This window comes from Notolepis coatsorum (genome assembly GCF_963971535.1).
Source record: "Notolepis coatsorum genome assembly, chromosome: 8".
Lineage (NCBI taxonomy): Eukaryota > Metazoa > Chordata > Actinopteri > Aulopiformes > Paralepididae > Notolepis > Notolepis coatsorum.
The window spans coordinates 143,334,256-143,404,585 of NC_140172.1; the positions used below are offsets into that span (position 1 = coordinate 143,334,256).

The following is a 70,330-nucleotide window of genomic DNA, read 5'->3' on the forward strand; positions in this document are numbered from 1 at the left end:
CGGAGGTTAGGTCCATTGTGCTGAAGAAGGCATTGCCTCCGAGAGCTGCCAGACAGTCGGCTTGGTGAGGAAGCGGATGGGCATCCTTCAGAGTCCGAGCATTCAGCCATCTGAAATCTGTACAAATCCTCAGCCCACCATCCTTCTTCCAGACCATGACGAGGGGAGATGCATATTCGCTGATGGATTTGCGGATGATGTCCATCTCCTCCATCCCTGTGAGCACCTGCCGGAGATGTTCATAGTGGGCAGGGGGCACTCTCCTGTATGGCATGCGGAACGGCCGGTCATCTGTCAGGCGGATGCGATGCACAAACCCCTCTGCTTTGCCGCAGTCCAGTGAGTGCCTGGAGAATATATCCTGGTACTCTTCGACAAGCTCAACAAGCTCCTTCTTAGAATGGAAGCTGGCGTGGCACGAGTCGATGTCGAGGGCACTCAATCCGAGGGTGGAGAGCCTGTCCCTGAGGTCGGTATCTGTAGCAGCCGGCCTGATACCCTGTCCTGGCCTTCCTGCCTCCTTCGTGCAGGAGCCCTGCTGGATGTCTAGGTCTTCCACCGCAAGGCAAGGTGAGACATCTGCGACCTTGGAGTTGCGTTTCAGGGTGATTGGTCTGGGTGAGAGGTTGGTCATCTTCACAGGCACCCACCGATCTCCCCACATTGGCGTGATAACCCGCCCAACAAGCACGTCTCTCGGTCTGGCCTTAGAGGTGCAAGGCTCCACGATGACCGTGCTTCCTGGAGACACTGGCACATTGCTGGGCAGCCTGCCCCACACCAGGTATTCGCGTTGAGGAAGCAGCGTGATGGCATGGGGTAACTTCACAGTGCCGATCCTGTCGGGGGCCTCGTCTCCCCTCCATCTGGTGGTACATGACATCATATCCAAGAACTGCTCATGATCAGGCGGCGAATGCTTGCCTGCCGCAGATATGAGTTTCCAGTAGGTGTCACTACCTTTCATGACACTCATTAGGTGCTTGAGAACGTTTGATCCGATGATGAGGTCATCGCGCTGACCTGGGACCACTAGAACAGGGACGAAGCATTTCACTCCGTAGATGGTCAGTGTTAAGTCATATATGTATTTGGGGTGGGTCTGATTTCCTCCACAGCCAACCAGCATAATCCTTCCTGCTGACTGAGGTTCTCCCACTAGGGCCCCAGCTTCTCTGAGCTTACATTCTGCCTCCTCATTCAGGGTGCAAGCCATGGATCCTGAATCAATCATGCCCTTCAGTCCAACTCTGTCATTCACTGTGACCTGAGTGTAGAACAATTCACTGAAAGCTGGCACCTCTGCTGATCTTTGAACCACGACTTCGCATTCTGGCATGGCTGAACAGGTGTTAACATAGAGAAGCTCGAGACTTGACTCATCTTCACTGAGGGTCTGCTGTCCACCCCCCACACTGCCCCTCTCTGAGTGTGGGTGTTCTAGTTTCCCGAAGGCTGATCCCGACTGGGGTCGCCCTGACCTGACTGCCTCTGTCCACGCCCGTTGCAGTCTCTCTTCCAATGACCTGGAGTGAAGCATGAGAGGCACAGATTCTCTCTCCTGCAGTGCATGAGCGTGGAGTGGCCGGTATCACCGCAGACCCGGCAGTTCCTCGTCTGAAAAGGACCCGGAGCAAACTGTCTTGGCGGGGCCGGTGCCGGTGCATGGGCTGCCACCTGCACATTCTGCTGTGTCATCATGCGACCCAAGAGGCTGAATAGAGCACGCATGCCATCTACGTCGGCCTCTGCAGTGAGGCCCGGAGCCGGCTGGCGATGACCTGGCTCAAAAACAGGTTGAGCAGTGGCCACTGGTACCGGGTGAGGGGCGATTAGCACCTGGGGAAGTTGTGGAGTGAGAGCGGCTGTTGGAGCCGGAATGAACTGGGCTGCTGTGGGCGAAAGCTGTGGGGTTAGTGCTGAGACCGATGGCACATCGTATGCTGCCGCAGTTGAGACAGCTGAGAGATGTGAAGCTGTGCTGACATGCACTGGCGGTGGTCTCTCCATGTGCTGTGGTATGGCCGTCTGGGTGTGGCTCAGTACATGTATCTGCGGGGCTTGAGAACGGCCTTGCGATGACCTGAGCTCACGCTGGTGGCTGTCGATGCGCTCCTGAACCTCGCTGGTCGACCATTCTTCAGCCGCTCTGATGCTGAGCCTGTTAAAAAGGACCGGGTCTGGACAGTACTTGATGAACATCATCGACACTTCACGTCCTGGATCCTCCACACTACGCCCCTGCCTCTTTAGACACTCGTCTGCAATATCAATGGCATTGTTCAGTCTCACCCAGTACTCCATCACTCCCTCCCGCTGCAGTGGCTTGATATTATAAAAGTCAGCCATGGGCATGGATGAGTAGGATAGCTCACCGAAGTGCTGCTTCAGAATGTCAAAGATCAGGTCGGGAGTCTTAATGGGGTCGAGTGTGGGGTTGTGTCGTAGCGTAATTCTCACTACATCTTTCGCCCCCCCCATTAGCTTAGACAGTATCTCTTGTGACTGTTGGTGTTTCGGTGTGTTTTTCTTTATAAGATATACCCCCATTACTTCCACCCACTCACGAACGGAGTATTTATCACTGCCATCGCCCCTGAAAATTGGTGGCTCCTTAACATCGGACTGCATGACGAGCTTTACACCTGACAAATTCAACTCAGGGGCTCTCTGCCCCGATTTAGGGCTCTCTGCTGACATGGACCTATTAACACCCCTGTCACCCTGTAACTGGGTCGCAATCGACTGACCAATCTGACTGGCCAACTCTGAGATGAGAGCACTCAACTCTACGTGAGAAGCTGTTTGTGGGCTTGGTAATTCATACCGGGGGACCTGGCCACCAGTGGAACAAAACCGTGGGGTTTGCAACCCACCCGCCCTAGGCGTTTGGCCTTCATCTACATGAGAAGCTGTTTGTGGGCTTGGCAATTCATACCGGGGGACCTGGTCACCAGTGGAACAAAACCGTGGGGTTTGCAACCCACCCACCCTAGGCGTTTGGCCTTCTTCACCCAAAAACCAACCTCTCCCAAAGCCCACCCCAGATAAACTCTCTCCTTCAGAGACCCCAGCCCCTTCTGAGTTAGCTGCTGGTTCCATGCCAATTGAGAAATTCAAAGAACTATACAAAAATAAAAATCATGCGTACATAAGTACATATATATATAGTCACACAATATCCAATAATCCAATGTTCCTATTTGACACTTTAAAGTAATTATTCTCCTTTTTTTTCAGCCTTTTCTCCTTTTCTCCTTTTTTTTTTTTTTTTTTTTTTAAACCTTATTCAAAATGCCCCACACGGCCAAGAGTGACCAACTTGAGACGAAGGCGATCTTCAGCTTCCCTCGGCGATCGAGACGACATCGATGGCAGAGAATCCGAAGGTCGACGGCACCAATGTAACCCGATGGTTTAGCTTGCGTTGTGTTCTGGTGTACTGTCAAGAATCAGGCAGGACTGGATATCAGGTTGTTTATTCACCCTCTGTGAAAACCCAAATAACACAGGAATCAATGTCTGGTCTTATCCTTTTTGGCCACAAGATGGCGCCTTGGTTCTCTTAACAACCAGAGAGAAACTGGCGCGAGAGGGACGCACGCTCAGAAATGAGCGACGTGAGGGGAAATACGTCACTTCGGCAGGAAGTGACGATGTTTCAAAACAAAAGACTTTTGGTAATAAAATAATAATAATAAACAAAACAATGAAAAAAGGGTGTTTTGGCGAAATTCACAAGAGGGACATATTAACCGGTTACAGATAGAAACAGGGCGGTAGTTGCCTGGGTCTAATTTGCTGCCCTTTTTGTGCAGGGGTGTTACTCTCGCTATTTTGAAGTCCTTGGGGACGTGTCCCTGTTTTATGGAGAGGTTTATTATGTGTGTGATGACTGGGGTGATGGCGGCTGCTGAGTCTCTGAGGAATTTGGAGGGGATATTGTCATAGTGGCCTTGTTCGGTTGGAGGGCGCTCAGTTTATTGAGTACCTCATCTGTAGTTACCATTTCCAGTTTGAAATCGTCTTTGTGGACGCCTAGGTTCTTGTAGTATGCTACTATGTGTTCTACCCCATACTGCCCTGAGTGGGAGGGTAGTTTGTTTACCAGTGTTGTGGCTATGTTTGTGAAGAAAGTGTTTAAGTAATTGGCTACATCCAGTTTGTCTGTGATGAGCGTGTTGTCCGTCTTTATGTTTATGTTTGAGAACCTGGTTTTAAGTTTTTTACTGCAGCCTAGTTGATTATTGAGTAATTTCCAAAGTTCACATGGTTTATTTTTGTTTTCCTCAGTTTTGTCATTGATGAAATTTTTTTTGCAGTTTTTATCATGGAGTTTACGTCATTTCTTAGTCTGTTTCTTTCTAGTTTGAGTTCAGTCACGTGGGCTTGGAGTTCACTGCTCGTGCTTTTGGTAAGCTTTGACTGACTTTTACGAAACTCAGAGCTAGGTGTCCTAGGCTCCACCCACCCCTCTTGTTAATAAAGTTTTCAATCAATCAATCAATCAATCAATCAATCAATCAATCAATCAATCAAGTAGGGGGACCCTGATGTAAACAAGTCGAAAGTCTTTCTCTGGTCTGCATCCCCTTAACAATTGTATGTATTGAGCTGTACTGTACTGTACCCATTCTGCAATCTGTTAATAAACTTTTCAATCAATCAATCAATCAACCAATCAATCAATCAATCAGCATGCGCGGAACTATTATGTCTCATTCACCGTTTTCGTCGGGCTCATTTAAGCGACACACTCCCACACGCGCTCTCGTGATTGGCCAACGGTTCAACTGGGGAGGAGGCTTGTTTTGTTTATGTTACGTTTATGAATCTTCGCGTGTTTTTCAACTGGATGCCAGGTCGTGTCAAAACGTCACGGCTTTTTAGGAACAACCGCGCTCCCTTCCCCCCCCACGAGCTCCATGTAACGCGGAAGTACATTGGTCTAATGGAGAGCGTGATAAAACGTGTTGGTAACAAAAAGCTCTCGATCCAGCTAGCTAGCTAGCTAACGTTAGCTGCCACTGGTGGTCGTCTGTCTAACCTGCGTTAAAGCATTCCTAACTGTACGCAGCTTTTGACAACAAGGGGAGAGGTAACTACTGTATATTTGCATATCGTATATGTCACAAATGTAACAGTACTAAATACCTGTATGTCATGTATGTCCTTATGCCATACATGTCATGTATGTTGTGTATGTCATAAATGTCACTGAATTGAAAATGGGGGACCCTGATGTAAACAAGACAAACGTCTTTCTCTGGTCTGCATCCCCTTAACAATTGTGTGTATTGAGCCGTACTGTACTGTACCATTCTGCAATCTGTTAAATAAAGTTCTCATTCATTCATTCAGATGCCACCGACCAAGCGGAACGTCCCACTGGAGCTGGAGTGTGAGTGGGGCTCCTGCGAGGAGGCGTTCGGTCGCATGGAGGAGTTCTGCGAGCACGTCGAGGCGCACATGAGCGCACTGGACCTGTCGGAGGAAGAGGACGAGGGGGCGCCACTAGGTGACTCTCTCTTGGTAGTTTTCTTTTTGGAGTTGACGATGGGGTTCCCTTTGCCGTTAAAATATAACTTTTATATATTGGTAATTAATAACTTTAATGAAATGGGGGACCCTGATGTAAACAAGACGAAAGTCTTTCTCTGGTCTGCATCCCCTTAACAATTGTGTGTATTGAGCCGTACTGTATTGTATCCATTCTGCAATCTGTTAATAAAGTTTTCAATCAATCAAACCACAGTCCTACACACTGCTCCTGGCTGTCACCAGTCTGTCACTAACAGGTGGACCCCGTGTGACGTAGCCGTGTCAACAACAGGGACTGTTAATTGATTGATTGAATTGATTGAAAACTGTATTAACAGATTGCAGAATGGGTACAATACAGTACGGCTCAATACACACAATTGTTAAGGGGATGCAGACCAGAGAAAGACTTTCGTCTTGTTTACATCAGGGTCCCCCATTTTCAATTCATCATAACATGACATGACATACACAGGTAGACGGTACTGTTGCATCTAGACATTTATGACATACCAGATCTACAAATATACAGTACTGTTGTTTATGTGTACATATACAGAGTCGCAAAAAAACTGTAGCAACCTGTTGAGTGGAGGACACTTGATCTATTCCACTCGTCTTCCAAAACAAATAAAAAATCACCACGGACAGTCCCAAGCCTCCTTTTCCCAGAGGTTTTTAGTCCATATTTAACTGTTTATTCACCAGCTTGGCGTGTAGGGCATATGACAATAAATGCCTAACGGGTCGATTGTCTATCTCAACCACTGGAATTTACAATTTAAACGTGTACTATGTAGTTTTGTGAGATTAGGTTAGATTTCAAATGTATTGTCATTATACAGCACAAGTACAGTCAGAGTCAGGGAAGTGAATACTTTCTAAGGTATATTTTCAACAAACTGTCTTCAGAGGAAAATTGGATCCCTGTAAACAGTGTTTGAAGCTAGAAATCCTGAAAAGTTACTGTTTTCATTGCTGCCGTTTACAAAGGCAGGGCCCACAATTTTGTTCACAAACATATTCTAGGCTTACATTTGGTTCAGTGCCTACAAATGATTTAGATTTGGTTTACATTTGCACTCTGGTTGGAAGCCAAAATAGTTTTCATTGTACTGATTGTGCTGTAAAATGAACAACAGTGTTGAACTTGGGTGCTACAGTCTTGAGTGTATAGTAGTATAGAGGTATTGTATTAGCATAGTAGGTACTAGGGGTGTAACGGTACACAAAAACCACGGTACGGTACGTACCTCGGTTTTGAAGTCAAGGTTCGGTACAGGTTTTTGGTACAGTGGGGGAAAGTTTGCCTTTCCATGTTCCACTCAGGGGTGATGTAGTAGTGTGCAGTAACTAATTGTACTTGTTGTAGGGCTGTCGATGAATATTCTATATTGAAATGAATAATCGACTTGTTGTATTAATTCGGTACACTACACAGCCGTTCGGTACGGTACAGACTGAAACGGTTCGGTTACGGAATACGTGTACCTTTACACCCCTAGTAGGTACTAGGTAGTGATATAGGCAAATACGATTACTTGGTAGCAAAGTGCATGATAGTAAAAGATGGTACAAAGGTGTGTATATATAAAATAGAAGCCGGCTATTCTCTGTCCTTGCTCCCACCACAGTTAGGACAGCCCAAAACCCAACCAATTTGCTGACACACTTTTTCAATCAATATCTGAAATGAAGAAGACGAATAAATAAATAAACACTAACCATCGTACTGTCTTTTACTATTATCCACCTTGCCACTAAATAATCTTCCTTGCCCATATTACTACCAGTACCTACTATGCTAATATGTCTACTACTAGCGGCACGGTGGTGTAGTGGTTAACACTGTCGCCTCACAGTAAGAAGGTCCAGGGTTCGATTCCCGCTTGGGGACCAGGTTTCCATGATGCCAGTTACCCAGGTGGGGTATCTCCCAGGCCTTTCTGTGTGGAGTTTGCATGTTCTCCCCGTGCTCGCAAGGGTTTCCCCCCCGATAAGATAAACCCAATGGAAAAACATGCACAACAACAAGATCGCTAACGCTGTGGCGTCCTTGACGAAGACGGACAGGAGCACTTGGATTGGTCCCCTGGCGCGGCTCATGTTGACGCCTGTCTGCTCCCGGCTGCCCTTGGGGGGGAAGGACGACGGGATGGGTTAATCGCAGATACGAATTGCATGCATGCATCGCATGTGTGCCAATTGATGACCTCGGAGCAGGTCCTAAATTATTATTATTATTTTATTATTATTATTATAATTATTATTATTATTATGCACTCAACACTGTAGCACCCAAGTTTCAACACCGTTTGGTGAACATTGTTACTCAGCTGGCCAGCAGCGTAACTAGTAAGAGTAGGATATGTACTACAGATATAGATATAGTAAGGGACTGTGTGCAGGTAAGTACAGACGGGTGAGAATAAATATATAATAATGGTATATAGGGTTGGGCATCGTTTGGATTTGAACGATTCCGATTCCGATTCTCCATTTCGATTCCTGTTCTAAACGATTCTCGATTCCGATTCTTTGCGGTGCAGGTCAAAACAGGTCACAGCTTTTAATTTTTTTCATACTATTCACATTGTCAGTTGACTTGATACAGTTTTTAATTTGGTTGCTGTACTGTAACTAGGGTATTAATTAACAAACGTTTTATTTTTTTTTATTTTATTTTTTTTATTATCTTTCTTCCCCTCCTTTTTCCCGATTTTTCTCCCATCCCACCCTTCCTGGTTGTTGCGTACTTTCCCCTACTGTTGGTCCGGGAGACCGGAGACTGTCACATGCTTTCCTCCGACGCAGGCCAACCTGGCCGCGCAGGTTCTCACCGGGGAGAGTGTAGCGTGTGGGAGGCCACACTATCTCTCCTCAGATCCAACCCTCGCTGAGCAGGCGCCCCGACCGAACTGTAGGGGTCGCTGTCCACAACGCCCAGGACCCACCCTTCAGCTTCCCACCCCCTGATACAGCCAATTGTATCAGCGTGAGAGGACAGCCAAGCTGATAGCAACGCCGGGAGCTGGATTCGAACAGGCGAATCCTAGTGTCTCCCGGTGTTGGTGACGAACGTAATCTCCGTGCGCCACCTGCCCCCCCTTTTTTTTTTCTTTTTAAGAATCGAAATGCAAATATGTTACTTCCGGAAGTTAGGAACCGGTTCTCGGTGCCCAACCCTAATGGTATATACAGCATTACAGTACATGCTGGATATTGATTGAATGTAATGTGACTCGAATTAAGACAAACAGTTGATTGTAATGTCGCTTTCGATAAAAGCGTCGGCTAAATAGCTAAATGTAAAAGAAATTCAAATATATATATATATATAGAAAAATAATAATTTCAGATTATACATTGAAGATATTGACTGAATTGCTATTGACTGAATGTAATGTGACGCCCCCAGGGGAGCACAGCTGCCTGTGGAGGGACTGTGGCTTCTGCTCCGTGGAGGGTCCCGAGGAGCTGCGCCGCCACGTGTTCTTCCACTGCTACCACACCAAGCTGAAGCAGTGGGGCCAGCAGGCGCTGAGTGGCCAGCCCCGCGCAGCACACGCCTGCTCCATCGGCTTCCAGAACCGCAACATCGTCCCCGAGCTGCCCGACAACTTCACCTGCCTGTGGGACGCCTGCGAGGTAACGGTGAACGAACGTATAGTCCTGAGACGCACACGTCCGCATAAACCGGCACAAAGAGCGACAGTGGTCGGAAGGTTCCCGGTTTGATTCCCAGGCAGCGTGTCGAAGTGTCCTTGAGCAAGACACTTAACCCCTAACTGCTCCCGATGAGCAGGTTGGCAGTTGGCACCTTGCATGATCGCCTCCGCCGTCGGTGTGTGAATGTGTGAGTGAATGGGTAAAATGTGAGGAACAAAAAATTGCAAAGCGCTTTGGATAAAAGCTGTTTATATAAATGCACCATTTACAAACTGATGTGTCACACCTGCTTTTGGGGGAAATACAGACACTGTTCCTATACAGGTCATTGTATTTGGTCTATGTAAAAACTGTCTGCAGACCGCTTGCAGTGTTTGAAACGTTTGTTTTGTTAGTGCATCATGTTAAGTCAAACAGTTGAGTCGGGGCACTCCAGTAGCACTCCAGTAGCACACCACATAGCGCGCTGAGTCGCAAAGCGGTCTCCCCGGGTTCGATTCCCCGACCCGGTGGCCATATGCCGCATGTCTTCCCCTCTTCTCCTCCCGTTTCACCCTCTCTCCTCTGTCGGTCCTGCATGGCCAAAAGGTCCTGCGTTGACCAAAAAAGCTGAAAATGCTATAAATAAAATCTTAAAAAAGAAAAGTCTAACAGTTGAGTCAAACATATGGTAGAGTGTATCATACATATAAACTGAATGGCAGAGCATATAACGTACATATAAACGGAATGGCAGAGCGTATAACGTACGTATAAACTGAATGGCAGAGCGTATAACCTACATACATATAAAGTCAATGGCAGAGTGTATGACGTACATATAAATATAAACTGAAAAATGTTATCCCAAAGATTTTATTCCATTTTCTGCTCTGATGGACTGAGAAAGTTCCAAGTTCAGAGGTAAAAAAAGAAAACACCATAGATGCCGAATCTACAAGAAAACCATCCATACTGTAATTGAGTCTTTAAAATGAGGATGTTGCCTATAATAGTGTAACCTCTTTTTCCCCCCCCCAGCAATCCCCCTATGAGAACCCCGAGTGGTTCTATCGACATGTGGAGATGCACAGTCTTTGTATTGATCTGCCACCTGGTGACTCTGAATGTCTGATACACTGTAGCTGGAGAGGTAAGTCACCTTATTAACCCTTTCACTACCACACGACAAAGTGTTAACCCTTTCACAACCACACTACAGAAGGTTAACACTTTCACTGCGACAATACAGACGGTTTACCGTCTGTAGTGTGGTAGTGAAAGGTTAACCTTCTGTAGTGTGGTAGTGAAAGGGTTAAAGCAGTTCTAGTATAAGTAATCAATTGTTTATTATGGATGCAGAGAAATGTGTTGTAGGGATGGGCGTGAGTTACTAGAGAAACTCGCCGTTTCAACTGAACTCAAACTTTTTTATTTGATAAGATAAGATATTCCTTTATTGATCCCCTTGGGGAAATTCGGGCGTCATAGCAGCATGGGGGAGGGGGGAGGGTAGGTACAGCCGGGCAGGGTAATAGTAGAAGACATAAATATATAGTCAATACAATTGGATCTGAATATGAGAAAAAATTAAACGGTGTAAACAATATAATTGACTCTGAATATGAAAATATGAGAACTTAACAGTGTAAACAAAGGTATATGTTACCACCAAGTACGTCCACAAAAAGAGCTTGTTACATTTACATTTAGTCATTTAGCTGAATGCTTTTATCCAAAGCGACTTACAAGTTTTGTACGATAAGTCAGCAGGAAGGGTACAACTCTTATCAGCTGAGTAACAATGTTCATCAAAGTGTTCAAACTTGAGTGCTACAGTGTAGAGTGTATGTTATAGTATATTAGGAAGAGTGCATGACGGTAGAGGACAGTAAGATGGTTAGTATTTATTTATTGATTTTTATTAATTTCAAATATTGATTGAAGAAGTGTGTCTTTAGTCGACAGCAAAAGATTGGTCAGGTTTCAGCTGTCCTAACTGTGGTGGGAAGTTTGTTCCACCATTGTGGAGCGAGGACCGAGAATATGCGGCGTCTCCTTGATGACCCCCCGGAGCTCGGATAGGAGTGCATCTGAGGCGGCCAGAAGACATATGGGCTAGATCCACAAAGAATGGATTGCACGGAGCAAGTTGCACCCTTACTTACAATTCATTATGAATTGAAAATGGGGGACCCTGATGTAAACAAGACTAAAGTCTTTCTCTGGTCTGCATCCCCTTAACAATTGTGTGTATTGAGCCGTACTGTATTGTACCCAGGGTCCCCCATTTTCAATTCATAATGAATTGTAAGTAAGGGTGCAACTTGCTCCGTGCAATCCATTCTTTGTGGATCTAGTCGTATCAGAGTGGAGGGGTCTTGAGGGTGTGTAGTTAGAGACCATTGACCGTAGCCGTGCGATATGCACGATTGTTTTTGCCACTGAAACAGAATTCTCGCCCTAAAATAGGGCCCTATGGAATCTGCGATCGCGGAACCGCAGAGGATTTCACAGAATTTTGATATTAACAGGGAATTCTGAATTATCGAGGAACGGCTTGGAATTTGCTTAAATTATAATCAATCTTCACTACAATGAACAGTGAAGTATGAACAAGTATGTTTTGATTGTATATACAAGTATATAGTCCAGTAGGGGTGTGTTAATGTAACAGTGTGGGGGGGGGGGGTGTCTGTGGGGGTCCTGAGCCTCGTTGATGAGGCGTAGAAGAAGCTGTTATTGTGGCGTGAGGTTTTGGCCCAGACTTGTAACCCCGGTTCTCTGAATGAATGTGAACCAGACTGCGAGGCCACGGTGAAAGGACGTCCCAAGCTGCGGGAGCACCTGCGCAGCCACACGCAAGAGAAGTTGGTGGCGTGCCCGGGCTGCGGGGGCATGTACGCCAACAACACCAAGTTCTTCGACCACCTCAAGCGGCAGAGCGCCATGGAAGGTCAGACCGCATGAGCAAATGGAGGGTGTTGGAGCCAGATTCAGTACTTATTATTTATTTAGTTAAATATGAAGCAATATTGTTTGGAAAATGATTGGAAATTAACTTGATTGATAACATCTTTTATCTGGTATGATTTGGATGCGTGTTGCCTTGACAATGTGGAGGCGTGTCAGGTCCAGCCAATGTTGAACAGATGATTGCAGCACCTGAGCGGGTGAACACAAATTTAACCATGGGGCTGGTGTGCTAGTGAGACACGACACTGGTATGCAAGGCACGCAGCCTAGGCGGTTTTTGACCGCAGCAAGAGCTACAATAAAATAGGAAAATGGGAAACAAGAACACCACGTAACGTGAAAGAGCCAGCACACCTCCACGTCGTTGAGGTAAGAACACATCCACGCTAAAACAAGCTTCAAGTCGCAACGCAATAAATACCTCTTTTGATAATGTTGTGGCTGATGGTTGTTTAACACAGCAGGAGACGATAGTTCCAATTTTAACAAGTAGGTAATTTATTTAGGAAAAGAAGTTCTTAACAGCAAAAGCTATGGATCGAGCAGAGGATCACCACAGCTTGAACAAAAAACACTCTCCCCCTCAATCCCTCTGCTTGTCCCCTAAATCCCCTCTCAGTCCTGCCCCCCCATGACAGATATGATGACGTGTCCTATCATGTCAGATATGACATGACGTATGACACGTAGATTTAACATCGGAGAGAGAAAAACATTAAGAACATCGAAGAGAGATAAAGACTTTAAGAAGAACATAGATTTAGATAAAAACATTAAGAACATCGAAGAGAGATAAACAAGATATGATGTACACACACGATATGATGTAAAACATTAAGACCATCGAAGAGAGATAAAGATTTAGTGAGATGTGTGTGCGTGTGTGTGTGTTTGTGTGTGTGTGTGTGTGTATGTGTGTGTGTCTGTGTGTGTGTGCGTCTGTGTACAGACGTGTGTGTATTGTATGTGTGTATTGTGTGTGTGTGTCTGTGTGTGTGTGTGTGTGTCTGTGTGACTGTGTGTCTGTGTGTCTGTGTGTGTGTGCTGTGTCTGTGTGTGTGTGTGTGTCTGTGTGTCTGTGTGTGTGTGCTGTGTCTGTGTGTGTGTGCTGTGTATGTGTGTGTCTGTGTGTCTGTGTGTGTGTGCTGTGTATGTATGAAAGAGAGAAAAGACACAAGATTAGAGCACACGATATGATGTACTGAAATGTCCATCTGCCTATCTTGAGGCTGTTTTAAGAACATCAGCCAGACTGTCGCCCTAGTGTCTTTGAGCCCTGCTAGTTGACCTATATTAAACTAGTCAAGACTAACCCCTTTCCTACCTCCACCCCCGTATACACATTTTCCACAACATTCCCCCATTTGGGGCTATCCCTAGTCCCACCCAAATCATATAACCAAGAAAATGTGAACGTCTAACTAAACGAGAAACCACAATTATACAATAAAAGTTTAAATGCCTAATCTAAACCAAAACACAAAACCGTTCCAAACAAGAGTAATAATAAAACATCAACAAAATACCCCAATTTATAATCCTAACCTGACAGACAAATCCCCCCAACCTCCACCGCTTACCAAATGAGCCACAGTTCCGGCCGGAAACCGCGACTCTCATCAGGGAAAGGAGAAGTTGACCGTCAGAACTAAACATAGAACATCCCTCCCAAAAAAAAATGACATTGTCTCTTCCATAACATTGAGTCCCAGTGTCCATCGCTCAGCCCCCCTTCCATGCCCACGCCATAGTCTCCTCACCGTATTGCCAAAAGTCACATTTTGCCAATACAGCAACCACCACGCCACACCTCCAGTCCCCGTAGAAGCATGTCCCCATGCCTGGACGGGAGGCGCTGGTACCGACCTCACCACGTGTCCCCCCATCTTCGACGGGAGGTGCCCATCTTGCCCACTGCGTTAGCCCCCCCCTTTGTCCCTCCAGTCCCCAGAACCGATCCCCAGAACACTTCTTCTCAATGCTTCCTCAGGCTCAGAACCGACACTCTGCCGATGCCCCTTCCCATTCCGGTTTGACCAGGACCATGAGTAAAATAAACAAAAAATAATAAAAAAATAAAAAATAATGCAATGATTTTCAATGGTTGCAATCTCTATGCCGAAGGATCATTAGAAAATCAGACTAAAACTCCTAGTTAAAGGAATAAACCAACAAAACTGCACTCAGACCATCCCCCGTCACTCTTAAAGGAAAGAACCAACAAAAAGAAAATGTCCCTACCTCACCATACCCCTAATCCTCTATCCCCTCGTCTCCCTCTAAGGCAGCATAAAGCTGAGGACATGGCCCGATTTGTGGCTCAATCTCTTTCTGTCCCACCATCAGCATTTGGCTCGTTACGTGTGAAGTTACCAGCCTACCCAAGAGAGGCATACCACAACAGAAAAGGAGAACCAATATCAACCCTGCCACCCCAATGGATATCCCCGTCTGCATCACTATGCTTCCCCACTGTCCCAATCTTTCCAACACCCCACTCCCCCACCATTCTTCATTCCGGCCAGAATTCCCCCTCAACTCCTCCCTCAAATCCTTCAGCTTAGCCATGGCCTCGGAGAACTTTCCCCCTGGCCCCACATTCGTCGGAATGAATGTGCAGCAGTACTGTCCAAACATGGAACAGACTCCACCCTTCTCCGCCATTAACCAGTTCAGAGCCTGTCTATTCTGCCACGCCACCGTACTGGTCGCGTGCATCTGGTCCCCCATTGCATCCAACGCCTCCTCGGTGTAGTTGAGATACCGCTGCTGATTGTAAAACAAATAGTTGATCCACCCGGTGTTCTTATTGACCGATATCCATGGCAGAATAGACTCAAACCCTGCCGCAATCTCATTCTTAGCCATGAACTCGGCTGGAATGCCCCTTGGCTGTCCTATGCTGTCCAGATACACCCTTGGGTCTGCCTTGTAGCTACGCTTCGTTCGAGAGATAGGAGACTCAGAAGGTCCTTCCGTCACTGATAATGGTAGGACCACCATTGGCATGATCGCCTGAACCCGGGCACATCTACCTGACCAATCTAAAGGAAGTGTATTCCTCAACCTCCTACCGCCGCAGAGCCAGTATTGGTCCGCCAGTGCCATATCCTGGACATGAAAAGGGCAAGTTACAGGCCGTGGGTTGGTATCCACTCCCTTTAACACGACCCCGTGTCCACACTTTCCTTCTTTCGTGCAGTTAGTCGTGATGCTCCAAATAGTAGTGCACCGCCCCTCTGCCACCTCCCCTACGTCCCGGGTCCCCTCCTTTTGCAAGCACTCGAAATCCTTGGTCAGCCATAGTTTGACACCTCTGGGTATTGGCAACCCCGTCGCTACCCCCTGCGCACGTACATCCAATTTCCTACAACGTTCCCGCATAGTGACATCCTTGAAATCCGTGACGTTTCCTGCCGCCTTAAAACGACTAGAGCCGAGAAACCCCAAACACTCTGCCTCGCACCAAGGGCGACTATTATGGGGCCCCTCCCATGCCTCTGCGTCCCTGTCACACTGAGCCCAACTGAACTTCGTGCCCTTCACCAGCAGCCTATCCGGACGTGCCTTGGAGCAGACATAACAATCCTCTATCTGATTCTGCGCGCTCGTGTACTGGACCCACTTAAACCACTCATTCCCTAAAGCCGCCCTATACATCGGGTCAGCCTCCGGGTCTTCCTCGTCATAGTCATAGTCGCCCCCATCTTGTTCCCCGGAAGGAAGCAAACCCCTCAACCTGGCCCAGAGTGAGCCCACTGAGTCCCTCAACGTTCCGGCTGTCCTCTGGAACATATCCTGTCCCCCCACCTCTTCCGACTCAGTGTCCTTGACCTCCCTTTTTCCCCTCACCCCTGTCCCCTGTGATTGGTTCGGGACAGGCTCAACCCTCCTATCTACCCCCACAACCCGATCCTCGTTAGTATAATGGTAAGTATCCCCGCCTGTAACGGGGGAATGGTCAAAATCAAAAACATGCCCTTGCGGTCCTACGGGAAACACCCCTTTTGGTTGTAGTCTTATCTTCTCCCCCCCTTCCTCGATGGAGGGCAGAGGGGGCGCCTGATTCTGAGCCTGGTCATGAAAGCCTGCCGGTACTTGAGCCTGAGCGGGACCCCGTGGGACTCCTACCCACTCAAACCCGTCATCCTCAAGGACGGGTCGACCGTGACGGTTCTCAATGACGTCGTTGTGCCCGGCCGACCGTCCGCACACTGCTGCCAACATCTGCGGGAGCATCAGCAGGCACTGCACCTTCCAGTTGCCGTCTCGGACCCTCCATGTCGGGTTCTGCATAACTGCGATCGATTGTATCCCCCAAGAGATCGCCGCTGGCCTTTATGCAGTGATTGAAGTGGAACCAGGTCGCTGATCCTTTGACTTGGACTGCCGTTCCAGTCGATCGGATCACCTCGTACGGGCCCTCTCTCCGGGGTGATGACCACTTTCTCTTGTGGACCTTTACGAAGACCAGGTCCCCAGGGATCAGTCTCGGTTTGGTGGCTTCCTTCTCCGCCTCCTTCACCCCCTTTCTCTCCTTTCTCTGCCCCTGTCGAAACACAGCTTCATGTATTTTAGTCACTTGCTGAAGATATTTTTTCAGATCTTGCTAAAAAATATCTAATGCCGGGCCCCTAGCCAGGTGTCTAAATGGCGGTGCTGGCATGCTGCGGCCTGTAAGCATTTCATGCGGTGTTAGCTGTGTTTGGCGGTTTACGCTGCTTCTAATAGCCATCAGAGCAAGTGGCAAAGCATCAATCCAGTTAAGCTTAGTTTGCATACAGATTTTCAACAGTTTGTTTTTAATGACCAGATTGGCCCTTTCCACCTTTCCCTGCGACCCGGGACTATAGACACAGGAAAGGCGCTGTTTTATACTTAATTTCTGCATCAGCCCTTTAACCACCTTGTCGATGAACTCGCGGCCATTATCGCTTTGTAATATCGTGGGAAGACTAACCCCTTTCCTACCTCCACCCCCGTATACACATTTTCCACAACAATAACCCAAACAAACTCATCTCCGCTGTTTTCATACGGAAAATCGCATGCGCGCATCAACCGAGGCTGTACGGAATAAGGATCTCACAGAGGGGTAACCGGCGTGCGGGACATGAGTTTTGTTGAGTCGTTTTGGAACATGTTTGAAGCTCCCTCACGTTGTGTGTTTTTATGTCTTTAGGTCAAAGGTTTCAGTGCTCACACTGCTCCAAGCGCTTCGCTACAGAGAGACTACTGAGAGACCACATGAGGACCCATGGTCAGTCCCTTCATGTTAAATACTGTCTTTATACATGAGGACCCATGGTCAGTCCCTTCGTTAAATACTGTCTTTATACACATGAGGACAGACTGTCAGTCCCTTCATGTTAATACTGTCTTTATACACATGAGGACAGACTGTCAGTCCCTTCATGTTAAATACTGTCTTTATACACATGAGGACAGACTGTCAGTCCCTTCATGTTAAATACTGTCTTTATACACATGAGGACAGACTGTCAGTCCCTTCATGTTAAATACTGTCTTTATATACATGAGGACAGACTGTCAGTCCCTTCATGTTAAATACTGTCTTTATACACATGAGGACAGACTGTCAGTCCCTTCATGTTAAATACTGTCTTTATATACATGAGGACAGACTGTCAGTCCCTTCATGTTAAATACTGTCTTTATACACATGAGGACAGACTGTCAGTCCCTTCATGTTAAATACTGTCTTTATATACATGAGGACCCACAGCCAGTCCCTTAATGTTAAATACTGTCTTTATATACATGAGGACAGACTGTCAGTCCCTTCATGTTAAATACTGTCTTTATATACATGAGGACAGACTGTCAGTCCCTTCATGTTAAATACTGTCTTTATATACATGAGGACAGACTGTCAGTCCCTTAATGTTAAATACTGTCTTTATATACATGAGGACAGACTGTCAGTCTCTTAATGTTAAATACTGTCTTTATATACATGAGGACAGACTGTTAGTCCCTTCATGTTAAATACTGTCTTTATACACATGAGGACAGACTGTCAGTCCCTTCATGTTAAATACTGTCTTTATATACATGAGGACCCATGGTCAGTCCCTTCACCATGTTAAATGGTGATGAGCAGTATTTATTATTAATAATAATAATACTCTTTATTTGTATAGCACCTTTCATACAAGAATTGCAGCTCAAAGTGCTTCACAGCAGCAAAAAAAGACAGGCATAAAATGAGCAATGCATAAAGTGCAGACATAAAATAAGTATAAAACTTTTATTATTCTTTCTTTTTTTCTTTTTACTTTTCCTCATTCTCATTGGAAGTAAACCACTACAAGTGTCCGCTGTGTGACATGACCTGTCCGTCACCCTCCTCCCTGCGGAACCACATCAAGTTCCGCCACAGCAACGAGCGTCCGTACAGCTGTGAATACTGCGACTACAGGTGAGAGCGTCCGTACAGCTGTGAATACTGCGACTACAGGTGAGAGCGTCCGTACAGCTGTGAATACTGCAACTACAGGTGAGAGCGTCCGTACATCTGTGAATACTGCGACTACAGGTGAGCGACCATACAGCTGTGAATACTGCGACTACAGGTGAGAGCGTCCGTCCGTACAGCTGTGAATACTGCGACTACAGGTGAGGGCGTCTGTACAGCTGTGAATACTGGTACTACAGGTGAGCGTCCGTACAGCTATGAATACTGCGACTACAGGTGAGAAAAGTGTAATAATAAATAAAAGCATTGCTTTTCAATTATTGATTAATGAATTTATAATTGTTTTTCTCTTTTTTTGGGGGGGTCCAAAATGAATGTTTGCGTCCATGTATCCCCTCAATACTTCCCATTTCCCCACGTGGAATGCACCTGATTGGTTGAATGACATGCTGGTGCTCTAGTGCGACATCTAGTGGCCGAATGTTGCCTATAGCAGCTTTAACTTCTACACATTGTGTCATTCGTTGCTTTCTGCCGCAGAGTCCTTAGTTACCATGGCAACCACTCGCCACACGATTCCCAGCCTTTTAGCAGAGATCACGATTAATTTAAAACGTCTCTGAAACTCACATTTCACCTCAAGATGCAGTAAATTAATCGACACAAAATCGCATCGTATTTAATTATCTTCTGAGAATGTTTGTTGTAGCAACTAGTGAGTAGTTTTGTTGTCACCGCCATAGATTTCCCCTTCAAAACCACCACAGTGATCCATCTCCTCATATAGACTCTGATAATACATCACTTAGAAGATTGAGATGCTGCTTTCTTAACTCTCACCCTCACTACTATTGACTACTATTATGTACTTTACCACTATGTACTATGTTACTCTCCCTATACTACTACCCATCATGCTAATATGTCTATACTACTATGCACTCGGAGTGTAACACCCAAGTTTGAGACTATTTGACTAACATTATCACTTAAGGTTGAGATATGCTTCAACGGTGGCTGTCACCGATATTTTGTGTGTGCGAGCTAGACCGACTTCCACGTCAGTTCAACACGTGGGTTGCAGTACACCGCTGAACCACTAGGTGGCTGTGCTGCATTGTGTTGTACAAATGGTAATATTTTCGGACTTCCTCTGCCGCTCTTTCTTCGATTTGGTCCATGTTTGTAATGTAGTTAATCATGATCGATAATGGAACGCTCCAACCGAGCTCCCGAGATGATAAATGGTAAATACAGAAGTAAGTCGGGCCCGGCCCAGGGCAGCGGCCAATCACAGCTCTGCGCTGTTCATGTCGGCTTGCGTCGATTTGACGCTACATTTTTGGCCACCTGCATGTAGGCGTCGCCGATAGGCTTGCAGGAGCTCTGCAGGCTCGCCGCAACCTTCGCAACCACTTTGACGTCAGAGTATGATTTAGGCGTACAGAACGGCTCTCAGGACTCTGAGCTCTGCTCTGCTACTGCAGTAATCATGCACCATTAACCTGGCAGTGCTGTTAACGAGGCGTTAACGATACTGCACCCTTGCAGTAGAGGTTTGAATTTTAAGAGCTGTAACTCCGAGCTGCCAGAGTTGTACTTGTTCACAATTTCTAAGTCGCTTTCGATAAAAGCGTCGGCTAAGAAGTGACTAACTGTGAATTTGATGTTGTTTTTATTTTTAGTTGTAAGAATCTGATCGACCTGCGTAAACACCTGGACACCCACAGCAGCGAGCCGGCCTACCGCTGCGAGGTCCCCGGCTGTGACTTCCTGTCCCGGACCCTCCGCACCATCAAGACGCACCACAAGAAAGAACACCAGGTAGGTGTCCTTCTAGTGATGCACCGATGTGAAAATTGTGGCCGATACCGATAACCGATATTAATATTGCTGTTCTGGCCGATACCGATATTTACCGATGTCAATATCTCTGTATAGACGACACTTTTTTATGATAATCAAATAAAGAGCTATTTTCCAAAACGCATTTTTTTTTTTTTTCTTTTTTTTTTTTTTTACTTTTGTAATTTATTTTCAGAAATTACTGATATTTTGAAACAATTTAGGACTAAAACATGTTAAAAAAGATGTGTAAAAAAAAAGGACCATATACGGACGATATATCGTGCACCACTATGTCCTTCACTGGGGGAGAGAAGCCGGCTATTCTCTGTCCTCGCTCCACAATGGTGGAACGAACTTCCCACCAGTCGGGGGACAGCCGAAACATGACTACAATCTTTCGCCGTCGACTAAAAACGCACTTCTTCAATCGATGTCTGAAATGAAAGGAATGAAATGTGAAATGTCTTCTACTATCATACCACAAAACGTACATCGATTTGTGAGTTTACTCTTCAAAAAGCAGACTGTAAACCGGAGTGATCCTCTGCAGGTTGCAGATTAAGTGAGTCCTGGGGATGATAGAATAAACATATTTAGGGATGGTTCTTGGACAGTAAATGAAAAATGGCTGAATAAATTGTGTCCACCCAGACAACTACCTCTTTGCACTACTGCGGTCAGGCAAGTGCTACCGGAGTCTCATGGCCAGTACAGAGAGACTCGGAAGGAGCTTCTATCCCCAGGGCCCAGGAGTTCAAAACATTGAATCCCTATTGATTGTGTTGTGGAAATTACTATAAGAACAAAGGATGAGCGGCAGTAAATCATTCTGAGTCAAGCTGTATAAAAAATGAACATAGATTTATTCATCTGTGGCCACACATGAAAATGCTTAGTTCCTAATCAGAGAACTAGAGTGCACACAAGTATCTGACCAGGAAGTGAGACAGAGCCCTGGTCAGACATACGATTAAATACACATGAAAATGACGTACATTAGACATCCAGATATCATGGAAAGGATAACCAATATATGCCCAGAGGGAGAAATGAATAAACAATCTGCTTGGCTAGGCTGTTATTATTATGTCTCTAACTGGAGTGGGAAAATAACCTTGCTCTACTGCTCCCACACTAGGAAAGGAAAAGATTAGGTCAAAAGTCATCTTTCCCCTGTCGTGGAGTTCTTAACACTTTCAATCAATGCCAACGACGCTATATGTCGTTTGTTCATGCCGAAATGAGAGATTTGATTTTTCAGCTCGCTTCTCTAGCGTGCATACCGGTAAGTACACATATACTATCAATAATCTAGAGTTTATTTGAAAACGATTCATAAATAGGCAGAAAAATTACAGTTTTTTGTGTATTCCAGTAAAGGCTGTTTATCACGGAATCTTTATATTTTCCTGAAACTTTCAAAAAACGAGCAATTTTCTAAATGCTATAAAACTGAAACGAACCGATAAAAAAAAAAAAAAAAAAACAATCCGTTTCGACAATGTTGACTGCAAACAAGTCATTGATAAGCGATGGCCAGATTAGACACATAGCCATAATTTAAGACATAGATTATGCGTTCACAAATATGAGAGCGCTATCATTGAAGAGGGTGGAGGCATTCAAGGGGGTAAAAAGGAAAACACTGCCGGCAGTCAGAACTGTAGCCTAGTGTCTGCTGTAGTCAAGACTAGTTTACTAGTTGGTCATATTAAACTAGTCAAGCTGTAGAGAGATTTACACAGATGGACATAACAAATTCAAATAAACCCCAGGCCTTGTTCAAAGTCCTTCCAACACTTTTTCATCAGCAAAGTCTCTGCCCTTAGATCTCTCTCCCCCCTGCCCCCCTTGCCCCCCCCCCTCCCCCCCCCCCCCCCCCACCCACTGCCTGCTTGTTTTTGACCAGTTTGCCCCGGTCTCCCTCTCCTCCCTTTCTGATGCCATTAAACACCTGCGACCAACAAATTGCCCCTCAGACGCACTCCCCTTGCGCATCCTAAAGGAAGTACCTGACCCTGTCCTCCTCGCATTATTACCTCTACTAAACGCCTGCCTCAGCACTGGATGTGTCCCGGCTGCCTTCAAGCATGCTGTGGTCCAGCCCCGGATAAAGAAGCCCAACCTCGATCCCTCTGTCTTTGCCAATTTTAGACCCATCTCACAATTACCATTTTTATCAAAAATCCTGGAGCGCATAGTCTACATACAGCTACAATCATTCCTTGAACACAACAACATCCATGATAAATTCCAATCTGGCTTTAAACCACGACACAGCACTGAAACGGCCCTCCTCCGTGTCTTAAACAACCTGATTTCAGCTGCTGATGCAGGTAACTCATCCCTACTACTACTCCTTGACCTCACAGCCGCCTTTGATACGGTAGATCACCACATCCTCTTAGCTCGCCTCGAGCATTACGTAGGCCTTAGAGGCCCCGTCTTAGACTGGTTCCGGTCCTATTTAAGTAATAGGACCTTCTCTGTCCAACTTGGTGACTTCACTTCCTCTGTGGCCCCCCTCACCTGCGGTGTGCCCCAAGGCTCGATATTGGGTCCCACTCTCTTCCTCCTATATATACTCCCCCTAGGCCAGATCTTGGCAAAACATAACATCTTATTCCATTGCTTCGCCGATGACGTGCAGGTCTACCTCCCCTTAAAACCCACCCAAGGGAAAACATCAATAACACCACTACTTGACTGCCTGGCAGAAATCAAGTGCTGGATGTCTGAAAACTCCCTGACATTAAACGAAGGGAAAACTGAGGTCATTGTTTTTAATAGTGCCCCCCCGACCCCTCTCATTGACGCACTTGGTCCCCTGGGTCCAAACCTCTCCACCTCTGTCAGGAACCTCGGGGTCATCTTCGACAGCAATTTTAAATTTGACAAACAGGTCAGCGCCGTAGTCAAAAACTGTTTTTACCACCTTAGACTCCTGGCGAAGACAAATGCATACCTCTCCCAAAGTAACCTAGAGACGGTGATACATGCCTTTGTCACCACTCGCCTCGACTACTGCAATGCCCTTTACACGGGCATCGACAAATCCTTGCTTCGCCGCCTACAACTGGTGCAGAACGCAGCCGCGCGCCTCCTCACCAAAACAAAAAAACATGAACATATCAGCCCAGTCTTGGCCTCGCTCCACTGGCTGCCTGTCCGCTTTAGGATCGATTTTAAATTAGCCCTAAATGTTTTTAAATCACTAAATGGCACGGCTCCTCCCTATCTGTCCGAACTCCTGCACCGCCACACCCCCCACCGATCCCTCAGATCAGCTGACCAGCTGCTATTGGTGGTGCCTAGAACTAGGCTCAAGACTAGGGGAGACAGAGCTTTCTCCACCGCAGCGCCTAGACTGTGGAACAGCCTCCCCCTCAGCGTACGGACCGCCCAGACCGCACAGGCTTTTAAATCACTTTTAAAAACCTACCTGTTCTCCTTGGCCTTCCCCCCCACTTAATCACCACTAGACCCCTGGCCCTTCTATCCTCTTTGTTTTACTGTGTCCTACCTGTTTTTATTACTTTCATTGCTTTACTATGTTTTTAATCTTATATCTTGCATCATATTATTTAGTTTTTATTACTTTCATTGCTTTATGTTTTTAATCTTATATCTTGCATCACATTATTTTGTTTTTATCAACTTGCCTGTGTGAAGCACTTTGGTGCCAGCTGCCGCTGACTGGAAATGTGCTATATAAATAAAATTTACCTGACTTGACTTGACTTGACATAGATAACATTTCCATAACAATTGATTGATTGATTGAACATTTTTATTAACAGATTGCAGAATGGGTACAGTACAGCTCAATACACACAATTGTTAAGGGGATGCAGACCAGAGAAAGACTTTCGTCTTGTTTATATCAGGGTCCCCCATTTTCAATTCATAATGAGTTGAAATGAATTAATACAAATCTGATCCAATCGGATAGGGATTACAAGTTTTGAACTCTGCCATCAGGATGCTCAATGACTATTCAACACTAACCCACCATTCTACATTCATTGAATACACTCACTTTGTTTTACACATTTTTTTTTATACTTAAGTATATTTTCTTTGTGTACTTTGTATACTATAGTATACGTCTTATGTATTCAGAAATTTTAAACCACTGAAGTTGTACTTTTTAGTTTTACTACTCTGTTAAAGGGGAACTATCTTATAAATGGCCTTTTTGAGTGTTTAGCATTGTTTCCTAGCTATGTGAACTTATATTAATATGATCTATGTCTCAAAATTCTCATATTGGCGCATTCTTCCAATTCTCCTCTCACAATATTCACCCTCACTGAACTGAGTCGTTTGAAAATGTGCCTATATGTGATGTCATATAGTCACTGCTGCATGTTAATGTGGCTCCTCAGGCACCTGCACCTGCACCCCAGTCCACATCAGCTCAAAACAGCTCGAGATCTTGAGGTAGAAAAATGCTGTTTTTGAGGACTTGATTAGAAATACAAAACAATGAATAAAAAAAAATATATATATTACAGAGGTGTTCCATAGACTCACAGGAATTGTGTAAAAGTGCCCAAATAGTGAAAGAAAAAGTAAAATAGTTCCCCTTTAAAGTTAAGTACAACTCGCATTTGGTAAATATTTAGTAAGTATACTTGTGCTTTTGAATTGGTACATAAAAAGCGTACTCTCCGAAAAGTACATGCAGTATGGGTGGAAATATACTTTCAACGCACTTTCTATACTAAAAATGCCAGTATGGAAAAATATTAAAAAAAAAATTATAAAAAATATATATATTTATTTAAATCTTTTTTATTTTATTTTTTTTAATGTCATGTGTCTTTAAGATGTGATCTCTCTCACTGCCACCAGGGGGACTTTGTGGCGCGTTACAAGTGCCATGTGTGTGAACAGTGCTTCACCAGAGGCAACAACCTCACCGGCCACCTGCGCAAGAAGCACCAGTTCAAATGGCCCTCCGGACACCCCAGGTTTAGGTAAGCGTATGAACGGTACCCAATCCTAGTCATCAGTGCGCTCAGCCTGGTGGTCGGCACCATCAGTGCTCTCAGCTTGGGGGCTGGTGATAGGGCTGCACGAAAAAAAGTTGCGATCTCGATTCATAGACCTATGCAATCTCATTTCTAAATTATGACTATTTATTTTTATTAAAAGAAAAATTACTTATTATTTTTTTTACTTTTTACTTAACTTTTTTAAATGATGACGATTCTGACTTGAGTTATTTTTATTTTGTATGTTACAAGAGACTTTTAAGTTAAGTCAAGCACTTTCATAATGTTTAAGTCAAGCACTTTCATATGTTTAAGTCAAGCACTTTGATATGTTATGTTGTCTGTTTAAGAGAGTGCAATAAATGATTTGATTGAAAAAATAAGAATCGTGTGATCTCAATTCTTAGAGAGAAAAATCGTGACACATTTTAGCAAGAATTGTGCAGCCCTAATAATCAGTGCTCTCAGCCTGGGGGCTGGTGGTCAGCATCATCAGTGCTGGTCCTCTGGTCAGGCACTCTCTTACACATTATTTTCTTTGATCTCCGAGCGGAGAGTCTGTGCTATGAAGCACAGGTGTTTGTTCTATGAAGCACAGGTGTTTGTTCTATGAAGCACAGGTGTTTGTTCTATGTAGCACAGGTGTTTGTTCTATGAAGCACAGGTGTTTGTTCTATGTAGCACAGGTGTTTGTAATATGAACCACAGGTGTTTGTCTGGGTTTTATTTATTCAGAGAAATTCAATTTAAAAACCTTCAGATTATATTCCTTCCTAAATTAGCCAACAATCAATGCGACGTGCCCCGCTATCTGTTCTATAGGTCTACAATAAGGCTATTAAGCAATGACCAAATTAATACCTGGATTAGCTGAGGTGTCGTCTGGGACGACAAAGCCACAGCCTCCCTGACCTTGGGAACCACCCACGGCGGTACGGGTGTCGGGTGCCTCGTCAGCAGGGCGCTCCGAGCCGATGCACACAGGGGTCTCGCTGCACAGTGCTGTAGTCGACTCACTTGAGAGACTGGAGCGTAGGCAGAAGGTCTTCGATAGCCTGGTTCTTCGATCCGTGAGCTCCGGGGTCCTGGCGTCGTTCAGCCTGGGACTGTCCCGTCCGAAAGGTAATAATAACAATAACTTTATTTATATAGTACCTTTCGTACATGGATTGCAGCTCAAAGTGCTTCACAGCAAATAGCATAGAATTGGCATACAGTTGACATAATAAAAGCAATGAATAAAGTGCAGACATAAGAATAGGCATAAAATAAGTACAGTGTTGCTCGAAAGCATGTGAACCCCCCCGGAACAGCCAGTCCCCCACATCCCCATCCAAGACACACCCCCTGATAAAGCATGTCATGACCGAAGGAAATGTATTACTCCCCCTGGCTGTCAGGAGATGAAATAATATGAATATGATTATAATATAATATAGCATTATTTTTCAATAATCACAGACATCGGAGTGTATTATTCCTGCTTATACCATGGCCATGTAGCAAAGACAAAAATACGTGCCATGTTCTATATAAAAAATAAAGAAATATGTTATTTATGCTTTGCTCACTGCTGACTTTAATTATAGTACCTCTGCGCCACCCTAGCAACTGCTTGACAACCACCTGTCACCTGACTGACGCCAGTGACGATGACCCAGAAAGCTAACTTTATGGTATAACTGTGCCTATGGTTAACAAACGTGATCTGACGGTATGTTTGACAAAAAGACTGGCTTGCTAGTTGCTAGGCAGACATCTCATTGTCCTCAAATCAATAACCTTTTATTTTTTGTCATTTGGTAGCCTCGTTGTCATTGTTGGGAGTTGAATTGCGGGAATGCGGTGTGCCGTGATAAGTGAAGGGAATCCAGTCACATGACAGAACTTTGCCTTCAGGGCTTTATGCCAGAAACACACAGAAACACACATTTTGAACTGTATTTAGATTAGATTAGATTCAAATATATTGTCATTATAAAGTACAGTACAAAAAAATGAGTTTGGCATCCAACCAGAGTGCAAATGTGACCGTAAAGTGCAATAGTAATATACAATGTACAGGTGATTAAACTGTGTATAAAATATATAAATTAGTACTACTGAGTAATTGTGCTAAATCAGATGTTCTGTATGTACAGAGTTGTAGTATTAATATGTACAGTGATACAGGTATAAAGACTCTATGGAAGTAAGTCACACTGGCCAGCAGTGTAACTAGTAAGAGTAGATAAGGCATATGTACAGATATAAATATCGTATGTACAGATATATAGTATCTACAGATATGTAAAAGGATTATATGCATGTTTGTACAGACGAGGCTCTAGCCAGGCAGTATATTGAAAGATAATCACCCCTCCAGCCAATAGGGGTGTAAAGTTACACGTATCCATACCGAACCGTTTCAGTACTGGACCGTAGGCGCAGTACGGCTGTATACCGAACGAATACAAGGGTATCACTAATGACCGCATGTGCAGAACTTTTCTTTGCGTGCAGAATTTTATTCAAAACTCCAAATTCACCCTTTCCCAAAATATAATTTGTGCAAAGGGCCAGGTGTTCGTTCAACACACACAACACTGAGAGATTACCTATAATTTAGCATAGCCTCATAGTGTGGCGAACACACACACACACCCCTCTCTCTGTGTGTGAGGTGGAATTGGTGCTAGATTGAGAAGGGGCTGTCTCTCGGAGATCAATTTAATGATATGAAACGGGACCTGCATGACGCTTTTCAGAATCGAGTATTCACCCAGGCCATGGTATAACACCACTGACCAGTTAAACAAGGTCTGCTTGGCATCTCATATCTTGGTTCAAGAATGCCAACTAAGTGGACAATGAGGGAAGAACGATTGACGAAACGGTTCCATTTTGTTCCCTCTCCACAAGGTACAAGGAGCACGAGGACGGCTTCATGCGGCTGCAGCTGATCCGCTACGAGAGCGTGGAGCTGACAGAGCAGCTGATGAGGGAGAGGCAGGAGGACGGGGAGGAAGAGGAGGAAGAGGAGGAGGACGACGATGACCTCAGGCTAGGGGAGGAGGCGGCGGCGGCGCCCACGGAGATGCAGGTGGAACTGCACGGGTTGTTACTGGAGGAGGAGGAGGAGGAGCAGAGGACTGAAGAGGAGCAGAGTGTCGTCGGCGTAGAGGGAGAGCACCTGGGAGAGGGCGTGCTCTACGTGTTGGCCGGGGGCCTGTCCCAGGCGGGGGACGATGATGCCGTGATGATGCTGCAGCTGCAGGAGGACACGGTTGCTACGGCAACTCTCAGCCAGACACACACACACGTATACACAGACGCACTTTAGCACCTTGACTGTTCCATGACGCTGTTTGAGCCTTTTTTCAGGCCTCACAGTGACTGTACTTTTGCAGACTGTGGCTGACGGGGATAGATGATCATTTCAAGTGAAGGTCAACTTTTGGTGAAGGTGAAATTATTATTATATTTTTTTTTAAATGGATATGAAAAAATTACTATACTGTACCTCCATTTATGTTCATGTTCAACAAATGATTGTAAAACAATCTAAAAAGATCTATAAATCATTTGCAGATATTATTGTGTGCCCTGTGTTGTTATAAGGTGTTACCAAAGTCAAAAATTAATTATGATATATCTTTAGTGTTGAATATAGAACATGAAAAACGAGATCCCTGGAGCTCTTGTTTGAAACAGGAAATTATCTGTTTGTCTGTGGTGCTCCTACCCTCCCACCACCTTTAGCATACGAAGAAGCTTCCTCTAAGCGTAATGTTGGCCCTTTTGGTTTCAAATCGTTATTCTTTGGATTTGTACAGGTCATTTTGTCTTCCCAAATAATTGAGAAGTTCTCACTTTATGTAGATTTTTTTTTATAAATTTTTTATTATTTTGTTTGCCCCTCCCCTTGGTCCTCAGCGGTACATGCGCCTAGTGCGAAGACGATCTGATAAACGGTTCCCGAGATAGGCGAAGGATACAGACACACACACGAAGACAGAGATTCCTTCCTTTGTAGATCCATGCAACTGCTTCTTGCAGACCCATAGGTTTTTATGCAATGTTAAAACACGTTTTATACCCGGCACTTACCAAGGAAACTATAAAAGAAGGAAGGGTCATCACGTCAGAATACCAGCATGCTATACCAAGGAAACTATAAAAGAACGAAGGGTCGTCGCGTCAGAACACCAGTGTTCTATACCAAGGAAACTATAAAAGAAGGAGTGGTCGTCACGTCAGAACACCAGTGTTCTATACCAAGGAAACTATAAAAGAAGGAAGAGTCATCACATCAAAATACCATCCAGTGTTTCCCCTGAAAAAAAATTCAACAACGGTGCTCTGCTGCCGGAATCCATATTAGCGCACGCTGCCGGAGAAATGACTTAAAACTACCTTAGAATTGTTCATGTTCATGGAGTCATGTGCGTGTGAATTTGCTAGGATGTTTTTGGTGTGTCCGCTGACTAGGGCTGGGCAATTAATCGAAAAAGAAATCTCGATTCATAGACTTATGCAATCTCATTTCTAAGTTATGACGATTTTTTTTTTATTAAACTTTTTAATTTTTTTTACTTTACTTTTTAAATGATTTTATTGAAAAAATACGAATCGTGAGAGAATCGTGATCTCAATTCTTAGAGAAAAATCGTGATTCACATTTTTAGCAATAATCGCCCAGCCCTACCGCTGACACTAGAAGTGCTCTGGAGGCCCAGGTAGCTGCATATTTGTACACTGCAAAAAATGAAATCGTATCAAATGAAAATATCTTGTATTTGGTACAATAAGTCCAATATTCAGTAGAATTTTCTTGAATTCTTATTCCACTGCCAGATAATTTTGCTTATTTCAATCATTTTTTCTTGATTTTGGTCAATTTAATCTTGTTTTAAGTTAAGAAAATGTTAATCTTGTTTTCTTAAAACAAGATTAAATTGACCAAAATCAGAAAAATAAACTTGAAATAAGCTCAATTATCTGCCAGTGAGATAAGATAATTCAAGATAATTCTACTCAATATTGGACTTATTGTACCAAAATAAATACAAGATATTTTCACTTGATAAGATACATTTTTTTTTGCAATGTAGTTGTAATCAGGGTAAATGTCAAGATGAACACACTAGACGAATATCAAGATGTATCCATCAGTGGACCAATTGCATGCTTTCGCAGAGGACAAGAAGCCTTCAGTCAACTACTTCAGACATTAAGCACCCCCACAGCCCAAATGTAATGATACAAAAAAAAGAATTAATATATATTTTTATTATTTAATATTTTAGCACTTTGGGGGTAGTCTAGTTCAGAGCAGCGGTGCTGCGCCGCCGCTGAATGCATAATGAGAAACACTGCCATCGTTCTAATGCTCTGCTTGGTGTCATACTTTTGTGTCAGTTCTATTGAAGCCTGTATTAAAATTCTAAATATATCAGTTATCTGAGGAAATATACATCAACCAACCAATATATCAAATGTTGGCTAGTTAACATTTAGGCCATGTCAATATGACGGGTCATAAACGAGGAGATGGCTGATCCCATTCAACTCAATGTTGGACGAACTTGACACCAACATGCGTTCACATGCCACACAGTGACGGAATGACCCTTCCTTCTTTTATAGTTCCCTTGGCGCTTACTGGGTTTGTTGTGCTTGGAATTCAAGGCCAATAAACATCTGTTACTGCTAGGGCTGGATGATATGGGCGAAATTGTGATGATCATGATTATCGTCAACGTATATCATTATATCTCACAGTAATTGACACTGTAATAATATTGTATGATTGCCTATGCTAGCTAGTTAGTTAGCTGGCGAGAGTGCGAAGCTGTGGCCAGTAGTGCTGGTCAACAACATCAAACCTACAGCATACGTATGTCCTTCCTTCTTTTTGTAATCGTTCAATAATGTTCTATTCATCTGCCACCATGATTAACTCTTATTTTAAATGACAGGTCATATTAAATATGAGGCTTCACCAGGTTAATTCTATCCCTAAAGCTATAACGTATCTTGAAAATGGAAACCTATATTAGGTGATATAGTCACAATCCTGTCGATATGAATGAAGCTGATTTAATGGCGTTTTGTTTGTTTTTTCCTTTACTAAACCAGACATTTAAATCGAGTACTACTGCACGTTTACAATTAACTTAGCGTTTTATTTATATATTTAATTTGCGACATTCCGACCCTGCGATTTGTTATGTTAAGTGGCGGATGAAGACTTTAATGATACTAAAGGGGTATCACTAACCAGAGGTATCCAGAGGAACGAACTAGAGGTCTCCAGAGGAACTAACTAGAGGTCTCTAGAGTAACTAACTAGAGGTGTCCAGAGGGACTAACTAGAGGAACTAACTAGAGGTCTCTAGAGGAACTAACTAGAGGTATCTAGAGGAACTAACTAGAGGTCTCCAGAGGAACTAACTAGAGGTCTCTAGAGGAACTAACTAGAGGTATCCAGATTAACTAACTAGAGGTCTCTAGAGGAACTAACTAGAGGTCTCCAGAGGAACTAACTAGAGGTCTCTAGAGGAACTAACTAGAGGTCTCCAGAGGAACTAACTAGAGGTCTCTAGACTAGAGGAACTAACTAGAGGTATCCAGAGGAACTAACTACAGGGTCTCTAGAGGAACTAACTAGAGGTCTCCAGAGGAACTAACTAGAGGTCTCTAGACTAGAGGTATCCAGAGGAACTAACTACAGGGTCTCTAGAGGAACTAACTAGAGGTCTCCAGAGGAGCGAACTAGAGGTCTCCAGAGGAACTAACTAGAGGTCTCCAGAGGAACGAACTAGAGGTATCCAGAGGAACTAACTACAGGGTCTCTAGAGGAACTAACTAGAGGTCTCCAGAGGAGCGAACTAGAGGTCTCCAGAGGATTGAATGAATGAATGAATGAAAACTTTATTTTATTTGAATGAAAACTTTATTTAACAGATTGCAGAATGGGTACAATACAGTACGGCTCAATACATACAATTGTTAAGGGGATGCAGACCTGAGAAAGACGTTTGTCTTGTTTCCATCAGGGTCCCCCATTTTCAATTCATATAGGAACTAATAGGAACTAACTAGAGGTCTCCAGAGGAACGAACTAGAGGTCTCCAGAGGAACTAACTAGAGGTCTCTAGAGGAATTAACTAGAGGTCTCCAGAGGAACAAAATGGTTTTGTCTACATTCTATTTCCAACAAAGAATCGATGGCTGTGTCTCGTTTGGCCAACGACAAGCGGAATAAACTTCTTACATCATCAAATCTTTTGCAAAGTTGTTTTTCGAAATGGTTTTGGACAGTTTTGTTTACATTAATTGACCAGCATAATGTAGCATGGCATGTATGCATCAGAGTATTCTGTTATTGGTCCCTAATCTACAAGCTGAATTGAGTTTCTTACGTCAGAAAACCTTTGCAAAGTCCACTTCCTCCCATGTGTTCCCTCTTGCGTTGTTTATGAAGGATTTGGGTAGAGTTTTCAAGTATGTAGGTCTACGTTCACATGGGACCTTAAATCAGAGAGTGTTGCTATGAAATAACAGTCTATTCTTACTTCTGACCTGATCTTATGCCAAGTGTCAACATTTTAGTTAGCTAGACTAAATGGGTATCCAGATGGCGTCCCTCACTCAGGGAACAGATCTAGGAGGCCAGAGGTTGTGTTGAAAGCTAGGGTCCAGAAAACAGACGGCTCATGGGAGATAACCAAAGGCTCTCATGTGATAACGAGGGTAATGTTCTGCCAGGGAAAGAGAGGATCTTGTTTCGTTTAACGTAAAGCCTTTTAAATATAATCAAAACGTTCCTGTGTTTCTGCGGTCTGTGCGCAAAATAATAACAAGTTGAGTTACGCGGAGCGCAGTCAGTCAGTACACCCCGTATATTCCGATAACGCTATATAAACCATGCTGCATTCATTCGGAGATAAAGACCTATTATTCCAAATGCTATTTATAGGGTTTTGACCATAATTACACTACTGTTGCTATTTTACAATGAACTATAATGAATTACGGTTCATACAGAACATGCCAGACTAATGCACAGAAGCTTATTTCCTTGTTGTAATAATATATTCTACCAACGGGCGCCATCTACGCATGGTCCGACCTGTGCTTAAATATACGCACAAAGTCAAGCACAAGTTCAAATTGATAAATCCCACACTTTGCTTAGAAATGATCGTACGCACGGGTTACGCACATATCTGTGCGTACGCTACGTTGATAAATGAGGGCCCTGGTTTTTCAAAACTATCCTATTTTGATTACTGCATTCATTATAAAAAATTATTTATTTTACCTCTACTGTAACGGATTACAGTTAGTCATCTTGTGTAATCGGGTTACTGTAACCACATTGTAATTTGTTAATCCCCAACTGTGTGTAGAGCGGAGTGTGAGAGACGAGAGAGAAAGAGAGGGAGAGAGCGCTTTGGTCCACAAGCTAATCCACTTAAGACTCATCCATTTGGCCTGAGCCCCTGCCATTACATCTCTTCCTCAGACGGACCGGTGTGATGTGCTCCAGCTCATATTCAATATGAGCCTGAGGCTGCAGAGAGTCCCGACACTGTGGAAAACCTCCTGTGTGGTCCCTGTCCCTAAGTGCCCACGTCCCAGCACGTCCAAGGACTACAGGCCGGTGGCTCTAACCTCTCATATAATGAAGACCATGGAGAGGTTAGTCCTGGAGCAACTCCGCCCGGTGATCAAACCCCACCTAGACCCACTCCAGTTCGCCTACCAGCCCCGACTGGGGGTAGAGGATGCTGTCATCTACCTGCTGAACCGAGCCTACACTCACCTAGACAAGCCGGGGAGCACTGTGAGAGTCATGTTCTTTGACTTCTCCAGTGCTTTTGATACCATAAGGCCTGGGCTGCTGGGTGAGAAGTTGGAGGCAATGCAGGTAGAGGCCCCCCTGGTGTCCTGGGTTGTTGACTATCTGACGGGCAGATAGTCTTCCACTATCGGTCCACTATTGGTCAGAGTCCTGCCACATTCAGAAGTTTTCTGATGACTCTGCGATAGTGGGATGTATAAAGGACGGTGACGAGAGGGAATACCGGGAACTGGTAGTGGACTTTGTCACATGGTGCGATAAAAACCACCTGCAGCTAAATGTGGCGAAGACCAGGGAACTGGTTGTGGAGCTGGGGAGGAGGAGTGCACCTGTGACCCCCGTTTTCATCAGGGGAGTCGATGTGGACATGGTTGAGGAGTACAAATACCTCTGTGTGCACATCAACAACAAACTAAACGGGTCAAAACACGCAGAGGCACTGTACAAGAAGGGCCAGAGCCGACTCTACTTCCTCAGAAGGCTGAGATCCTTCAATGTCTGTACAAGGATGTTGAGGATGTTCTATGAGTCGGTGGTGGCGGGCGCCTTCTTGTACGCTGTGACCTGCTGGGGCAGCGGACTGAGAGCAGGGGACACAAACAGGCTGGATAAGCTGGTCAGGAAGGCCAGTAGCGTGGTTGGGGTGGAGCTGGACTCCCTAGCGAGGAATGGGGGGCGGGGTACCTTTTATGTTGTCTTTTTTTTGTGGATACTACTATACATTTTACTCTTCATATTTGATTTCCCCATTATTATAAAAATTTATAATAATATAATACAATGAACACCAGCCAAAAAAGGGCACTTTTCAACTCGAGGGCAAAAGGGCAGGGGCTCGAGCCCTCCGTGGGTCCTGTCTGAGCACGTGCCTGTCTGTAGTTTAGAAGATTAGCCTATAGCCGCAGAGAGCTTAGTATAAGCAGTGCTCACTGCTCTCCTCAGCCTCGACTCGGCAGTCGGGGGGGGGGGAACCTGTACACAAAAACAAGGGAATATTGACCCTCGAAACCCTGGTCTACAGCCTCGATACAAATTAAATATGCAGGCGTGACGGACAGCAGGCGTGATGGACAGCAGGAGTGACGGACAGGATACTGACGGACTACGTTATGGGCACCGAGTTCTCTGATGGGAGGAATATATCAACCTGCTTCTTAGGGGTAAAGTGATTGGTAAACAGAAGACGGGTCCACCATGAGATTATACGCACTGTTGTTGTTGTTCTTGGGGTCCTTGCACGGGGTGTCCGCCCAGGTGCCCGTGTTGATCGAAGAAGAGGAAGATAGCGGTAAATATCTGCCGATGCCGATGTCTGAATCTTTGACTGTCGGCCCTTTTAAAAAACGATCATGGTGTGTAGACTACTAACGAGTCTGTCGCAGACTCGCAGTCGACCAGCACCTACTAACGGGTCGGACTCTTTAGCTCAGCTGGTTAGTGCGACCGCTTGGGCATCTTATAGACCACTACACTTCCGCGTTACCTTGAGCTCATGGGAGAGAGAGCGGGGGGAGAAATTGAAAATGAATGAATGTGGATGAGAGCCTTGACATTATTAAGTGGTTGTAGCTATGGCTGTGTGGGTGCTGGAGACAGGGGTGCGTTGCTCATGGGACGGAGTTGCACGCCGAGCAACCGGCTCGGAGCAGAAGCACGCACACACACATGCACGGATGTGCACCTGCGTGCACACAGGAATGCTCTGCACTGGACTGATGCGCCAACTCGCTAAGTACCCACCTGGCTACTTTGCATAACAATAGCGCAGGTCTTTGTGTTCAAATACGTTCTCAGATACATTCACACAAAACTTGTGAATGAAATGTGTTACATTCCATTCGTACAGGCAATTAGGCATTGTCTTTAGTCTGTGCACACGCGAGGGAACATTTATGCGCATGGCGTCATTAAAACACAGTGCAACCAGCTTTGAAATCACCAACGCACCCCTGGGTGGAGACATTATCCAATAGATTTGTATACGCCTGAGTTTCCTGAACACAGAGAGACCAGTTCCAAGTCGATCCTTTCTCGGCCGAGCTATAGTAACTTTTTCGCACCTACTCCCCAAACTCTGCATGCGCAGATTGATAAACCTAGATCTCTGGACAATCCAGAAAGACTCCATGGGCAATCTGCGCATGGGGAGTAGGTGCTGAAAGATTTACTATAGTTCGGCTGAGAAAGTTTGGTAAATTATTTATACAATGGCCGATACCATGGTGAAACTGAAATTGCCTTCAAATGACCATGATGCTTTTTTTGTAAGGGTGGTTTCATTATGATATGACCAGGACTCTACTACTCTCTTTAAAGGTGCACTGGTTTAGGAGGATCCATTTACATTTACGGGACCTGCAATTCGTTTCAGTATTGATCCAAATATTGATCACGGTTGTCTTTCCAACGTGTATCAACCAAAACACATGAATCCACGGTGCTCCAGTATCCCCAAACTGTGTGTTATAACCGCTCCCCATGCCCAAGAAGAAAAACCCGGACCGGACTTCTTAGATCGATGCACAGCCCAAGCCAGAGGGATTCCAATGATGTGCAATACCGGCCGCAAGGCGTTAGGCGGCGGTATTGACCGTCTGCGATCTCAGACACATTCAGTACAGCATGCACAAGGTGCCTCGATGGATTATGAATGGCAATAGCGAATAAAAGAAATAACGAAACAGAAACGTAGCTCTACGTTTTCGGCAACCAAAGGGTTAACAATTGTGTGTATTGAGCTGTACTGTATTGTACCCATTCTGCAATCTGTTAATAAAATGTTCAATCAATCAATCAAAAACCCATTCTGCAATCTGTTAATTAAAGTTTTCAATCAACCAATCAATTGAATCCTTGTGTTGTGTTAATTACAGCTCAAGAAAAGGTAGCAGTCCCTATAAGACAAGGCATTGCTATTTTTGGAAAACAATCTTATTGACCCTAAGCTAAACAGGGGTTCCCAAACTTTTCAGGCCAGGGCCCAGAAAATAAGGCGTCAGAGAGCCGCGGCCCAATGCACATCGTCAGGCTTTTTTATTTTTTTTTGCCAGGCGACCGATTTTTTAAGCCAAATATCACTTCAATCCTATTAAGTTAGTTCAAGTTAGTTATTCATTTATATGTGCTATTTATGAGAGGGCTAACTTGTTGCAAAATAATAATGATAATAATAATAGTCTCATTAAAATACTATTGTTGCTTTGGTTGTTTTCAGCGTTTTATGTGCATAATCTGTTATTTAGTTTGAAATGTTCGTTGAAATAAGTAGATTTTTTCGTTTTTGTTTATTTATTAAGTTAATATAAAACCATATAGTCACATTTTAGAATACAATATAATAGAATTTTAGAATACAACTAGAAACACTGTCCTGGCCTGCTTCTAAGTTCAGTGGCCTGACAAAAAAAAAAAAAAAAAAATCTTTTATTTTTTTTATTTTTTTTTTTATTTATTTTTTAAATCATCTCGCGGCCCACCCGTGGCTGCTCGCGGCCCACCTTTGGGTCGCGACCCCGACTTTGGGAACCACTGAGCTAAATGACTAAATGTAAATGTGATGTCCCCGTGGCCTATAGGCGAGACAGAATGGACGCTCCTGCCCAACTACATGGAGGACATCTACTGGTCCGGGACGGCCCCCATCTGCGTAGGAGGCTGTAGAGGCAAACACCAGGAACTGAAGAGGGACCGCTGTGGAGACTCTGAATGCTGCTGGTTCGGCTTCAAGTCGCTGTGCAGAGGTTAGACCAAATATACTGAAACAATCAAGTCCCTGTGCAGAGGTTAGACCAAAGATACTGAAACAATCAAGTCCCTGTGCAGAGGTTAGACCAAAGATACTGAAACAATCAAGTCCCTGTGCAGAGGTTAGACCAAAGATACTGAAACAATCAAGTCCCTGTGCAGAGGTTAGACCAAAGATACTGAAACAATCAAGTCCCTGTGCAGAGGTTAGACCAAAGATACTGAAACCATCAAGTCCCTGTGCAGAGGTTAGACCAAAGATACTGAAACAATCAAGTCCCTGTGCAGAGGTTAGACCAAAGATACTGAAACCATCAAGTCCCTGTTCAGAGGTTAGACCAAAGATACTGAAACAATCAAGTCCATGTGCAGAGGTTAGACCAAAGATACTGAAACCATCAAGTCCCTGTGCAGAGGTTAGACCAAAGATACTGAAACCATCAAGTCCCTGTGCAGAGGTTAGACCAAAGATACTGAAACCATCAAGTCCCTGTGCAGAGGTTAGACCAAAGATACTGACAGAATCAAGTCCCTGTGCAGAGGTTCAACCAAAGATACTGAAACCATCAAGTCCCTGTGCAGAGGTTAGACCAAAGATACTGAAACAATCAAGTCCCTCCCTGTGCAGAGGTTAGACCAAAGATACTGAACAGAATCAAGTCCCTGTGCAGAGGTTCGACCAAAGATACTGAAACAATCAAGTCCCTCCCTGTGCAGAGGTTAGACCAAAGATACTGAAACACAACAAGAAATCTGTGATGAAACTTTGTCTCTACAAAGATGGATTCACTTGTGTGTGTTTTTTTAACTTGTGCGTGTGTTAGTGTATACTACAGGGGACACTGACCTGTTTACACACTCACGCAATGGGTACCAAAAACATTATGGGGACACATTTGGGTGTCCCCATAACACAAATTAGGTTATGCTTAGGTTATGGTTAGGGTTAGGTTACGCACTTCTTCAACCATTATCTGAAATGAAAAAAATAAATAAAAAAAAGTCTAACCCTAACTAACCTTACTGTCATGCACTTAACACTTACTGTAGCACTCAACACTTTGATGAACATTGTTACTCAGCTGATAAGAGTTGTGCCCTTCCTGGTGACTTGTCGTACAGAACTTGTAAGTCGCTTTGGATAAAAGCGTTCAGCTAAATGACTAAATGTAAATGTTATGGTTATGGTTATGATTAGGTTAGGGTTAGGTTATGGTTAGAGATAAGGTTAGGGTTAGTTACAGAAAGCATGTAAGTCTATGTAATGTCCCCATATTTCACACAAACAAATGTGTGTGTTTGTGTGTGTGCATGTGTTTTGTGTGTGTGTGTGTGTGTGCGTGTGTTTTGTGTGTGTGTGTGTGTGTGTGTGTGTGTGTGTGTGTGTGTGTGTGTGTGTGTGTGTGTGTGGTAGTGAGCTGTGGGCGGCCTGACGTGGACTATAACGGCTGGGTGCGCGGCGGCAGTGACTGGCTGGCGGGTTCAGTGGTGAGCTACGCCTGCCGCCCCGGCTTCCAGCTGGTGGGAGACCCCGTCCGCTCCTGCCAGTCCAACGGCCTCTGGACCCCCAAGCCCTCCTGCCTCAGTGAGTCTCACTCTCTCTCTCCTTCACTGCCACACTACAGAAGGTTAACCGTCGGTAGTGTGATAGTAAAGGGTTAACCTTCTGTAGTGTGGCAGTGAAAGGGTTAACCTGCTGTCGTCTGGCAGTGAAAGGGTTACCCTTCTGTGTGTTGTCGCAGTGAAAGGGTTAACCGTTTGGTAGTGTGGCAGTGAAAGGGTTAAAGGAACAAGCCAACATTTTGGGACATTAGCTTACCGTCTTCTCCAGAGAGACAGACAAGAAGATAGATACCAGTTTCCTCTACTGTGCGTCCAGTAGAAAGCTATCTGGCTGCACGTTAGCCTAGCTTAGCACAATGAATGGAAGCGGACAGTGTCGGTTAGCCTTCGGGAGAGGTGTTAGTTGGACAATGCCTAGGCTAACCGGCACTGTCCGCTTCCATTCATTGTGCTAAGCTAGGCTAACATGCAGCCAGATAGCTTTCTACTGGACGCACAGTAGAGGAAACTGGTATCTATCTTCTTGTCTCTCTCTCTGGAGAAGACGGTAAGCTGTAAGACCGGCACTGTCCGCTTCCATTCATTGTAAATTCTCTCTCTCTCTCTCTCTCTCTCTCTCTCTCTCTCTCTCTCTCTCTCTCTCTCTCTCTCTCTCTCTCTCTCTCTCTCTCTCTCTCTCTCTCTCTTTCTCTCTCTCTCAGGAATGTGTCAACGAGGGAGCGTTGATATCAACGAGAAGGAGTTGAGTGGGACCTGCTCCTCCACCTGCGCAGACAAGAGCTACTTCGGGCCTCCCAAGCAGGGCTGCAGCGGCATCGACGGCTGCAGGAAGAAGGAGACGGGCTGGAAGCGCTTCTTCTCCCGCTGCGCCCCCTGCGTGTGCACCTGCTCCGTGCCCTGCGGTGAGGGAGCGCTGCTCGGGAGCCTCCGCTAAGAGAGAGAGTTAATAATAATAATACATTTTAGTCCTGGAGGTAGGTTGAGGGGAGATGAGGTCCTGGAGGTAGATTGAGGGGAGAGGAGGTCCTGGAGGTAGATTGAGGGGAGAGGAGGTCCTGGAGGTAGATTGAGGGGAGAGGAGGTCCTGGAGGTAGATTGAGGGGAGAGGAGGTCCTGGAGGTAGATTGAGGGGAGAGGAGGTCCTGGTGGTAGATTGAGGGGAGAGGAGGTCCTGGAGGTAGATTGAGGGGAGAGGAGGTCCTGGAGGTAGATTGAGGGGAGAGGAGGTCCTGGTGGTAGATTGAGGGGAGAGGAGGTCCTGGAGGTAGATTGAGGGGAGAGGAGGTCCTGGAGGTGAGATTGAGGGGAGAGGAGGTCCTGGAGGTGAGATTGAGGGGAGGGGAGGTCCTGGAGGTAGATTGAGGGGAGAGGAGGTCCTAGAGGCAGGTTGAGGGGAGAGGAGGTCCTGGAGGTAGATTGAGGGGAGAGGAGGTCCTGGAGGTGAGATTGAGGGGAGAGGAGGTCCTGGAGGTGAGATTGAGGGGAGAGGAGGTCCTGGAGGTGAGATTGAGGGGAGAGGAGGTCCTGGAGGTGAGATTGAGGGGAGAGGAGGTCCTGGAGGTAGATTGAGGGGAGAGGAGGTCCTGGAGGTAGATTGAGGAGAGAGGAGGTCCTGGAGGTAGATTGAGGGGAGAGGAGGTCCTGGAGGTAGATTGAGGAGAGAGGAGGTCCTGGAGGTAGATTGAGGAGAGAGGAGGTCCTGGAGGTAGATTGAGGGGAGAGGAGGTCCTGGAGGTGAGATTGAGGGGAGAGGAGGTCCTGGAGGTATATTGAGGGGAGAGGAGGTCCTAGAGGCAGGTTGAGGGGAGAGGAGGTACTGGAGGTAGATTGAGGGGAGAGGAGGTCCTGGAGGTAGATTGAGGGGAGAGGAGGTCCTAGAGGCAGGTTGAGGGGAGAGGAGGTCCTGGAGGTGAGATTGAGGGGAGAGGAGGTCCTGGAGGTGAGATTGAGGGGAGAGGAGGTTCTGGAGGTATCGGGCTGGAGTGGTTAATGTTGTTAATGAGTTGTTCCATTTACCTTTTATTTTTATTAATAAAAGGTATAAAAATACCTTTATTAGCGCCCCACAGTCTACTTCATTAAACAAATGTCCAGCTTGGGCAAAATGGCTGTTGAAGGCTAGGCAAATCTCTTTACCTTCAGTTATCAAGCAGTCATTATATTTTACCTCTGTAGGCAGGGAAATGGTAGCCTTGGTTTTACTAGAAATTACTGCTTTCCAAAGTTGTGTTTGATCTGAGAGAAAGATAGTGTAAAGTTTACCAAGGCCGAGGTCAGTGATCTTGGGCTTAAAAAGGTTGGTGACCACTGGTGTAAACTATATAATGACCAGTGATGTCACTCACCAGCCCGATCTCGCTTAAACTATGTAAATAAAGTACTTATCGACCACAGGAAAAAGGTACATATTATACGTTATGTTATACCCATAAGTAATATATTGATGTATTTACGAAAATGTACATTGTGTACGTATTACAAATAAGTACATATTTAAATCTTAAAAAATCTTTACTTTTAGTGTTTTTAGAAAACATTTGATTTCTCCTGCTAGGGAACAAACCCAGGGCGCTCGCATGGGAGGCAAGTGCCTTTACAGTACCTCAAGACTACCGAGATGCACTTTCTGATAGCCTCATCCAAACCCTAACCTTAACCACACTGTTACCATAAACTAACCATAACCATAACCCTAACCACACTATTACTTTAAACTAATCCATCCATTTAATCCTAACCCTAACCTTCACCACACTGTTACCTTAATCTAACCATAACCTTAACCCTAACCAAAGTATAACCGTTAAACATTCAAATGAACCATCATCATACAGTGTTTGTATCAGGATGGGTGGGTAGCTTAGTCTAGTGGTGATAGCACTCACCATTAACTACAATCATTGTTGGTTCGACTCCCGGTAGCTGTGATTTGTTTTGGACTTTCAATAATATGCCACTATAGAAATACTATGTTGAATAATTATATTATTTATGTGCTAAATCTCTAGTGTGTATGAAAATAAATAAACACAGGAATACTATCAATCACTGCAATATTGTTGTGTAGTGTACAGAAATAAAATAAGATAACTGAATAAGTTGTTGTGCTTCAATGCTTAAGTAATTGACTGTGGTTAATGATTACAGTGGATTTGAACTTGTATGCATTTGTAACTTGCTTATTATCTTTTAGATACTCCACAGAACACACGCTAACTGCTCTTTGTTTTTTTTGTTTTTTTCCATTCTCATCTTTCAGCATTAGGTTAAGACACAACGGAGAAGCAACAATGTGACTCTGAAATGACAGATCAGATTAAACAGAGTCCATGTACAGAACCCTGCGGTACTCCTAACTCTACTGCTGTTTCATCTTCCGTGTGGACGCATGCTGCGCTGCGGATTGTGGAGGAAGAACCTTTGATGTTTGTGGAATCAACTTTGATCGTCTCCCAGGACCCGGAAGATGAAATGTCTTCTCCGCTCAGTGTCTTGAGTAGGACAGACACGGGAGGACATAGGAGCAGGTTGAGGGACTTTTCCATTGTGATCAAAAGGCCTCTAAAGCCCTCTTGAATGAATCAGTCCTGTGAATGTGTTTTACATACATACCTTATTCAGGAATGTATATCTTGAGCATCTGGTTCAAGACATACGTTATTCAGGAATTTATATCTTGAGCATCTGGTTCAAGACATACGTTGTTCAGGAATTTATATCTGGAATATCTTGAGCATCTGGTTAAAGATATACGTTATTCAGGAATTTATATCTGGGATATCTTGAGCATCTGGTTAACGGTCTTATCTGGATCAGGTGTTAGTACTGTAGTATGCATCTTCATATTCTGAGTATTCCAACATCTGGATGAAATGATGGAACAGTAAATGAGACACGGTGTTTACATGACTCGGTATCCTAGCTACTGTATTACCAGCCATTCCCAGCTAGTCTCATATTTGCGTATGCCTTGGTACTGTAAAGAGGATATGATGTTCATCTGGCAGCTCGGAGGGGGATATGTGTGTCCTGAATAATATTGGGATATTCATCATGTCCAATGAATCATAAGTGACAGTGGTATTGCTTTTTTCTTGTTTCTTTCCCAGTCATGCCTTCATGTGACCACCTTGATTATAACTCTTTCAGGCGAAGGGCTTTTTTCCAAGTCGTTTCCTCCTAATTATTTTATAGGTTCAAATGTCCAGTCCAACAGCTGCCACTGTTGTTGTGATCATTAGCACATTGATGTCTCAAAAACTGTAATGACACCGGATTGATTGTAGACCTACACCTGGACGGGTTAACCCCCTACACGTGGAAGATACTAGTAGCTCATACCTCTTCAGACAGCAGGAGATACTAGGAGCTCATACCTCTTCAGACAGCAGGAGATATTAGGAGCTCATACCTCTTCAGACAGCAGGAGATACTAGGAGCTCATACCTCTTCAGACAGCAGGAGACACTAGGAGCTCATACCTCTTCAGACAGCAGGAGATACTAGGAGCTCATACCTCTTCAAACAGCAGGAGATACTAGGAGCACATGCCTCTTCAGACAGCAGGAGATACTAGGAGCTCATACCTCTTCAAACAGCAGGAGATACTAGGAGCTCATATCTCTTCAGACAGCAGGAGATACTAGGAGCTCATACCTCTTCAGACAGCAGGAGATACTAGGAGCTCATATCTCGTCAGACAGCAGGAGATACTAGGAGCTCATATCTCTTCAGACAGCAGGAGATACTAGGAGCTCATACCTCTTAAGACATACTAGGAGCTCATACCTCTTCAGAGAGCAGGAGATACTAGGAGCTCATACCCCTTCAGACAGCAGGAGATACTAGGAGCTCATACCTCTTCAGACAGCAGGAGATACTAGGAGCTCATACCTCTTCAGACAGTAGGAGATACTAGGAGCTCATACCTCTTCAGACAGCAGGAGATACTAGGAGCTCATACCTCTTCAGACAGCAGGAGATACTAGGAGCTCATATCTCTTCAGACAGCAGGAGATACTAGGAGCTCATACCTCTTCAGACAGCAGGAGATACTAGGAGCTCATACCTCTTCAGACAGCAGGAGATACTAGGAGCTCATATCTCTTCAGACAGCAGGAGATACTAGGAGCGCATATCTCTTCATACAGCAGGAGATACTAGGAGCTCATACCTCTTCAGACAGCAGGAGATACTAGGAGCTCATATCTCTTCAGACAGCAGGAGATACTAGGAGCTCATACCTCTTCAGACAGCAGGAGATACTAGGAGCTCATACCTCTTCAGACAGCAGGAGATACTAGGAGCTCATACCTCTTCAGACGGCAGGATATACTAGGAGCTCATATCTATTCAGACAGCAGGAGATACTAGGAGCTCATACCTCTTCAGAGAGCAGGATATACTAGAAGCTCATATCTCTTCAGACAGCAGGAGATACTAGGAGCGCATATCTCTTCAGACAGCAGGAGATACTATGAGTTCATATCTCTTCAGACAGCAGGAGATACTAGGAGCTCATACCTCTTCAGACAGCAGGAGATACTAGGAGCTCATATCTCTTCAGACAGCAGGAGATACTATGAGCTCATACCTCTTCAGACAGCAGGAGATACTAGGAGCTCATACCTATTTTTTCCTACATTGACTGTTGTGTCTGCCCACCATGTTTTTGTCCCCCCCCCCCCCCCCCATGTAAAGCGACCTTGGGTTTTTTATGAAAGGCGCTATATAAAACGAAGGCGCTATATAAAACGAAGTTGTGGATATAGAATCATGAAATAGAATCAATTGGGGGTATTGACATGAATAGAATAAAATAACATTTAAATCCTGGTAGTAGACCACAGGGACTATGGCACGATATAGATCGACAGGCATGTAAAAATGACAGCTAGTCAGCGACAGCGGTGTTATTACAGAACCACAGTGTTGGGGGAATGCATGCCACTCTTTTGTGACTCAGAGTGGATCAGAGGCTGGCATGCAGCCTTGTAACCTTTTTGTTTCATATTTATAAAATTGGTAAACCTAAGTCTTTGTGGTCAGAAGTTGAACTACAACCCACCAACACTAGACATGGCTATGTCACCAGACATTAGGAGTCATTTTACTCTACCTCTACCAAGAACAAATGCACTTAAGAGAACCGTAATACTGGAATTGTATACCTGTGAAGATGATCAGCAACAAATTTACTTTTAAGAAAAAGTTGAAAAATGCTGTTATGAATAATGAAATACAGTTGAGTTACTGATTTATTTAGTTAGTATTGTATTTGTGGCTGGAGCCTATGTGTGTTTTTTTGTGAGATTTTAAAGATATTGAGAATGTACTTAGGCTAAAGTGTTTGTTTTTATTGTTTTTTTTATTACTGTAATGTACTGTAATGTTGTACGTTATGTATTCGGACCCCAGGAAGAATAGTCTTTCACCCATGGGTGTAGACTAATGGGGATCCATAAAATAAACAATAAACTTCCATGGAGGAAATACACATTTTAATAAGTAAGTAAAACTTTATTTGTATATCAATCAATTCAGTTGTATCGTCATTGTATAATGAGCGAGGCACATACAGTATATGACGGAATTGTCTGTGTCAGAGACAGTACAGGGCAATCAATAAAAACAATTAAAACTATATAAATCATCATATAGCACCCTTCCCGGCACAAATGTGTGCTTCACAAGTTTAAAAACAAAAAAAAGAAACGGGACAATTAAAAAAACCACTACGAGAACATACAATATAAAGACAGGCATGGACAAATTCAGGAAAACTAAATCAACATAATAAGAGGTAATTGTTGGTAATAATAGGTGGTAGTAATTTCCTTTGGTAAACACACCATTGGGTGGCTGCTGTAGAGTTAATGTTGTGACGACCCTCCCCCACATTGTGTTATCTTCCTCTGCTCTGGCTGGCAGAGCAGAGCTGGGGAAGGCTCATCAGCTAATTGGGGCACACCTGGGCCGGTGTGTCCCAGGCACAGGATATCAGAGAGAGGCTGCCTCTGATCTCCGGCGAACTCCCCACATATTTGGTTTGGTTCTTTGTTTTACACTACAACACTCATGCTGCACATACACTACATCCACACCCTGCACACACACTGATACTCATATATATTGGCTGCTCATTTAGTTTAGTCTAATTAAATTCTTTGTTATTTCTTAAATTGTGCCTGTGTCTTCCCATTCTTGTTGCGCGCTTGAGCCAGTTTGTAACAACTGAGAATCTGCTGGTGCTAACATGGTCAATAATGCTTATTTTGGACAGACAAATGTGTCTTAAACATTTTAATTGACCAACCATAGACCCTTTTTATTCCAATCGGGCAAGGTAGTGCTCTATGACATATTATTTTATAATACAATTATAACATTGTAGGCTACAGTATGAATATTATATACAGTACAATTATATTACTATTATAAAACAAATATTATTTGCTCCACCTTAGATAAAGACAGTACAGACAATGAAGATGGAGATATTCAAGAGGGAAATGATGATATCAGGAAGAGAGATGGTGAAGAAGTGGAGGAAAGAGAAAATGCAGATGATGCTATGGAAAGAAATGATGATGAAGACAGTCATGGAGATGCTAAAGAAAGCGAGGATGAAAATGATGATATAGTCTATTTGCCATCCCATAGAGCCCCATTGTGAACCCGGAAATTTCGGAACCACCAACGTTTTATGATGGATATGGATAGTACGGGTCCCCAGCACTCAGAAACTGCTGGATACCTTTTTTTATTTGCACAATTAGCAACATTTGCATAATCGCCTAAATGGACAAATCTCAGAAACTACTTGATCAATTTCAACAATGTTGGAGTTGTTTTGGGGGTTATTCAGGATGCTGAATCCATTTATGATACTTAAGAGAAGATTCTTTTTTCAAAATTGCAATATTGACTGGAATCTACCAAATTTCTACTAATTTTGGTGCCATTTTTTTTTATAAGTTTTCAGTTTATAAATGTTTCAGAAGATGCTGAATTTAAGTTCAAGTTCTTTAATAGTTGTCATACAGAAGTACAGAATACTTTCATACAAAATGCTTCTTACTGTTACGCTCCAGAGACTGTGCTAGACAAGATAGTATCAAATAACATAATAACATAATATAGCATGAATTTAGAAGAAGAAAATGAGGTCACAGTGTTCGGTATAGACATATGTACAATGTTCTGAGTTACCATATAATATACAATACACAATACTATGCAGTGTACTAATGTACAGTACTATCTAGTGCAAAGCAGAAATGGGATGAGGTACAATTTTAGGTACAATTTACAGTAAGGTGTACGAGTTGTAGTGCAATCCTTCATCCATAAATATAAAGTGTGGGGAGTGGGTGCTACAGTGTGTTTGTTTAAAGTGGGTGTGTGCTATAAGTGTGTGGAGTGGGTGCTACAGTGTGTTTGTTTAAAGTGAGTGTGTGCGTGTGGATGTGTGTGCTATGTGCGTTTGGTGGTTGTTGTTGTGTAGTGTTCATTCATTGTTCGTTTAGCAGCCTGATGGCCTGGGGATAGAAGCTTCTTCTGAGTCTTTCTGTGCTCGCCTTGAGACTCCTGTATCGCTTGCCTGACCGCAGCAGTTCAAAGAGGCAGTTGTTCGGGTGACTGGAGTCTTTAATGATTCTCTTAGCCTTGCCCTTGCAACGCTTGTAGTAAATGTTCTGGAGGGTGGGGAGCCCCCCTCCAATTGTGCGTTCGGCTGAACGTGTCACTCTTTGTAGTCTGCTTTGGTCTTGTGCAGTGCTATTCCCAAACCAGGAGGTGATGTTGCCGGTCAAGATGCTCTCTATTGTACATGAGTAGAAGTTCTTAAGGATCTTCTGGCTGACTTGGAACTTCCTTAGGCGCCTGAGGAAGTAGAGGCGTTGTCGTGCCTTCTTCACAACACTGTTAATGTGTGTGGTCCATGTCAAGTCCTCGGATATGTAGGCTCCGAGGTACTTAAAGCTGTTGACTCTCTCAACCGGTGCCCCGTCGATGCTGAGGGGGCTGTAGTCCTTGACCCCCGACCTCCTGAAGTCCACAATCATCTCCTTTGTTTTGCTGACTTACTACAGATCATTTTCATGGAATGTTCAATTGTAAACAGAATGATAATAATAATAATAACTTTAATTTGTAGAGGGCCTAATGGGGTACTCTAGAGGCGCTTATATGCTTGGTTACTGGGATAACTGCTGCAGTTGAGCTCTGCCATGAGTCCACCTGGCAGCGGAGCAGTTTGCTGCCACAAGTTCAACTAGAAACTCTATTGGATTTTTGTATGTGACTGTTACGTTATAAAATTTCCTCAGAACCCCAGTTCCTACTGAGACTTCAGTGCGCTATTTGTTAACGCAAAACTTCCAAGTGAGTAGTGGCTAATTTGCACCATGATCTCATTCCTACTGTGGCAACGAGCAACTGCAGCAAATACAGACCCTTAATTTTCAAGGATTGTTGTTTCAATGCAAGTAAGTTGAGAAAATAAGAAACAGATACACAAACTGTGGTTTTATTACTATCCAATAACAAACACTGAATATAATATGATCACAAGCTGTAGTAAGCTAGCTCTTAGGGTTAACGTTAGCCATCTGACGGTAAATAATGTTAATGCACAGCATGTTAGCAATGTATGTCATGACATGAATGTGTGATTATTACCTGTTATTACCTAGCCTCGTGTCACCAGGCTCTATCCCTCGTCACACAGAGAAGCATCAAGTTTGATTCTAAATATTGTAGAGCATAGGTGTCAAACTCATGGCCCGCGGGCCAAATGCGGCCCGCCATGTCATTTGATGTGGCCCCCCAAGAGCTCTGGTAATTTTTTTTTTTTTTTTTAACATTAATCTTGGGTTAAAGAATAGCGGCGTTAAAATAATTGTGGGTTAATGCGTTAATAAAGCTTTGACAGCCTTAGTTATTACACATTCTTACACATACATGTGTGTTGAACATCTGAGGTATTGATGAAGTAACAAAGGAAAAAAGCCAAAAGCACTTACTCCTCAGACATTCTTTGACAATTTTACAGCCCAAAATACAAAAAAGATCCAGGCGGAATAGGTAACAAAGGGTTGAAGAAATATTGTCTGAACTGTCAGATGCAAGCTGGCTGTGTGACATAACCGAGCATCTCGCTCAATTGAATAAGAAGCTGTAGGGACGCAAACAAGTCCCACCCAAAACTTGACCAATATAGTTGTGAACTGAGACAACCCTTATTTTGTTATTTTTGAGTACAGTTACAGTTGTGTGTTCATGCAGACACATAATAGCAATTTCATTACGAATTGAAAATGGGGGACCCTGATGTAAACAAGTCGTAAGTCTTTCTCTGGTCTGCATCCCCTTAACAATTGTGTGTATTGAGCTGTACTGTACTGTACCCATTCTGCAATCTGTTAATTAAAGTTAATTAAACTATCTTCCATTAGTTGGATGTATGGCCTCTGCAAGGTTGTGTGCAGCCATTTGTTTTTGTAACATCTGCTACATCTGTCCCACGCATTCTTTGCAGCTCACAGTTGTTAGTTCTGCCCCTCTTGACTGTGACAAAAAGGTTTTGAACAAACTTAATGTCATAGCTTGTATCTATGCAAATGCATATGCAATATGTATAACTTGAATAAGTAATAAATACAGAAACAACATGTTTAACAATATGTAAATGAGTAGCTACATTTATTTTACATTACATTAACATTTATACTGTCTTTGGCCCTTTGAGGGCAACCATAATGCTGATGTGGCCCTCTGTGAAAATGAGTTTGACACCCCTGTTGTAGAGTATTCATATGGTACTTTTGCTCTCCTTAATGTAGAATTGTGTGATAAAGATCTGAGGCACTGAGGCAGAGAAAGAGACTCAAAAGGTAATGCAAATACCATTCAAGTTCATGTAGGATACCAATAACATGGGAAATACATGTTTTCATTGGAATAGTGAACAGCCCGTCCGAAATGTACATCCTGGCAATGTATCCATATTGCTCTGTAATGTAGAGTGTGTTTGAGTTTTCTAAACTGCCTGTTTTGTGGTGTCATTTGCAAACCCAAAGACACCAAACACCCTGATAGATGGAAGCCAGTGAAACAATGCCAGACTGTTGAGATACCAGGAATGCCATCCTTCAAAAACATCATCTTGTCTAAATGTGATGAGCACCAGGATCAATGGGCTGAGGAAGTGGCTCTACGGGTAAATGCCGTCCTGGACCTGCATGCAGCTGATGCCCAGTATCACACCAAGTGCTACGATTACTTCAAGAGAGTTTCCTCAAGTGCAAGTTCCCAGTGCAGACCGTTTGGTAGCTGTTTAGCTGCTGTCATTGACCACATTAATGCAGACAAGTCATCAACCTGGACAGTGTCAGAGTTACATGATATATATGTAGCCAACTCCGGGCACCTCTGCAGTAAGCAGATGCTATCTAACTTGTGTGACATTTATGGTGATGCTGTAGCTGTCATGAGGGTGGAAGGGTGCCAGACTATTGTTGGTTTTAGACATTCCATGAGTAAGTCACTCAAACTGGTAAAACGAGATAAAACCACTGCCGCTGATGAAGTTATCACCAAGCTTGTGAAGAGAGTGCAAGCTGAGGTGCAGAATATTCCCTTGCACTGTGAATATGACCGTGGCAGCTTCCAGCATGACATACAAGATCATACAAGGCACAAGTCCAACCCTTTTGAAGTTTGTCTCCTGTCTGGTATCAAAGGAAGGAAAAGTGACCAAACCATCACTCACACTCGCTCAGTGCATCCAGCAGCACATCAGTGGGAGCTGGAATCAGACAACCCTGGGGCTCGCCGTAAGACTCCACCATAAATATGGTAGCGCAGAGCTGGTCAAGAATCTTTGCTTCCCTCAGAGAAACAAAGTTGTGATTGGAGGACCAAGAAAAGAGGGCAGGGTTTGAGATAGGTCCATACCTTTTCACTGGCCGTGTAGATACCGTATAGACTCAACCACACACAATTACCTTGTATAAAGCATGTCATTTACTGGTCGAGTCCACAGGGTCCGCATTGCTGGACCATGTCAAATACGCAAAATTACGTGCATAATCTGCATATTCCATGTAATTGTGTGTGTGGCTGAATCTACACAGTACACATTTCAAAACCATCAAAATTATTAGTTAATGCATTGATATGGGTCAATTAATGTACAGAAAGACTCTCACCCTCTAGGCCAAAGAAGGAGCCACACTGAGCGCAGAAAAAGTGCTCAGGATGCCATGTTCTGTCCAACGCCGTCACAACTTCCTGTCAGACCAGGCTGCAGAAACAAATTAGTGGGGGGGCATAAAATGTTCTCGGGGGGGCACAATGGTTTTTCAACACAGGTTCCCTTTTATACGTTTCAGCTGGGACAGCGGCGCTGTGGCTTGCTTGGCGCTGCCCACGGTGCTGAACTAAACAGCAGAGAGGTAATTGAAAAATCTAATTTCTCTCTATCTTAAGAACTTTCACTTATACAAAAACAGACTGAACGGATATATATAACAGACCTGCTGGGGCAGCGGACTGAGAGCAGGGGACACAAACAGGCTGGATAAGATGGTAAAGAAGGCCAGTAGCGTGGTTGGGGTGGAGCTGGACTCTAGCGAGGGTGGCGGAGAGGAGGAACCTTGCTAAGCTCCAGGCCATCAGGGAAAACCCCTCCCACCCACTATACACAGACTTGGCTGACAAGAGGAGCATGTTATAGGCTCACACTACCTAAATGCAGCACTGAACGGCACAGGAAGTCCTTCATTCCGACAGCCATCAGACTATACAATGCATCACTGTGCCTCACTGCATCACTGAGCACAGAGTGACAATTACCATCTTCCTGGACTCTTACTTTTTAAACAGCACTGTGCAATATTACACCTACTGTAGACTTCAGTATATTTTTACTGTATTTATTTACTGTATCTTTTATTCTATTTTTATTCTATTTCATTTTATTCTATTCTTAGGCCATTTGTTTTGTTATTCTTATTTGTGACTTGTTCTGTCCAAATGTTTAATGTTGAGTGATTTGCAGTGTCAAATTTCCCTCAGGATAATACATTTCTATTCTATTCTATTCTATATCTTTGAAAAGTCTCCATTTATTCAACACTTCTGAATTCACTGACAAACTGAACTGAACTGACAAAAATAAGGTGCATAAAAAAGCAAACAAAATTCCTCCACAGGCTACTCACCATCATAAGTAGAGCGGCAAGCGGCGTTTGGGGACAGAGTGAAATCTTCTTAAAACACTGCCCCTCCACTCATTCCTGAACTTTTTTGTTAAGTCCTTCTCAAATGCCAACTGAATTAAATTGGCCTTAGTTGCGTCGATGAAGCATACTAAGGCGATGTTCTGTAAAGACGTTCTTGAGGGTAGAAAACGAATTCTCACAGAGTGCCGTGCTAGCTTCAGTAGTGTTGTTGTTGACATCAGTGCCCACTAGGGCTGTCCCCGACTAAGGATTTGGATAGTTGACTTTGATTGACAAAAAAAAAACGAAAAAAATAAAAAACGTTTTTTTTTTACCAGGGTGGGCACAGCTGACTCAGTGGGCGAGCCCGGCCCCCTAATGCCCGCCCATGGCGCCGGGACTGCTTCCTGTACAAGCGAGAAAAGAACATTCAGTGTAAGCAGAGTGTAAACATAAACAATAACCCATTTGATTGTATATCGTGAGAAAAACAGACATGAGAAGGCTGTGATACAGCGATGGCATAATTGATGTGAAATACAATGTGTTTCACTGACGCCCAGTATAGTTGTGTTGCAGTAGTAGCAGCATGGGGAGAACAGGTTATGGTAGTCTTTCTCACAGTAGGGCTGCCTGTCATGCTCAAAGAAATTCCTAGAACCTATCTCCTCTTGACAGTGTGTGCACACAAAGTGCTCAGGGTGCCACGTGCGCCCCATGGCAGTCACCACCTACACATAAAGAGAGAAACTGTATACACATTTGGCATGCACATTCTGATGACGTTTAATTTAATTGTTGATCTTATGAAGATGCTTAAGCCTCTCACCTGCCCCACGATGGGCTTACAGCAGGCCCCACACACTCTTTTGGCCACAGTCTGCACACCCAGTTTGTTGAGATCAGACTGCAGGCTATCTAGCATGTTGTCCAGCTTGTCGACCTGGGTTGGGGGGCCTCCAGGAACCCCGCCCTTCCCCTGAGCCATACTCTGTGAAGGTTAGAAGGGTGAATACTAGGAAAAAGAGATGGTGCCACATGCCTTCACACAGAACTATTTGAATCTGGTGGTGTAGGGCGTGGGGAAGTGTGGACCCAAGCACGGAACAGAGACGAGCAGAGAGAGGAGGCGAGAGTCGACGAGGTGTGGAACAAAAGGGCTTTACTTAGAAAGGCAGCAAACAAGGGTACACGACAATGAACTAAGGAAGCTAGAAAACAAATGAGACACTAAACACAGCTAGGCTGGAACAGGCGCACGGTGCAAAACGCTACACGGCGAAGGAACAGGAGATACAGGATACCGGGAGCTTCATGAATGATACAGAACAAGGTACACAGGGTAATCACGAGAGACTGGGTACAGAGCATACAGGACAGGATAATGACGCAACACCGGAAACAAGGGAGAGGCAGGTATATATACAGGAGGTAATGATAATGAGCCACAGCTGGGGAACAACACAGACTAAAACATGACCTGACTAAATAACAATAGATACACAGACACAGGGGATATGGCGTTAGACTAGATGGGGGAGCAACGCAGAAACAGGAACACAGGGAGCAGAGTACAGAACATGACAGAGAACAGAGTAATGAACATAGACAGATTGAACATGAGTACATGCAGTAGCGGCACTAGCAGCGATTGTCCACTAGATGGCAGCAGAGGACAGTCTATGAACGGGACACGATTGTTCATGAGCAGAGGACAGTTCATGAGCAGAGGACAGTTTATGAGGGGATGGAAGTGTCACCAGACCCCCACGGGAAGTATCCAGGTCTAAGGTTAAAGTGTGCAAACGCACAGATACACTTCCCAAAGGGCTCAGCTGACCTACCACAATGAATTTCCCTAAGACCACAAACACAAACAGACACGGGAGAATGCTTTAAGAAATAATAAGAACGATTTTATTATAGGAAAATAGATATCTAACATATAAGGTTATACTCTACATAAATAATTACTAGCTAACCTATTGCTAAAAGGCCCACGCCCCCAGGCCTAGGGTAATTAAAAATGAGGAAGCGCTCTATGCCCTGACGGCCCACCCCAGGCTGTTACTCTCACCCACGCTACCTATCCCCGCCCCTAAGGCACTACACACGTGAATAAGAGTACTCACACTGCACACGGGTCTAAGACTATCACACAACTAGTCTAGAATCACACTACACCTCAAAACACAGTTCACTGCAAATAGCCTAAAATATATATATATTCACACCATATCTCGGGGAGTCACGGCAAATGATTATAGAGAACACATGTTATGTCAATACACACTGGGTGTCACACAGCAAACTAAGGGGGCTTATATAGGATAGTGGGTGCTGCTCACCACTAGGGGTTATGACCAGGGCTAGAATACTCCTCTCATATCCTAACCTAGGTTTGGGGCAGTGGAAGCGCTGAGTTACAAACAATACAAAAAGGTTAATTATGACCGGGGGCCGAAGGTGAGGGCCGGAAGGACTCCTTCCCCTTCCGCTCCCGTAGCCCCTCACGCCTTCGGGCTAAAAACATTCTGTCGGAAATGGGGCTTTTAGTGTACTCCAAGCGAGGGCGTATAGTAATGTCCTCCCGCCTGAAATGGAGAGCAAAGTCAGTAACAGCAAAGTCCCCCGTTTGCGGGTTAGTCACAATGCACAATTATATATCCTCCACACGATAAAAAATAGAGGCAGTTCACAGAGGGTGGAGCGTCCAAAATACTGCGCTCCAATCTTCCACAGTTTACTGGCTTACTGCATGCCGTTCTGATAATCCACAGCTCCACACAGTTAATATCATTCACAATTCCAATGCAGTCACTGTTCTTCTATTCCTCCACTGGCACGTATTCTGATATCTTGTATCCATGTACTCACGGTATCTCTACTGTATCTGTGTATATGAGTGTGCACGTGCACACACACACACACACACACACACACACACACACACACACACACACACACACACACACACACACACACACACACACACACACACACACACACACACACACACACACACACACACACACACACACACACACACACACACACACACACATCTGTCTCATAAATACATATACAGTACAAGGAATCTATAGCCACGTGTAAGCATATACATATAGGTATGCAAGTGCACATGCATGAATGAACGTGCATGTGCATATGTGTGTGTGCACGTGCATATGTGCGTACGGCGTATGTGTACAGTCACGCACCATGCCACGCCTCTGGGGTGTGCTCTTGAGATCCTTTATTTTGCTACGGCTTGTCGATAGAACATCCGTGTGTGTCGTCGCGTGCTGCTCCACTGCGGCAATCTAGGCAGTTGAGAAACATGGTTACTGTAGTTAGCATGCTAATCCAGGAGCTCTATAATATAATGTGTGCGTGTGTGTGCATGCACGGGTGCGGCTGTATGGGTGCATGTGTGAGAGAAAGAGGCAAGCAAAAATGGGCACCCCTGGGTAAGGTTTCAATGTTATCATGTTTGGTATTGTGTTAATAGTTGTGTGAATACATTGAATAAATGTCAAAAAAATTTAACAGGGTCTCCATCTGTGGGTTCAAATGCAAGGTCCGACGCGACCACACACATAGCCATCCAGTCGTCATCCTCCTCCTCCGTCTCAGTTATATTTTGTAAGTCTTTGTCTTGCGTCACATGTACAATTTTCTCTGTGTGAAACAAATCATAATCACACTCGGTGATTACTGCCTTGCCTGGTCTCGGGGGCTCTTTGGTCCTTATTTCCATTACCTGTTTCCTCAGGTTCCGGTAGTAAGAGCCTCCTGCTGTTACCATGCTTGTTTCCCATCTATCATAGTTCGTCAATGCCGGTCCAGTGAAGGTGAGAATTGACCATGGTGCATCAGAGTGGTCTGTCCAGACTGGGTAGTTAGTAACTGTTATGTCTGGTGTTTGTCTGTGAGACCTTGTAGAGTGTTCACCATGGGGAGATGTATAGGTTGCTCTCACTTGCCTCACTTCCTCGTGAACACGTGGTCCTGGGCTTATGCACTGCAGGGAGTAATCTCGCCCTGGGGTTGATGTAGCCATCGGTGTGTTTGATCCCCCCAGTGTTGGAAGTTGTCCCCTGGATCTATACTCTCCAGTTTCAGGGTTAGGGAGTTCTCTTATTGAGTTTGGGACTCTTTTTTCCTCACCTATGGGTGTACATCCCCCCATTTCGTGTCCAGAGGGAACTCTCATTGAGCTGGGAGCCCTCTGGTCCATATACATGGGAGTGGGACAGGGGCGTATCTAGACCCAGCACTTCAGTATGGCACAGAAGGGCACCAAAAACTATGAAGCGGGAGAGCATAGCGCGACCGCGAGAAAAATTTGGCTGGTTTTGGCCGGTTTGTGGGCGAAAATGGGTGGATTTTGTAAAAAAAAAATTAAACTTTATTTCGGTTTTAGGGTTAGGTTAGGGTTATGTTATTTAATTATTTGGGGGAGCCAGCCCCCCAAACTCCTGAAATGCATAGAAATCTATGAAATAAATAAAACAATCTGACATTTATATTAAAAAGAGCTAGCCCCCCAAACCCCTAAAATACATAGAAATCTATGCATTTTGGAACAGTTACTATATATATAGTCAAGAAAGCATTTAGTCATACTTAAAGTTTAAAGTGCTTTACTTGCATTGAACATTGCATTGAACATTGAGGAGACATCATTAGAAAGCACAATGTATGTTTCCATATAGTTACGTAGATGACACACAATTGCACATCTCCGCTGAACCAAATGATCACACAGCTATAAACTCCATTTCCGCCTGTCTCTTAGCAATAAACAAATGGATGACGAACAACTTCCTAAAATTAAATGAGGGCAAAACTGAAATCCTACTAGTCGGTCCTATAACAAAAAGAGAAATGTTACAGAGCAATATGGGGCAACTTACTCCTTGGATCAAACCCGAAGTTACAAGTAAGTAACCTACACTGGCTTCTGGTAACATTTAGAATTGATTTCAAGGTCCTCCTCCTTATAATATACAAAGTATAAACATTGTGATCATCTACTACTGGTCTATTGAAGGTTCCAAGCCACAGTCTAAAAAAAATCAGGGATGCAGCCTTTGCTAACTATGCACCAAAGTTATGGAACACACTACCTATGGACATTAGGGAAGCTAGATCTCTTAATATTTTCAGAAATAAGCTAAAAACGTACCTCTTCACCATAGCCTTCTAATACACCCCGCTGTTGATTGTACTGTAGCACTATTTTACACTGGCCATTCTATTGCATAATTTTACTATCTATTCTACTATTCTATTATTGCACTGTATTATTGGTGTGTAAACCAGTCAACTTACAAAAAAGAGCCTGTTGGAGGATTTCAACAAGATAAATGCAGTGCAAAATATTTCACTATAATATTTCAAAGCGAAGTAAAAAATATTATAATAATTATTTGATCATGTTAAATGATCATTTGATCATGTTAAAAAGGGAAAATATAAAAAACATTTGTTAAAAAAAAAAAAAAAAAAAAAAAAATTATTTTATTTTTTTTATTTTTTTATCACTGGGGCACAGATGATCATCAGTAGGGCACGTGCCCTAGTGATAGTGGTCTAAATACGCCGATGGAGTGGGAGCAGGCAGTGCTCGGCCTGTTTCTATGAGGCATGGTACATTCAGGATCTGTCCCTGATGTTGACCAACTCCTGAGTCCTGACCGTGTTCCCGTGCTGTCCCCACGTGGGTGTGTCTTGTACAGGTGGAGTGGAGCTCACGGCTTTCAGGGTTAGTGAAACCCCCTGAGCCTTCTCTTTCCGGGCTTGGAGGCCGAGTATCAGGTGTTTCCTCATATATCCTCCCTTGTCCTGACCGGGGCCACGTAGTTTGGGCCCTCTGGTGCGAGTGACTCACTGCTTCCCTTGGTGTTCCAGAGGGACCAGACCATGTCTGGTTTCTGTACGCCAGCTCGTTCATGACCTGTGTGAGGTCTCCGACCATAGTGGGCTAGGGTTCCTCGAACAGGTTTCCCCAGCCATTACAGTAGTGTGGTGGCCATGCTTCCATTTGAGCTCTGCGCACCGTGTTTGCTTGGTATTTATCCGGGATCAGCAAGACCACTGCCATTGACGCAGCTGGTATTTCCTGATAGGCTTCCAGGAAGCACCATATGCATGTATTGGCATCATAATGCCAAATCCCTACTCCAAACAGGGTCATAACTAGGCTTGTTATGCCTGCGTCCTGGGCTTGTCTGAAAATGTTCCTGTAGTATGCCAGGAGCAATCGGGTTTGGGTTTCGATGTCTGTTCCTGGCAGCACGTCCTGCATGGTAATTGTCAGTATCCCCGCGTAGCCCTTATTTTTAAGGGCTACTGCATGGATAGAAGCAGACAAGGGGTCTTCCCCTTCCTATTCTGACATTTCAGAGTTACCCCTTGCGTACCCTCTACTTGGGGGAATACTTCCAGGTGTTTGGTGGGGTCTCTTTTTTCCAGGTCTAAGCCCCAGAACCTCTTGACAATAATTCAGGCTGGGTCCGCTTCCTCTATGGGGATGTTCCTATTCCTAGGGTATTTTCCCTCTAGAGCTTTGCCTTTTAGCTGGTGATGCTTTTGTCGCATAGCCAGGCACATGGGTCCTAATGTGGCCACATTTTCCCATTTCAGAGTCTAGCTGACTCAGGGACACAGGCTTTCCTATGGCAGCTACCTGATCCAGGTATTCTCTGCTGACAGACTTTCCCGTGTCCGTGATTGTTTCCGTCAGTTCCTTTTTGCATAGGGGGTCAACCCTGTGTTGTGCTTGTCTCGGTGGTATGGTCCCTTTTATAGTGTGTGTATACTTGGGGTCCACCTTTTCCACGTCGGTCTTGCGGGTAGCATACGAGCCTCTTTTGAGTATTTCTCGTATGAGGGTTTTCTCGTGACTTTCTGACTCTTCCACAACCTTGTCCATTTCTTTCCGTATGTCCACCGGCTTCATATACTTGACATAGACTCCCTGCTGTGGACCTTTTAAGTCACGATTGGGCATGGACAATACTTTCCCCTCTGTGCTAGATTTTTCTTTTTTGTACCGTAGGATCAAGTCTTTCAGGGATAACAGGGGTTCCGAATTAGGTGGTCCTACTACTCCTGATATCCCATGTTTCTCTCCTGTCCCCATGAGGGCGATGGTCCCATTACCCAATTCCACTTCTATAGATCCGGTAATGGGTGTATTTATATGCAGGGAGATTTCCGCCCCAGTGTCTACTAGGTATTGGTCGTTTCCTACTTGACACGTTAATTTCCCACCAGTCTCCTGCGTTTTGATTGCAATAGCGTTCAGCAGGGGCCTCTCCTGGGGATCTATATTGAGGGTTAACCGACTCCCTGTTACCCGGCCTTCTTCTCCCCAGGCTTGAGTGGCATGTGTCAAGGCCCCAGGAGGTAAGGATACTATTGATGTTTTTCCTTCCGGGTTTTGGACTTCTCCCTTTTTGCCCTCACCTCTGCTTGCTGCTCTGGGGTTAGTGCCGCCCAATCGTCTGCAGATAGGTATTTGGCGTCGGAAGTCTCCGTTTTCCATGTTCTTTCCTGGGAGGTCCCCCTTTTGTAGTTTTTTGAGTAGGTCGGTTTAGCGTTAGCCGGTGGCTGTTGCTGGGCTTTGGGAGGCCGAGGTCGAGCCTTCTCATCTCTCGGGTTCTCCCCTTTCCTTTCCCCCTTATTGTGTCTGTTTTGAGAAAGCATTTTGACTTGGTCATATAGCATACATTCAGTACATAACTGGTCTCGTGACCATGCTGCGCATTTGGCTGCCAGTAGGTTACCCCTGGGACACCTATGAATAGATTTTCAAGCAGTAAGCATGATCCTTGCATAGGTGCTCCACGTATGACTGATTCTGCTGCAACAGTGAGAGACATGCTCCCGTCTCGCACCTGTGGGATTAGTTTCTCCACCATGTTTTCCCCTGGATCTTGACCGGGAGTCCTTACTTCTATTTCCATCATTTGGGCCATTGAGGCCCCTTCGGGGATCTCCAGTCCTTTAAGGTGTCTCAAAATGCGAGCTAGCGTCTCCTGAGCTAGCATTTCTTGAGCTAGCGTCTGCTGCTCCAGCTTCTTCTGAGCTAGCGTCTCCTGTGCCAGCTTCTCCTGAGCTAGCATCTCCTGAGCTAGCGTCTCCTGAGCTAGTATAGTAGATAAGAGCTGTCCGTTTATAGCTCATTATTTAAGGACACGTCAGAACACAGGATTCAATCGGAAACACCGTGGAGGACAAAAGGTTTATTGCAGTGATGATCATCGAACAACACAACCCAGAAAATCCTAAAGTCCAAAACTAGTATCCTCTCTTTTATACTGCATTATGACACATAACCTGCGTCATGGAAATTCGTAATTGCGTGCACAAGACATTGGGTGTCTGTGCATGCGCATTTTGACTGCCAAGCTCGTGACTGGAAATCTTCTGTTTCCATAACTGTTTATCCAAAATATTCCCCAAGGCTGCCTTATTTAGCTTTTACTTCCTGACGTGAGAAGAGGGACTGTGGGAAAGGACGATCCCTGAGTTCCTTAATTCACACACTAACAAATAGATTCATTTTACACTGTGGGTCAGTGAGACTTACACTATGTGTGTGTGTGTCTGTGTATATATGGCAATGTGTGAAAGTGTGTAGCGATGTCACTGTGTGTGTGTGTGTGTATGTGATGTGTGTTTGTATGTGTCTAACTATCTGTCTGTCTGTGTGTGTGTGTGTGTGTGTATCTGTTATGTGTCTAACTATCTGTTGTGTGTGTATGTGTGTGTATGTGTATGTGTGTCTATGTGTGTGTGGCCTAATGTCTCTCTCTGATATTTCCTGTTAATTAAAAGCCACCTTACATAACCGCTCTAAATCGGAAAGTGTATGTGTGTCAATGTGTGTGCGTGTGTGTGTCTATGTTTGTTTATTGTTTATTAGCAAAGGATCCCCATTAGCTGACGCCAAGACGTCAACTAGTCTTCCTGGGGTCCGAGACAACATTAAAACATTACAACATATACATTGCAATTAAAACATAATACAATTAAAACATAGCAAGACATACCAAATAAGGAAACACAACATAGCAAGACGTACCAACCGAGGAACCACAACAACATTAACACACAAACATATTATATCTAAATATGTACATCAACGGTAACATATTGCATATCTCAGCATTGTCAATATTGGCTACATGTAAGATTTTAATTTATTTTTGAAGCTTGCTACACCTCTTATGTCACGTATGTCACTTGGAAGATAATTCCATGCCCTGATAGCCCTATATAAAACTGTTCTTTGCATACTGTTAGTGTTTGTATGGGGTAGAATAATCTGCCCTCTACTTGCCCCTCTGGTAAAATGCATGTGCACATTTGAGGCGTAAATTATTTTATCCGTGATATATTTAGGACTGTGGGTTGTGATCACTTTATGAAAACAAATTAAAAGGTTGGCAGAAAGTCTTTTCTCAACACTCCTCCAACTAAGACGTTCATGCATTTGAACAACACTAGTCCTATATGAACAACCAAGAACGAGTCTTGCTGCCTTATTTTGTACCACTTGTAACCTATTTAGCGACTGCTTTGAAGCAGAAGCCCACACTACAGAACAGTAATCCAAGTGGCACAAAACCAAAGCACAAACAATCTGATTAAACAGTGCAAATGGAAGGAATGGTGCACATTTCCTGGCAGTAGCAATAGCTCTACCCATTTTAAAAACAGTTTTGTTTATGTGATCAGACCATGATAAAGTACTATCAAGCCAAAGGCCTAGAAGCTTAGTTTTTTCAACCTGATGTATAGGTTGACCTGCAATTTGTAGAACCAATGTAGGTTTACGTGCCAATCTTTGATTGGTCCCAAAAAGCATACAAACAGTTTTTGATATGTTAAGCACCAGCTTATTTGTTTTTATCCAGTCATATAAAATGTCCAATTCATCAGCCAAAACCTGATTGAGCTCAGAGTTTGTAGCTGCAGCATAATAAAGGGTTGAATCATCAGCATATAAAGTCAGACTAGCCTGATGAATAGAAAAAGGCATATCATTAGTAAAAATAGAAAATAAGAGGGGCCCCAGGCAACTCCCCTGTGGGACACCGCATTCTAACCCTCTACTGCCTGACAAAGCACCATTAAAATAGACCCTCTGAGACCTCGAGGACAAATAACTCCTAAAAAATAAAATTGCTGAGTTATTAAAACCATAGCAAATGAGTTTTTTATTAAAAGATTGTGATCAATCACATCAAATGCGGCACTGAAGTCTAACATAATAGCACCCACCAGCATTGAACTATCGATAGCTGAAAGCCAACTATCAGACATTTGTGTCAAAGCAGTACTGGTCGAATGACCTGCCCTGTATGCATGTTGGTGTACAGTTGTTATGTCATTAGCTGAAAAGTAGGCTTGGACTTGCTCAGACACAATTTTTTCCAGTAATTTACTGAGAACGGGTAAAATGCTAATAGGCCTACTGTTGGGACCTCCAAAAGGTAATTTAGCATCTTTAGGAAGTGGAATGATCTTTCCCTCCTTCCATAACAAAGGACACATGCCACTGATTAAACACCTATTAAAAATGTGACAGATTGGTGCAGAGATATGAGACACAGCTATTCTCAACAATTTGCTATCCAGGTGGTCATTACCATTGGATTTAGAGACTGGTAGAGAGCGCAATAGCCTATCCACAGTCACAATATCCACCTGTTGGAATTCAAAGACACAGTTTTTATCCTTCATAATGTGTTCTTTTATCAACACATCAGAGTTGTTATTGACAGTATTATCCATTCCCTGCCTAAGCTTGGACACCTTGTTTACAAAATAGTCATTAAAATAATCAGCAATGTGAAGAGGCTTAGTTAGATAAATACCACCTTCTGATTCCACAAACGAAGCCAGGGCAGATTTTTTACCCATGATTTCATTCAGTACATTCCAGAGTTTTTTACTGTCCCTACTGCTTTCTGAGATGTTCTGCTTATAATAGGTTCTCTTACTTAATCTGTTAATTTTAGTAACCTGGTTTCTTAATTTACAGTAATGATTTCTATCTTCAATTAGACCTGATAAAAACGAAATCTTCTTGGCCTCATCTCTTTGCAACATTAAGTCCTTTAAAGAGTTATCAATCCAAGGAGCACATTTAGCTTTGACAGTGAACTTTTTTAAAGGGGCATGTTTGTTCACAATTGTCATTAAATAATCCATAAATATATTTAGAGCTACCTCAGCATCATCTACAGACCTCACATCCTTCCACTGAACTGAACCAAGATCATCAAGAAAAGCCTCCTCACTAAATTTCTTATAGGATCTTGTAAGTACAATTTTAGCCCTGCCCTTTGGTAGTTTGGTTCTCCTGGAAACAGCAACAATATTATGATCACTGAAGCCAACTGGGATAGACACAGGTATGGAACACATTTCAGGATTATTAGTATAGATATGGTCTATACATTTGGAAGTGGTGATTCCATGACAATTAACAGATATCCTTGTAGGTAGAGACATAATTTGAAATAATCCACAGGTGTTTGTAATGGATTTAAGCTTGGTACTCAGATAACAATTATCTGAGAGCCAATCAACATTTATATCTCCCAATAAATACAATTCACAGTCTTCTTCAGTAACCCTATCCAACATATCACACAATCTATTGAAGTAACGGCTATTACGGCTATGTGTGTGCGTAAAGTGTACGTGTGTGTGTGTGTCTATGTGTGTGCGTAAAGTGTATGTGTGTGTGCGTGTCTATGTGTGTGTGTGTGTGTGTGTGTGTGTGTGTGTGTGTGTGTGTGTGGTCTTCTGAAACCCTTGTGTTCATCCCTTGGGTGCTATGGGTGTGTCTGTGTGTTGGGAAATGTTTACACTCCATATCTAGTTCTCATCTGGACTGCGCTTGTAATGGAAACACACTAATCATGAGGAATGTGAGGGTCATTATGCCTGTCGCCTGTCCTGTTTCTCAGCGCCAGTGACAGATGTAGTTTTACTTGAAGACACTAGTATACAGTTACATATTACATATTCATATACATATAAAGTGTATTTTCCACTACACTAGCATCTGCTGCGCCAGCTTCTTCTGAGATAGCGTCTCCTGTGCCAGCTTCTCATGAGCTAGCATCTGCTGTGCCAGCTTCTCCTGAGCTAGCATCTCCTGAGCTAGCGTCTCCTGAGCTAGCATCTGCTGCGCCAGCTTCTCCTGAGCTAGCGTCTGCTGTGCTAGCATCTCCTGTGCCAGCTTCTCATGAGCTAGCATCTGCTGTGCCAGCTTCTCCTGAGCTAGCATCTCCTGAGTTAGCGTCTCCTGAGCTAGCATCTGCTGCGCCAGCTTCTCCTGAGCTAGCATCTGCTGTGCTAGCATCTCCTGAGCTAGCATCTCCTGATGAAGTTGTCTCTGCAACCACTCCGCCTGCCGACAACGCCAGCCTGTATGATTGCGCTGGTGACTCTTTAAGCTGTCAGACACACTGGAGCTGGTTCCACATCCATCAAAATAGCAGGGCTTTTTGCCTGTATGATTGCGCTGGTGACTCTTTAAGCTGCCAGACACACTGGAGCTGGTTCCACATCCAAATCAAATCAAAATCAAATCAAATCAAATTTATTTATAGGGCCCGACAACACACGTTAATGTCCCCATGGGCCGTACAGATCTTCTTTAAACAAGTCAAGAAGAAAACATAACAATAAGTCAAGAACAGAACAAGAACACCATAAGGTCCAAACATTTTTAGATGAATGCAAATAAATGAAAGAATGCAAGCACTCCCAGACATACCCCACGCGAAGGTAAGGAAAAACTCACTAAAACCTAACAATAGGGAAAAAAGCTCCACAGGCAGTGTGGAGGAGAGAAACCTTAGAAGGGCCATTCAAGGGGGGATCTCCCTTCTTAGATGTTGGTGATAGTAGTGTTGCAGACGGACAGTTGGTAAGCATGCACTCATGTGTGTAGTGAAACACAGATGAGTGCATGCAATAGCAACTGTACATTTTGAAAAATTAAAGATAGAGCTAATAGCGATAGCAACTGAACATTTTGAAAGATTAAAGATAGAGCTGATAGCGAATCTATTTGAGGCACAGGGGCGGCGCAAAGAGGGTCACGTCCTCCCCGTCTTAGTCAAGGGACATTTAACACTCCGGTCGTTGCTCAGGGACAGCCGGAGACAGGGAGATAGGGGGCGGCGCAGAGAGGGTCGCAAACTCCCCGACATCATCGCGGGACATCCGGCACTCCGGTCACCACTACGAGACCTCCGGAGACAGGGGGGCACGCAGAGGGGGTCGCAACCTCCCGGCCTTCGTCACGGGACGTCCAACACTCCGGTCAACACTCCAGGACAGCAAGTCATAGGGAGACAGGGAGACGGGACAGGCGTTAGACAGCTCATGAGATTGTAGTAGGCGGACATAGCAATAGATACAAGTGGTAGGCATATATAACATGGCCGATATAACATGTCTGGCAAACAATGCCTTTGCATTCCCTCTGGCCTTCTCTTGGCCCACATGTGTAGGTGTCGTCACCTGGGCGACATAGGGGTTTAGGATCCGTACATGTTTTCCGTCCCGGTTCGGGTTGTTGTTATGGTTTGACACCGACCCCAAACGCAACGACACAAGAGAGTAGGATTCAGAGTTGCCAAAAACAGGGGCTTGTTTATTGAGACTAATAAAACAGCATAGAATAGGAAGAGTCTAAACAAGACAGGAATTCAAGCAAGGATGAAAATGTTCAGCTGCTCTGCACCACCAGTAGTGTTGAGGGCAGGGCGTCCAGGAGTGACGTCATGCGTCCGGGGAATCCGGGGTACCTCAGGGGGTAACAGTCGGGTCCTCTCGCGCCTTCTCTCCAGGAGGCGTCCGTCGATGCGGATGACGAGGCTAAACAGGTCCTCGAGGGAGTCGGGTAACTCCCTGGTAGCGAGCTGGTCCCGGACTGCGTCACTGAGCCCCCTCAAGAAGGTTAGGCGAAGTGCAGGGTCGTTCCATCCACTCTCCACCGCCGCCAGTCGAAACTCCAGGACATAGTCCGTCACCCTGCCGCTCCCCTGTCGGAAAGTCCCCAACCGGGCTCCGGGGTCCAGACCTCGGGCTGGATGGTGGAACACTCTGCGGAGCTCCGCCACGAAGTCTGGATAGGAGAAAACAAATCTGCATCCATTGCCCAGGAGGAAGTGACCCACTGGGCAGCATGGCCTGAAAGCAAGTTCGTCATATAAGCCACTTGGGACCCTCGAGCAGTAAAACGGCTTGGTTGATGACGGAAAACCAACTCACATTGCATGATGAATGTGGCACACTCCTCGGGATTGCCGTCGAACAGCCGTGGGACGGAGAGACGGGGTTCCCGAGGTGCGGGATCTGCTGGGGCTGCGGTGAATGCTCCTGAAGGATGTGAGGGAAGTAAAGCATTAACGGTGTCGCTCAGCGAGTGAAGCTGAGCGAGAATACCGGATTGTTGTCCCGCCAGAGCGGCCATTGACCCTTGAATAGGCAGGACCTGTTCCCTGAGATCCTGCACCGCAAGCGAGCCAATTACTTAAACATTTTCTTCACAAACATAGCCACAACACTGGTAAACAAACTACCCTCCCACTCAGGGCTTTATGGGGTAGAACACATAGTAGCTTACTACAAAAACCTAGGGGTCCGCAAGGACGACTTCAAGCTGGAAATGGTAACAACAGATGAGGTACTCAATAAACTGAGCGCCCTCCAACCTAACAAGGCCACTGGCCATGACAACATCCCCTCCAAATTCCTCAGAGACTCAGCAGCCGCCATCACACCAATCATCACACACATAATAAACCTCTCCATAAAACAGGGACACGTCCCCAAGGACTTCAAAATTGCGAGGGTGACCCCTCTGCACAAAAAGGGCAGCAAATTAGACCCAGGCAACTACCGCCCTGTTTCTATTCTCACCTCCATCTCGAAAGTCATGGAAAAAATAGTCTACGAACAGGTCGAAAAGTACCTAGCGGAAAAAAATCTAATCTACGAATTCCAATCTGGCTTCAGAACATCCCACTCCACTGACACATGCCTTCTCTATTTGAATGACCACATCAAACAAGAGGTGGACGCAGGCAAATACTGCGGCATGGTCATGCTGGACCTACAAAAGGCCTTTGACACGGTCAATCACTCCATTCTGATTGACAAGCTAAAAGCAATTGGTTTTGATAGTCTATCAGTGAGCTGGATGCAATCCTACCTTGAGGGGAGGGAACAGATGGTGGAGGTAAACGGTACCCTATCCCCCCCCTCACAGTGAGCTGTGGTGTTCCACAAGGAAGCATACTAGGACCGCTACTGTTCCTAATTTATGCAAATGACATGTCGTCAGCTTGTGACTGCAACTTGTTCCTGTTTGCGGACGACTCAGCCCTGCTGGTCTCTGACAAGAACAAGTTACAGGTTGAAAAAACCCTCAGCTCGGAACTAGGCAGAATCTGCATATGGCTCGCTGATAACAAACTATCATTACACATGGGCAAAACAGAGTCCATTCTCTTCGGTTCAAATAACAAACTCAGCAAGACCGACGGCTTCTCAGTTACAGTGGGTGACAATATTGTCACAAGGAAAGATGAAATTACCTACCTGGGTTCCATCCTAGAGGCTAATCTCTCCTGTGACAAAATGGCATCCAATGTAATAAAAAAAGTCAACCAACGAACTCGATTCTTGTACCGGATCTCCTCTCTGGTAAACAAGAACACCCTGAAGACTCTGGCAGGAGCACTCATTCAGGGGTACTACGACTATGCTTGCACCTCATGGTACCAAAGCACCTCAAAGGCGCTAAAAACAAAATTACAAACATCTCAAAACAAACTGGTCAGACTACTGCTTGACCTTACTCCTAGAACCCACCTCACCCCTGCCCACTTTGACAACCTAGGATGGCTTAGAGTAGACGACAGAGTACAACAACTTGCAATGGGCCTGGTCTACAAGATACACTACACGACCAAGGTACCCATGTACATGTCAAAATACTTCCCAAAGGTCAGTGAATACCACGATCACAACACCAGAGGGAGCTCCACAAATCATGTTAAACCCAGATTCGGCTCAAATAAGGGACTAAACACGTTTCGCAATTATGCCACATCAATGTGGAACGCCCTACCCAAAGCTGTAAAGGAATGTGGATCACTACCCACTTTCAAAACCTCTCTCAAGGGACACCTACGGGAGACTGCAATTCAACACTGGCCCCTGTAAATATCCTAACCCAACCCCCTCCAATGTACAGTCATTTACCTAGTATGGTTTTGTCAATAGTTCAATGTACAATTGTGTTTGTTTGTACAGTGTCTCCTCCCCCCCCCCCTCAATGTACAGTGTTACTTGTTTATACAGTGTGCCCCCCGGCCCCCCCCCCCCAACCACCTCCAATGTAAATTACCCAGTATGGTTGTCAATATCCCAATGTACCCAACCCCCCCCACCCAACCTCCTCCAATGTACAGTTTCTACGTCAAATGTATATACTCCCTTTTCTTGACTCCTTCTGTATCACAAACAGTACTGTATTTGCAAATCTGGTATGTCATAAATGTATAGATGTAGCAGTACTGACTATCTGTATGTCATGTATGTCATATATGTCTATATGAATTGAAAATGGGGGACCCTGATGGAAACAAGACAAACGTCTTTCTCAGGTCTGCATCCCCTTAACAATTGTATGTATTGAGCCGTACTGTATTGTACCCATTCTGCAATCTGTTAAATAAAGTTTTCATTCATTCATTCATTCAGCCGCAGCCCTCTCTAGTTGGTGACTGTGATCCCTGGTCAACTCGACTTGATTAGCAAGTGCGGTTCTGACCCTCTCTGTGTCGGCTGGGGTCGTCATTTTGGTTGGATCGTAATGTTATGGTTTGACACCGACCCCAAACGCAACGACACAAGAGAGTAGGATTCAGAGTTGCCAAAAACAGGGGCTTGTTTATTGAGACTAATAAAACAGCATAGAATAGGAAGAGTCTAAACAAGACAGGAATTCAAGCAAGGATGAAAATGTTCAGCTGCTCTGCAGCTTCTCCCGAGGTGGTAGTAGGGGGTAGCAGATGCTGACGTCAGAGCCGCTCTGCAGACTTCTCTCGGCAGAATCTCCGAGGTGATGCGGGACCGAGAGAGAGAGAGAGGGAGCGAGTCAACACAGGGTGCAGGTAGAATGAGCAGGAGAACAGGAGAGGTGACTTGTACCCAAAAACAAAAGTTATCCAAGTGAACTAATCTTCGTGTAAACACACACAGTGAGCAATGTTCCAAAACACAATCCCAAGTGAAAAATATCTTCGGTGCAAAAATAGACACTGAGAGCGAAGTCCAAAATACAATCCAATGTGATAATATCTTCGGTGTGATAAACACACAGTGGGAGATGTTAGGTCAAAATATTATCCCAGTGAAACAATCAAAAAGGCGTGTGACT

General features: G+C 44.4%; 1 protein-coding gene across 1 annotated transcript; it reads left to right on the forward strand.

The window, feature by feature from the left end:
• The first annotated feature begins 4,937 nt into the window (after window positions 1–4,937).
• Window positions 4,938–28,969, forward strand: hinfp (histone H4 transcription factor). The gene is made up of 10 exons (XM_084320048.1): window positions 4,938–5,098; window positions 5,362–5,518; window positions 8,960–9,189; window positions 10,231–10,342; window positions 11,993–12,145; window positions 17,348–17,425; window positions 18,487–18,607; window positions 20,290–20,428; window positions 25,310–25,434; window positions 28,354–28,969. The coding sequence occupies exons 2-10, from the start codon at window positions 5,362–5,364 to the stop codon at window positions 28,772–28,774; spliced, it is 1,536 nt and encodes a 511-aa protein (XP_084176174.1). The 5' UTR covers window positions 4,938–5,098; the 3' UTR covers window positions 28,775–28,969.
• Window positions 28,970–70,330: the final 41,361 nt, after the last annotated feature.

Coding starts and splice junctions, on each gene's coding strand:
- hinfp (XM_084320048.1), top strand. CDS start 5,362: ATGCCACCGACCAAGCGGAACGTCCCACTGGAGCTGGAGTGTGAGTGG. Junction 9,190..10,230: donor GCCTGTGGGACGCCTGCGAG/GTAACGGTGAAC, acceptor TCCCCCCCCCAG/CAATCCCCCTATGAGAACCC. Junction 17,426..18,486: donor AGACCACATGAGGACCCATG/GTCAGTCCCTTC, acceptor TCTCATTGGAAG/TAAACCACTACAAGTGTCCG.